This window comes from Falco cherrug, chromosome 4, assembly GCF_023634085.1.
Source record: "Falco cherrug isolate bFalChe1 chromosome 4, bFalChe1.pri, whole genome shotgun sequence".
In the NCBI taxonomy this organism is placed as follows: domain Eukaryota; kingdom Metazoa; phylum Chordata; class Aves; order Falconiformes; family Falconidae; genus Falco; species Falco cherrug.
Window position 1 is genome coordinate 50,348,257 of NC_073700.1, and position 68,872 is coordinate 50,417,128.

The 68,872-nt window shown below is 51.6% G+C and overlaps 4 protein-coding genes across 4 annotated transcripts; 2 read left to right on the top strand and 2 right to left on the bottom strand.

The window, feature by feature from the left end:
• Positions 1-3,224: 3,224 nt before the first annotated feature.
• LOC129735821 (acrosin-like) lies at positions 3,225-5,882 on the bottom strand. Its single transcript, XM_055706789.1, has 5 exons — positions 5,585-5,882; positions 5,067-5,267; positions 4,464-4,729; positions 4,032-4,177; positions 3,225-3,566 (listed from the first exon to the last, which is right to left on the bottom strand). Exons 1-5 carry the CDS (start codon positions 5,671-5,673, stop codon positions 3,225-3,227), a joined length of 1,044 nt encoding a protein of 347 aa, XP_055562764.1. The 5' UTR covers positions 5,674-5,882.
• A 3,952-nt stretch (positions 5,883-9,834) lies between these two features.
• Positions 9,835-24,036, top strand: LOC129735822 (acrosin-like). The gene is made up of 5 exons (XM_055706790.1): positions 9,835-10,115; positions 10,402-10,547; positions 11,013-11,348; positions 13,895-14,009; positions 23,903-24,036. The coding sequence occupies exons 1-5, from the start codon at positions 9,860-9,862 to the stop codon at positions 24,034-24,036; spliced, it is 987 nt and encodes a 328-aa protein (XP_055562765.1). The 5' UTR covers positions 9,835-9,859.
• Positions 24,037-24,164: 128 nt separating this feature from the next.
• LOC129735823 (acrosin-like) lies at positions 24,165-26,257 on the bottom strand. Its single transcript, XM_055706791.1, has 4 exons — positions 26,157-26,257; positions 25,604-25,670; positions 24,973-25,143; positions 24,165-24,506 (listed from the first exon to the last, which is right to left on the bottom strand). The coding sequence occupies exons 1-4, from the start codon at positions 26,255-26,257 to the stop codon at positions 24,165-24,167; spliced, it is 681 nt and encodes a 226-aa protein (XP_055562766.1).
• A 4,548-nt stretch (positions 26,258-30,805) lies between these two features.
• LOC129735824 (acrosin-like) lies at positions 30,806-39,943 on the top strand. Its single transcript, XM_055706792.1, has 3 exons — positions 30,806-31,069; positions 31,356-31,479; positions 39,835-39,943. Exons 1-3 carry the CDS (start codon positions 30,814-30,816, stop codon positions 39,941-39,943), a joined length of 489 nt encoding a protein of 162 aa, XP_055562767.1. The 5' UTR covers positions 30,806-30,813.
• Positions 39,944-68,872: the final 28,929 nt, after the last annotated feature.

A 68,872-nucleotide genomic window follows, 5' to 3' on the forward strand; every position in this document is an offset into this window, starting at 1 on the left:
CAGCACCTTCTCCTTGAGCTGCTCCAGCGTGTCCTTCCAGTGTGCCGTATTATCCTCTGTAATGTGTACCCTCGAGAACTTGGTGTGTGGGTTAGGAGGAAAAATCCACCGTGCATCCAGCATGGCAATAAACCACTGTCAGCTTCCTAAACTGTCCTTTGGCTCAGAAAGCTTTCTTGGTTATGATTTTCAGTAACAGAACATGGTGACCAAACGGGACCCGCTTTCCAGAATCTCGACAGACCAGAGAAATCATGACCACCGCAAGCACGCACGGGAGTAGTTTTGCCAGGGTTCTGAGATTCCCTGGCCAGGTGAATCTCCGTGACAGCTCTCTGGGATAACAGCGACATGGTCATAAACACTGAGGTTGCTTACAAAGAAGTCGTATCGCATTGCGGGTTGAAGTCCCCCTGGTGGGTCAGAGTCCCCCCGGGATATTTGAAGTGCACAATTGTCCAATCCATATGCTGTTACGCGGATGCCCAGAGCCCAGATTTTGCCTCACGCTCATGTGAAACTTTGTTGGATTTTGTTTGCTGGATTTTGCCTCTGTCCAGTTTTGTTTGCAGGGTCTGGTTTAGGTATTGAGTGTTTGTGATTTTGAAACTTTGTACACTGCAGGAGCGGGCTGGAAACTAGGACCATGCGTGGCCATCAGTTAACTGAGGGGAATGTGCTCAAGCTTGTCTAGACAACAATTAACATGATGAGGCATGTTTACAGAGCACAGGGGAGTGGGAGACGGATGGCGCCAAGGATGGTGCCAAGGAAAGATAACACCTTGCTGTTAATTGATGGCAGTTAACCACCAATCAGGGATTGCCTAGTACGTAATTCTTAGCTTAAAGAACCAATCTGTTTAAAGCACGCAGCTTCTGAAAACATATATAAACTCGTGATTGTGTACAATAAATCGACATTTGCTTGCATCAAGCTGCGTCGCGTCTCTTAATTCGCCGCAGTACACACGGGATCTGGTCATTCTGCTAGAGGGAGTTGGTTCTTCAGAGTTCTTTTGGGTTGTTTATTAAGATGCTGGTGCAAGTTTTGGGGTGACCCCGCCACTCAGACAAAATGGGCCGAATATTGTCATCACTGGTGGCCCTTGTATACCTTAGGTGATCAAGAGAAATGGCCTAGGAAGGGAAGCATAATCTCCAATACAGCATGGCAGTTCATGTTCTTTTGGTACATGCAAAGGACAATGGGAAGAAGTCCCATAAGTGGGTTTGGTTTTTTGGCCTTGAGAAACAATCATGGAACAAGAAGTAAATATACACTCATGATACTTGATGGCAATGTATTGATAATGATGGAGGGGAAGTTAATTATTAATTGCCTTGATGTTGTTCTGCTTGTAGTGTTGGGAAAAGGAGTCTGAAAGGGGAAAATGAAGAAGAGGATGTGCAATTTCTGGTTTCAGGGCAGTGTTGCTGGTAATAGGGAGAGATTTTTGCTGAAGGTAAAAGAATGGTGTTGGGGAAAGCTCAGGAAGAGGATGTGAGGATAAATGGCTTTCGCTGCTTTGTTTGTGGGGCAGTCAGAGCTGCCTCCCTGCCCACCCGGTGATCTCTGCTGCAGAGTTGCTTTGGGTTTCCTTGCCCACTCCGTTACGGAGCAGCCAGAGCCAGCAGGCTTCTGAACACTGTGGGATTTCTCCTTTCAGGTCTGGTTGATCTGAATGAGGTGGGCACCTGGGGGGCTGCTCCTATGCCAGCCTAAATGGATCTTCCCACGTGCGTGCAGCTGCATTCCAAAGAGCCAGACACGCACATACACACAGAGAGAGTGCCACAATGAATGTGAAGGGCAAAACAGATTGACACAGACAAAGCAATACCTTGACAAGTATCCCTGCAGATGTAGCCACTGCTTACACCCATGTGAATGCAGTCCAGGCCTTTCCTGGGTTTCCACATGTCCTGGTTTCAGCTGGGATAGAGTTAATTTTCTTCTTAGTGGCTAGTACAGTGCTGTGTTTTGCCTGTGATGTGAGAACAATGTTGATAGCCACACTGATGTTCTTAGTTGTTGCTGGGTAATGTTTATACTAAAGTCAAGGACTTTTTGGATTCTTGGGCCTTGCCAGCCAGAGTGCTGGGGGAGCACAAGAGACTGGGAAGGGACACAGCCAGGTCAGCTGCCCTGAACCAGCCAAAGAGGTATTCCATACCATGGGACGTCATGCTTGGTATAGAAAGTAGGAGGGTTAGCTGGGGAGGGATCGTTGCTCGGAGACTGGCTGCGCATCAGTCAGCAGGTGGTGAGCAGTTGTACTGTGCATCACTTGGGGGTTTTCTCCCCTTTTCCCTTTTCCTTTGGATTTTACCCTTTTCCCCCACCTTTCCATCCTAATTGTTACTATTATCATTGTTATTACTGATGTTCTTACCTCTTTATTCTGTTTAAATTATGAAATTGCTCTTATCTCAACCCTCAAGTTTTACATTCCTTTCTGATTCTCCTCCCCAGCCCTCCGGATGAGGAGGAGTGAGCAGGCGGCTGCGTGGTGCTTGGTTGCCGGCCGGCATTAAACCATGAGACCAGAGGATGAGGCTACTGAAACAGAAACACAGCTTCACTCCCTGGATTCATAAGCACAGCGTGTTCGTAGATGCCTCAGATAACAGTCTAGTAATTAAGTCCATGTCATATGTGGGGCTCAAGGCCAAGGCTCCCTCACCAGTGCCTGGTGCAAGCCTTGGGTCTTTCTAGATCTGTGTTTCCTGGGCCCTGAGAGTCCACGTTCAAGTTCGCTTGCGCCTCATACAGACGCACACAGGGATCCCACCAGGAGCGGGCCTAAGGCAGTCTGTGCTTCCAGCTGCCATCCCCAAGGCCCTGAGCCCCGCAATGACCTGCCTTCCCTTGTTCCACTGCACCCTCATCCTTCTTGCTGAGCAGGCAGAGCTTCAGCCCTTTGCTGTGACCCTTTGTGCCCGACTTGTCTGCCTGCAGCCTGCTTCCTCCGGCAGGTGCCGGGCGTGGAAGTCCTGGCCTTGCACACGAGACTGAAGAGGACTGGCGCCTGGTTAGCCACAGAACTGAAACACTTTATTGCAGGGACTCAGCCAGCTGAGCTCTTCTGTTGAGAGGAGTGCGGGCAGGACAGAGCAGGCCTTTGACACTGAGGCTGCCTTTGCATCAGCAGGCATTGCCCCAGCGGGAAATGGTGCTGGTGGTGCGCTGCAGCCAGCCCTGGATCCTCTCTGTCCGGCTAATCAAACCTTTTCTCCTATTAGGAACTGCACCAACTTCTGCAGCCAAGAAAGGAAATCCCACAGCTTCTGACCTCTAAATGGGAAGGGTATAAACCTTCCTGCTTCTGTTGGTGTTGGCCTGTGAACGGGGGTGGAGGTGAAGGCTGGCTGCGGCCTTGCAGTAGTCGCTACTGCTGTGTGCAGGCCCATCTGTTCCAGGATCCAGTTGTAGAAGTGCTGGGTGGAGGTGTAGACTCCGGGCTTCTTTGCTCTCGCACAGCCCATCCCCCAGCTGGTCAGGCCAACAAGCCAGAAGTAGTCAGCGCTCTTGTCTTGGCACACAAGAGGCCCACCGCTGTCCCCCTGCAGCAGAGGAGAGAGGATGAAGGGGTTGTTGGGTGGCCACCGTCAGCCCAGTGGCTGGCTCCTTCCCTCTCATGGCACTTCCAGAGCTGTATTTAGTGGCCAGCCAAGCTCTGGAGAAGCTTTCCTGGGAGGGGGCGGTGGGCCTGTAAGGCAGGGCTCGCTCTCCCTGCAGCACAGTTGTCCTGCAGGTGCTGCAGAAGGATGTTGCACGTTTGGGATGGTGAAGCTCTGGGCTGCCAAGGGCACTGGGTGGGCTTTGTGGACATAGTGCCAGGCCTCTGGGACAAGGCAGGCAGGCCCTGGGCAAAGGCGTGCAAAAGGGGAAGGGGGGTAAGGCCCTCAGCAGTGGGGACACAGCAATGGGAGTGTGAGTGGCCAGGAAAAGCCCGTGACGGTGCAGGTTTGGGCGGTTGTGGCGGGGCTGCCCGTGCTGCCGGGGCTTGGCTTGTAGCACGCTCCTACCTGGCAGGTGTCGATGCCACCCTGCGGATAGCCAGCACAGATGTTGTGGGTGTGGATGGCCCCTCTGTACCAGCCGCTGCTGTTACAGACCCCGGCATCAATGAGGTGGACCTGGGCCTCCTGCAGCACATACGCCGATCCTCCAGCTGTGAAGAGCACAGAAAGGAATGAACACCCAGCAGCTCATTGCCAGTTCTCCTTCCCTGCGTGACTGAAGCCCTATCCCGGGGCTTGGCTTTGCATGTGGGGAGGCGCTGGACCGCTCCTTCCTTTCTGCCTTGCTCTGGGTCAGTGGCTCACGCCCCCCTCTCTAAGAGGCATACGTCCCCACAGCCTGATTCTGGCTTTCTCCTCTGCCGTCAGGAAGAGCAACCTGCCTCCCCAAGCTGGCCAAGCTTGCGCTCGCAACGTGACTACATTTTGGGAGCTCACCTCTTGCAGTCCTGGCACCCCAGCCACTGACGTAGCACTCTGTCAGCTCCGAGACTCTCAGCGAGGCATCGGGCACGCAGGCAAGCTGTACGTAGCTGTTGCACTGGACAGGCTGCTCCAGTTCCAGCAAGGCAATGTCGTTCCTCCGTGTGATATTACTGAAGTGCTGGTGAACCAGCAGCTGCTTGATGTTGCGCACCTGGGCCTCAGGTCCCAGCTGGGTCAGCTGGGTGGCACCTACCACCACCTGCCACATGGTGATGTTCCTGGAAGGCAGATGGAGAGAGGGCTCAGAGGGAGCAGAGCCACATGCTGCAGCAGCACAGCAGTTGCCCTGCCTTCTGCTTGGCAAGGAAGAGAGAAGAGCAGCACTAGGGAGGGTGCGACAGAGCACGTGCTTCTTGGGCTCAAGGAATGTCGAACTGGAGACTGCTGGGAAGCAGTGGCATGAGCCAGCCTTCTCCTGAGCAGCCTCTCAGGTGGCTGTGGAGTGCCCAGGCACTGGGTGTACTGCAGGGCAACAGGACATGCTGCAGCACGTGCTGCTGTGCTCAGGGCACCTGCTAGAGTGTGGGGCTAGCCCCGATCCCTGGTCCTCCTTACCTGGCCTCGATGAAGCAGTGGGCTGATGTGAGGACCCACTGTGGGCTGATGAGGGAACCCCCGCAGATGTGCGCCGTGCCTCCTTCCAAGGGAGCCTCCATGCTGACGATCCAGGGCCAGGCCCCTGGCTGGGCATTTCGGACACCCACGACGTGTGACATACTGTAGTTCAAAGCCGCAGGCCGAAGGCCGCAGGTGCCTCTGTAACCAGAAACCCCATTCTGGTTAGCTCCATGGAAGCCTGCGCCATTCCGGCTAAAGGCCAGCCATCTTCCCTCCCTTAAAGGCATGGCCAGAGGGCCCGAGGAAACCCGTGGGGTGCGTGCCCGCTCCCCTTTCCTTGCTTTCTGCTTCAGCCCATAGACGAGCTGTGCCAGCAGCCTGGATGCTGGCAAGGAGCTGAGCCTCCCAGATGGCCTTCAAGAGCCACTGGGGAGGCCATGGGGGATAAGCAGGACCCCTCTAGAGAAGCTCACAAGGGTTGCCCAATCTCCCTCCCAGAGCCTCGGGCCACTTACCCACAGCTATCCCATGTGCCGTGCACAGGACAGCACACGGCCAGCAGGACAACGAGGAGGAGGAGAACATCCATCACTACCAGCAACATGTGGCAGCTGCAAGAACAAGGGCTTGTCACCACCAGTACGGCCGACGATGTACTGCCCGCAATATTCCTGTTGCCTGGGGTTCCCTTGGACGCGGGGCTGATGTCACAGAGTGCCTGGTTCCAGGTGCTGGGCGTGGTGGCGGTGGGGGAGGGATGGGGGGCAACAGGAGGGGTTCCAAGCAGGACTGGAGGCGGAAGCTGGGATCGCACACCCCTGACAGAGCCCCACGCTTGCACGATCAGGGCGGGCAGGCCCCGTGGCAGGCAGCAGCGCCTGGCTCCCAGCTCTGCCTGCTAACAGCTCACAGGGCAACACCCAGCGTGGCCTCACAGCCTCTTTGGGGAGTTCCCTGCCGCCCTGCTCTCTGCAGCCCTGTGCCACCGGCTCCTTCCCAATAAACAGAACACAACAAAGAACACAATGACTACAGCAGCATGCGCGTGCTTGGGTGTTGAAGAGCCAATCTGTTGATGGCCGTGGCAGCCAAGCAGTGCTGGGCAAGCCAAATAAGCCAAGCACAGCCCAGCAACATCAACCTTCCTGCACAAAGCACAGTGAAATGCAGGTGCAGCACACTCCTCACTGGCCATGTCAGCCACAGCAACGCGCTCTGGCAGGCATCGTGTCCTTGCTGTCTGTGAGTTGGATTGCTATTCTGGGCACACACTGACCATGGCACTTGTGGGAAGGACAAGCAATGTTAAGCTCTAGAGAGAGAGAAGGATGCTCCTGCTCTCAGCCCTACATGCCATTGTCGCAGCTTTGCAAGTGCTTGTGCTGCGATGAAGAGACGGGACGCAGCTTGACGCAAGCAAATGTCAATTTACTGTACAGAGGCCTCTGGACAGAAAGCCGGACTTGTTTGGGGAGGGAGCATGCTCCAGCATCATCCGCAGAGCCATAAGAACTCCTTTCACTGAATGATCAAGAGGAAGCAAAGGGCATGCCCATGTTTCCAGAGATCCCAGTTCAGCTGGAGGCATGCCCTGCAGTCCTGGGTAGGAACAGAGCTGGGAGCTGCAGCACCATGGCTTGCCGGGGCCCAAGCACAGAGCAAGAGGAGGACGGTCCTGGCAGCTTCAGAGGCAGGCCCTTCTGCAGCTCCCGCAGGGGGGGCATGCCTAGGTGGGCAGCAGCTGAGGGCATGCATGCTCAAGCACCTCCAAGTCCTTCCTGCCTCTGGGAGGTGGAGAGGTGGCCAGTGGTTGGCAGGCCTGGTCCTCTTGCAAGGTGGGGACGCTGGGGCTGAGCAGGCACGTCGGCTGACACCGCAGGCCATCCACATGCCTGAGAGGCTCTCTCTCCCCTCTTGCTTGTCACCTCGTCCAGCTTCAGGTTCACTAGTGAGCTGTGCACGCGCACAGGGCTCCCAGCAGCAGCTGGCCCGAGACACTGGGGCTTTCCAAGTGCTGGCTGCCTGTGGCCTGTCTTGCCGTCGGCCTTTGCTAGCAGCCAGGCCTGGGGACCCACCGTGTGGCAGGTGCAGAATGGGACCACACAGGAAGGGCTTTGGGGTGGCTCTCCAAAAGAAGCCAGTGGGTACTGTGGTGATTAGGCGCAGGGCTCAGGCAAGCAAGGCAGCCAGCACTTTGCTTCTGTGTGACCGGCTCCTTGATCCCCCCTTCTCTCCATTTGCCGTGCTTATACGTGCCCCTCATCTTCCCTGAGTCCTGCCTCTCTCAGCCCTGCTCTCCTCCCAGACACGGGGCCAAGCCCGGTTATTTCCCACCCCCCCCTTTGCTCCCAGGTTTGCCCCATCTGTCAACACACGTGGTCTTTGGGTGTTGTTAGCTAGGTCACCTTGGACTTGTGTGCCATTACTGACGGGCTTGCCTGGGAACTGCTGTCCCTGCCAGAGTCCTCTCCACCAAATGACCCCAATCTCTTCCTTCAAGCGTCTGTGAAGTGTGGCCACTCTGACGGCATTCCCTGCTAGCCACCTGCCAAAACTGGTGCTGAAAGAGCAGGGTTTCCCCAGCAGACAAGTTGTCTTCTCCAAGGCCGCCTTCTGCCTGCTCTCAGCAGACACATGGGAACCGGCTGCTGGTCCCTTTTCAAAACACAAAGCAGATTTGAGCCCGCTTGCTTGGAGGCCAGTTCTGGGGCCTAGGAAGCTCTGCTGCACCTCAAGGGCCTTGAGAGCAGCTCTTCCACTTTCAGACAGAGCCTGCGTGGTCCTCCTCCTCGGGACCCGATTGCTCCCTCCGCTGTGCGCCTTATGCCTCGCCACAGAAGCCAGGATGGCAGCAGGGAGCTGCCGCACCTTTCACAAGCTTGGAGGCTGCCATCCTTCAAGCCACGGCTCTCGACCCTCCAGGGACCTAGCCCTGCTGTGCAAATGCAATGCACGTGCCTGGCTCCTGCTTCTCTCCTGCACTCCAGCAGGTGATTGAGCAAGGCTCCTCCAGTCAGCGGCAGAAGACAGACTGATGAGGTGAGAGTGATGAAAGATCTCGCAAAGCTGCGAACAATGGCATGTAGGGCTGAGAGCAGGAGCATCCTTCTCTCTCTGGAGCTTCACGTTGATTGCCCTTGCCACAAGTGCCATGGTCAGTGGGTGCCCAGAACAGCAATCCAACTCACAGACAGCAAGTACACGACGCCTGCCAGAGCGCGTTGCTGTGGCTGACATAGCCAGTGAGGAGTGTGCTGCACCTGCATTTCACTGTGCTTTGTGCAGGAAGGTTGATGTTGCTGGGCTGTGCTTGGCTTATTTGGCTTGCCCAGAACTGCTTGGTGCCACGGCCATCAACAGATTGGCTCTTCAACACCCAAGCACGCACATGCTGCTGTAGTCATTGTGTTCTTTGTTGTGTGTCTGTTTATTGGGAAGGAGCCGGTGGCACAGGGCTGCAGAGAGCAGGGCGGCAGGGAACTCCCCAAAGAGGCTGCGAGGCCACGCTGGGTGTTGCCCTGTGAGCTGTTAGCAGGCAGAGCTGGGAGCCAGGCGCTGCTGCCTGCCACGGGGCCTGCCCACCCTGATCGTGCAAGCAGGGCATTGCGTGGGGCTCTGTCAGGGGTGTGCGATCCCAGCTTCCGCCTCCAGTCCTGCTTGGAACCCCTCCTGTTGCCCCCCATCCCTCCCCCACCGCCACCACGCCCAGCACCTGGAACCAGGCACTCTGTGACATCAGCCCCGCGTCCAAGGGAACCCCAGGCAACAGGAATATTGCGGGCAGTACATCGTCGGCCGTACTGGTGGTGACAAGCCCTTGTTCTTGCAGCTGCCACATGTTGCTGGTAGTGATGGATGTTCTCCTCCTCCTCGTTGTCCTGCTGGCCGTGTGCTGTCCTGTGCACGGCACATGGGATAGCTGTGGGTAAGTGGCCCGAGGCTCTGGGAGGGAGACTGGGCAACCCTTGTGAGCTTCTCTAGAGGGGTCCTGCTTATCCCCCATGGCCTCCCCAGTGGCTCTTGAAGGCCATCTGGGAGGCTCAGCTCCTTGCCAGCATCCAGGCTGCTGGCACAGCTCGTCTATGGGCTGAAGCAGAAAGCAAGGAAAGGGGAGCGGGCACGCACCCCACGGGTTTCCTCGGGCCCTCTGGCCATGCCTTTAAGGGAGGGAAGATGGCTGGCCTTTAGCCGGAATGGCGCAGGCTTCCATGGAGCTAACCAGAATGGGGTTTCTGGTTACAGAGGCACCTGCGGCCTTCGGCCTGCGGCTTTGAACTACAGTATGTCACACGTCGTGGGTGTCCGAAATGCCCAGCCAGGGGCCTGGCCCTGGATCGTCAGCATGGAGGCTCCCTTGGAAGGAGGCACGGCGCACATCTGCGGGGGTTCCCTCATCAGCCCACAGTGGGTCCTCACATCAGCCCACTGCTTCATCGAGGCCAGGTAAGGAGGACCAGGGTTCAGGGCTAGCCCCACACTCTAGCAGGTGCCCTGAGCACAGCAGCACGTGCTGCAGCATGTCCTGTTGCCCTGCAGTACACCCAGTGCCTGGGCACTCCACAGCCACCTGAGAGGCTGCTCAGGAGAAGGCTGGCTCATGCCACTGCTTCCCAGCAGTCTCCAGTTCGACATTCCTTGAGCCCAAGAAGCACGTGCTCTGTCGCACCCTCCCTAGTGCTGCTCTTCTCTCTTCCTTGCCAAGCAGAAGGCAGGGCAACTGCTGTGCTGCTGCAGCATGTGGCTCTGCTCCCTCTGAGCCCTCTCTCCATCTGCCTTCCAGGAACATCACCATGTGGCAGGTGGTGGTAGGTGCCACCCAGCTGACCCAGCTGGGACCTGAGGCCCAGGTGCGCAACATCAAGCAGCTGCTGGTTCACCAGCACTTCAGTAATATCACACGGAGGAACGACATTGCCTTGCTGGAACTGGAGCAGCCTGTCCAGTGCAACAGCTATGTACAGCTTGCCTGCGTGCCCGATGCCTCGCTGAGAGTCTCGGAGCTGACAGAGTGCTACGTCAGTGGCTGGGGTGCCAGGACTGCAAGAGGTGAGCTCCCAAAATGTAGTCACGTTGCGAGCGCAAGCTTGGCCAGCTTGGGGAGGCAGGTTGCTCTTCCTGACGGCAGAGGAGAAAGCCAGAATCAGGCTGTGGGGACGTATGCCTCTTAGAGAGGGGGGCGTGAGCCACTGACCCAGAGCAAGGCAGAAAGGAAGGAGCGGTCCAGCGCCTCCCCACATGCAAAGCCAAGCCCCGGGATAGGGCTTCAGTCACGCAGGGAAGGAGAACTGGCAATGAGCTGCTGGGTGTTCATTCCTTTCTGTGCTCTTCACAGCTGGAGGATCGGCGTATGTGCTGCAGGAGGCCCAGGTCCACCTCATTGATGCCGGGGTCTGTAACAGCAGCGGCTGGTACAGAGGGGCCATCCACACCCACAACATCTGTGCTGGCTATCCGCAGGGTGGCATCGACACCTGCCAGGTAGGAGCGTGCTACAAGCCAAGCCCCGGCAGCACGGGCAGCCCCGCCACAACCGCCCAAACCTGCACCGTCACGGGCTTTTCCTGGCCACTCACACTCCCATTGCTGTGTCCCCACTGCTGAGGGCCTTACCCCCCTTCCCCTTTTGCACGCCTTTGCCCAGGGCCTGCCTGCCTTGTCCCAGAGGCCTGGCACTATGTCCACAAAGCCCACCCAGTGCCCTTGGCAGCCCAGAGCTTCACCATCCCAAACGTGCAACATCCTTCTGCAGCACCTGCAGGACAACTGTGCTGCAGGGAGAGCGAGCCCTGCCTTACAGGCCCACCGCCCCCTCCCAGGAAAGCTTCTCCAGAGCTTGGCTGGCCACTAAATACAGCTCTGGAAGTGCCATGAGAGGGAAGGAGCCAGCCACTGGGCTGACGGTGGCCACCCAACAACCCCTTCATCCTCTCTCCTCTGCTGCAGGGGGACAGCGGTGGGCCTCTTGTGTGCCAAGACAAGAGCGCTGACTACTTCTGGCTTGTTGGCCTGACCAGCTGGGGGATGGGCTGTGCGAGAGCAAAGAAGCCCGGAGTCTACACCTCCACCCAGCACTTCTACAACTGGATCCTGGAACAGATGGGCCTGCACACAGCAGTAGCGACTACTGCAAGGCCGCAGCCAGCCTTCACCTCCACCCCCGTTCACAGGCCAACACCAACAGAAGCAGGAAGGTTTATACCCTTCCCATTTAGAGGTCAGAAGCTGTGGGATTTCCTTTCTTGGCTGCAGAAGTTGGTGCAGTTCCTAATAGGAGAAAAGGTTTGATTAGCCGGACAGAGAGGATCCAGGGCTGGCTGCAGCGCACCACCACCACCATTTCCCGCTGGGGCAATGCCTGCTGATGCAAAGGCAGCCTCAGTGTCAAAGGCCTGCTCTGTCCTGCCCGCACTCCTCTCAACGGAAGAGCTCAGCTGGCTGAGTCCCTGCAATAAAGTGTTTCAGTTCTGTGGCTAACCAGGCGCCAGTCCTCTTCAGTCTCGTGTGCAAGGCCAGGACTTCCACGCCCGGCACCTGCCGGAGGAAGCAGGCTGCAGGCAGACAAGTCGGGCACAAAGGGTCACAGCAAAGGGCTGAAGCTCTGCCTGCTCAGCAAGAAGGATGAGGGTGCAGTGGAACAAGGGAAGGCAGGTCATTGCGGGGCTCAGGGCCTTGGGGATGGCAGCTGGAAGCACAGACTGCCTTAGGCCCGCTCCTGGTGGGATCCCTGTGTGCGTCTGTATGAGGCGCAAGCGAACTTGAACGTGGACTCTCAGGGCCCAGGAAACACAGATCTAGAAAGACCCAAGGCTTGCACCAGGCACTGGTGAGGGAGCCTTGGCCTTGAGCCCCACATATGACATGGACTTAATTACTAGACTGTTATCTGAGGCATCTACGAACACGCTGTGCTTATGAATCCAGGGAGTGAAGCTGTGTTTCTGTTTCAGTAGCCTCATCCTCTGGTCTCATGGTTTAATGCCGGCCGGCAACCAAGCACCACGCAGCCGCCTGCTCACTCCTCCTCATCCGGAGGGCTGGGGAGGAGAATCAGAAAGGAATGTAAAACTTGAGGGTTGAGTTAAGAGCAATTTCATAATTTAAACAGAATAAAGAGGTAAGAACATCAGTAATAACAATGATAATAGTAACAATTAGGATGGAAAGGTGGGGGAAAAGGGTAAAATCCAAAGGAAAAGGGAAAAGGGGAGAAAACCCCCAAGTGATGCACAGTACAACTGCTCACCACCTGCTGACTGATGCGCAGCCAGTCTCCGAGCAACGATCCCTCCCCAGCTAACCCTCCTACTTTCTATACCAAGCATGACGTCCCATGGTATGGAATACCTCTTTGGCTGGTTCAGGGCAGCTGACCTGGCTGTGTCCCTTCCCAGTCTCTTGTGCTCCCCCAGCACTCTGGCTGGCAAGGCCCAAGAATCCAAAAAGTCCTTGACTTTAGTATAAACATTACCCAGCAACAACTAAGAACATCAGTGTGGCTATCAACATTGTTCTCACATCACAGGCAAAACACAGCACTGTACTAGCCACTAAGAAGAAAATTAACTCTATCCCAGCTGAAACCAGGACATGTGGAAACCCAGGAAAGGCCTGGACTGCATTCACATGGGTGTAAGCAGTGGCTACATCTGCAGGGATACTTGTCAAGGTATTGCTTTGTCTGTGTCAATCTGTTTTGCCCTTCACATTCATTGTGGCACTCTCTCTGTGTGTATGTGCGTGTCTGGCTCTTTGGAACGCAGCTGCACGCACGTGGGAAGATCCATTTAGGCTGGCATAGGAGCAGCCCCCCAGGTGCCCACCTCATTCAGATCAACCAGACCTGAAAGGAGAAATCCCACAGTGTTCAGAAGCCTGCTGGCTCTGGCTGCTCCGTAACGGAGTGGGCAAGGAAACCCAAAGCAACTCTGCAGCAGAGATCACCGGGTGGGCAGGGAGGCAGCTCTGACTGCCCCACAAACAAAGCAGCGAAAGCCATTTATCCTCACATCCTCTTCCTGAGCTTTCCCCAACACCATTCTTTTACCTTCAGCAAAAATCTCTCCCTATTACCAGCAACACTGCCCTGAAACCAGAAATTGCACATCCTCTTCTTCATTCTCCCCTTTCAGACTCCTTTTCCCAACACTACAAGCAGAACAACATCAAGGCAATTAATAATTAACTTCCCCTCCATCATTATCAATACATTGCCATCAAGTATCATGAGTGTATATTTACTTCTTGTTCCATGATTGTTTCTCAAGGCCAAAAAACCAAACCCACTTATGGGACTTCTTCCCATTGTCCTTTGCATGTACCAAAAGAACATGAACTGCCATGCTGTATTGGAGATTATGCTTCCCTTTCCTAGGCCATTTCTCTTGATCACCTAAGGTATACAAGGGCCACCAGTGATGACAATATTCGGCCCATTTTGTCTGAGTGGGGGGGTCACCCCAAAACTTGCACCAGCATCTTAATAAACAACCCAAAAGAACTCTTGAAGAACCAACTCCCTCTAGCAGAATGACCAGATCCCATGTGTACAAAGTTTCAAAATCATAAACGCTCAATACCTAAACCAGACCCTGCAAACAAAACTGGACAGAGGCAAAATCCAGCAAACAAAATCCAACAAAGTTTCACATGAGCGTGAGGCAAAATCTGGGCTCTGGGCATCCGCGTAACAGCATATGGATTGGACAATTGTGCACTTCAAATATCCCGGGGGGACTCTGACCCACCAGGGGGACTTCAACCCGCAATGCGATACGACTTCTTTGTAAGCAACCTCAGTGTTTATGACCATGTCGCTGTTATCCCAGAGAGCTGTCACGGAGATTCACCTGGCCAGGGAATCTCAGAACCCTGGCAAAACTACTCCCGTGCGTGCTTGCGGTGGTCATGATTTCTCTGGTCTGTCGAGATTCCGGAAAGCAGGTCCCGTTTGGTCACCATGTTCTGTTACTGAAAATCATAACCAAGAAAGCTCTCTGAGCCAAAGGACAGTTTAGGAAGCTGACAGTGGTTTATTGCCATGCTGGATGCACGGTGGATTTTTCCTCCTAACCCACACACCAAGTTCTCGAGGGTACACATTACAGAGGATAATACGGCACACTGGAAGGACACGCTGGAGCAGCTCAAGGAGAAGGTGCTGCCGACAGAGGCCCATGATGCGGCTGGGTGAGTGCAGTGGGGATGGGGATGGCTTTGGGCATCTCGCCCTGTTCCTTCCAGCTATCCCAGCTGGTGCTCGCGAGGTACCCTGGCATCGGAGCACTTTAGCCAGCGAAGAGTGGGGATGCTGATCAGGAATCAGTGCCTTCTCCTCCCACCAGTAGCAGGTTCCTGACATGAAAGGAGGCGGGAGGAGGGGGCACGTGCAGGACAGAGCCCTCCCAAACCAGAAGTGGGGAGTGGGTGCAGAGGCTTTCTGGAGCAAGGCTGGGGGGGGACGGCTCGTCTCCCCAAGCATTTGAGTAGGAGATCGTGATCTCCCACTACCACAATTACTTTATCCTAGTGGTGCAGATTATCTCAAAATTTTACTGAATCTTCCTATATTTTGTGTTTATGTAACAGCTAGTTACAAGAAGATTTTGATTCTAAGGAATTAACCTTCATGATAGAATTACATTAATACTTATTGACCAGTGAGGTATGAATCGCTGTGCTGCTTGTTATCGCAGACTGTTATTTGAAATCCCTGTGCTATAGACCATACTAAGCTACTAAGCTACTAAGGACTACCCTACTCTCAGACCACAACCAGAGCGCCCAGGTTCTGTTGTGTATGGGATGAGTTATTGGACAGCTTGGCAAGGCCGATATCCAGCTGTCCCACTTGGCAACAAAACTAACTTTTAAGGTGTCCTGAAGTGAACTACCTTCATTATAATACCAAAAAATCATGCCCACAGGTCAAGTAGACCCTTGCCCAGCTGAAGACCCTTCCCCTGTGCAAGCATAGTAACAGAAAAGGATGACACAGCAAATATAACAATTATATGCAAATTACTAACCAATCATTGTAATTGGGAGTGTATGACTGCGGCGAATGAAGAGACGGGACGCAGCTTGATGCAAGCAAGTGTCCATTTATTAGTGATTTTCTTACAATTATATATGTTTCTACCTTCTACATATTACACACTGATTGGTTAAATCTTAAGCGTAAAAAACACTAATTGGTTAATTTTTAAGGCACACCGTTAGAACAATAGATACTTACTAGTTTATCTTGACCTAGCAATAATTTTTATTCCAAGGTTAGGGAGTTTCTTTCTACGCAGCTTTCTTAATTACATATCGGCGCCATCCATTCCCTTACCTGGCTACTTGTTTCTCTGTCCGTCTGGTTGCCTCCTTAACTGTGCCGGCTCAGGGGTCTGCAGTTAGCTTGTTCCTTTGCTCCCAGGGCTTGTGTCCTACAAGTTCTAACAAGTCTCTATTCATCAGGCTATCAGTACTTGGACTCTTGTCCTTGAGGCCTTGTCCTACATATGACCTTGTAATTTTCTGTATAAATGTAACAGTAAAACCTACACAGGTGTGCCTGATTTGTGGAGATGCCACCGAGCACCCAGCGCTGCAATAAAGGAGTGCCTGCTGCTCTAATGCTGCAATGGTGTTAAGAGGTTTGACTCCCAATTTCGGTGACAGTGGTGACAGGTGGAAGGTGTGGTTAAGCAGAACAGCTTGTAACAACTCTATAAAAAAAAGGAACCAACATTGGACGGAACGTTCCCCCACCGGACATGGAAACGTATCGGACTGTCGGGACACGGCAGCTCCGGGGTGGTAGCTGTTGCTGTAAGCCTTTCCTTCTTAACTTCTTTCTTTCCTTCCTTCCTCTCTTAATCTGTCACTCTCACTCCCCCTTTGCATTCACGTATTTCTTGTTGGGCAAATAAAGTTCCTTGGCTCTTGACTCCATTTTGAGTCTTCATTCTGTTCCCGAGAATACAAACAGAACCACGCTCCGGTCTCAGATGGGCATGTAACATTTTAATTGGTGTCACGGACAGGATTCTCAGTGAAACAGAAATTGCCAGGTTCTTTATGAGAGACTCTTGTGTGTGTGCCTGAGACCTACCTTGGTACGAAGTGAGTGCAGAGTCTGAGTCCGCGGTTCTGTTTGTCCGTGAGGAAAAGAGGTGAAGAAGGACTAAGCGACAGAATTGAACAAGAGACGAGTCTCTAAAGCAGTTTAAAAGTGTGACCTCCAGAGGGTGAAGGGAGGTGGGTGTAGTAGCAGCGAACATACAGTGAGGCCATCTCAGGACAAAATAACCCCTCTTTGGTGAAAGGAGTGCCCACACTTCTACAGAGGTTCGTGATGTTTCCCCCACTAAAGTATGGGGCGGAGATTTATATAAACTGGATGATTTTTGGGAACCTATCATGCTCGCCGAGCTCCCCAAGGGTGAGAATGAGCAAAAAATCAGTGGTTCCAACCACTATAGTGTAGTGGATAGGGTCATGATATTGCAGACGGAGGCTAAAGTTGGGCCTGGGAAGAGGAAATCCATAAGTTGTGCCATTTTAGGAGCAAGTTGGGCAGGAGCCCTGGAAGATAGGAGGCAAAGATTGTGTCAAGATGATACCGTGGTAGATTCCTTGAAAATGGCACTTAAAACTCAGAGAGCAGTTAGAAGAGACCAAACAGCTCTTAGAGCAGGAGAGAAACCAGAATGCTTTGTTAAAAGAAACATTATGAGAAGAATTGCGGAAAGCAAGTGAGTCGTTTTGGAAGGTAGAGTTGAAGTTAACAGAGAAAGGGATTAGACAAATATATCCCCAGGGGGATTTACAGAGAGCAAAAGACACAGCAGAAAACGCACCTCACATGTATCCTCTTGTTAAGACTGAGTATTTATATGAGACAGACAATGACACTTGTCCCCAGATTGTTACTAAGCAACTGAGTTAGCAAAATTAAGGAAGGATTTTGCAAGGACTCCAAAGGAATCCAAAACAGAATATGTTTGGAAAGTGTCCTTGTCAGGAGGAGATGGGATTTTGTTGTCAGAGAAGGAAGCAGAAGGATACTGGGGTCCAGGTGTGTTTTTAACTACTGGCAACCATCGGGCCCCATGGTCATTAACACAGAGGGCAGACTATTGGGCTGGGGGACTGAACCCTTTGGAGAGGGGAGACCCCCTAGCCATAACCGGTATGATGGATCAGCTGGTAGAAAGTGTACAAGAGGCAGCTTGCCTGCAGATGATGTATGACAGAAGGCTGGAGTGCCACCAGGGCTCTCCCATGATGATGCCTGTGGACCCAGAAGGATGACTCCTCTAATCTGAGGATTAATCTAATCCTGATTCTTTAAAACCCATTGGGATCCAGCTCCAGGGGAAGATACAAAATACCCCCATATCAGACAGAGTTAGGTGGGGGGAAGTTGCCCAAGAGCTAATTAACTTTGGGAGAAAACGTGGTCTCGTTGGTGGATCCTGGCAAAGACTGAAACGAGAGCTGTACAAACTGCGGGAAAAGCTGAGGGATGCCTCGCACAGGCTCCAAGAAGTCAGAATTCGAAATGGGTCCAATTTACTGATCCTGGCAGAGGGAGGCCCCTAAGCCGACTGGTGGCAGCTGGGGCTCCAGGGAGGTATTCTCTAGGATCTAATGGATGGGCTCCTGGCCTAGAAATTGGAGAAAGTTGTACAGACTTGGTCAGGGCATAAAGTCCGTTTTGAGCCAACCCCTCGTGCCCCACCATCAATAGGCATGGGGGAAAAAGCTGATGAGGTAAAAAGGGCAAAGGGAAACTAGATCCTCCGTCCCCCGAAGGTGGGAAGGGAACGGAGGGTGGATGTTTATTAGGCAACTCACCTTAAATTTGAGAGGAGATTTAATGATTACAGTGGCTGTAGGAACACGGAGAAAAACCCAGTAACCTTTTTAACTGACACGGGAGCACAAATCACTGCACTGATGCATAGTGAGGTGGAGCAATGTGGAATTTTGACTTTGTATAAAAACCTGATTGTCTTAAATGCTTTAGGGAAAACTCTGTCAGTACCTATGGCCTTGGTAACATTATGGTTGCCTGGGGAGGCAGAACCAGTTAGCACCAAGGTTGCAATAGGCCCTTTTCTGACAAATCTTTTGGTCATAGATATATTGAGGGGCAGACAGTGGTATGAGCCAGGGGAATTCATGGTCCTTTGGCATTTCTCAGATCAGAGAATTAGCTGAAACGTCCTGGGCAGAAGTGCGCCTGCTGCAAGCAGCACCTACCCTCCCCGCTTCCAGGATGACTAATGTGAAAGCCTGTCCCTTGCCATTAGGGGCCCAGGAGGGGATAGCTCCTGTGATCGAGGATCTTAAACAGCAGGGCATTTTAACACTCACCCTCTCCCCATACAATTCCCCAGTGTGGCCAGTTCGTAAATCAAAGGGGAAGAGGAGACTGACTGTAGATTATCCTTGACTTAATGCAGACACTGGTCCCTTGACAGCAGCAGTGCCTAATGGAGCTGAGCTCACCTCACTCATTCAGGAGCAGGCTCATGCGGTGATGGCCACAGCTGATGTGAAAGAGATGTTTGTCATGGGTCCCCTGCAAGAGGAGGACCGTGATCGTTTTGCTTTCACATGGGAGGGACAGCAGTATACCTTTACTCGCCTCCCTCAGGGATATAAACATTTTCCCACCTTAGCACATCATGCTTTGGCATAAGAATGAGCCCAAACTCTTCCAGAACTGGGAGTTAGAGTTATCAATACATCGATGATGTTTTCATAGGAGGGGATGAAATTATTCCAGAACAGGTGACACAAGGAAAGATTATACGGCACTTAGAGTCTCTGGGACTCCAGGTACCAGGGGAAAAGATACAAATTGCTGCAAATGAAGTGAATTTTTTAGGGATACAGTGGAGAGGAGGTTCAGCCTGTATTCCTCAGGACACCCTCTCAACACTAGAGCAGGTAAAAGTTCCAGAAAATAAAAAGGAGCTGCAGCATGCCTTAGGCTTATTGGTCTTTTGGAGAAACCACATCCCAGACTTTGCAATAGTTGCACGGCCCTTATATGACCTGCTGCGAAAAGGAGCAGCTTGGGAATGGGCTCCAGCCCACAATGAAGCGTTACAGCTTTTGGTGTTGGAAGCAAACACCCACCAGGCTTTGGGTCCTATTCACCCCACTGACCCTGTCCAGACTGAGTGGGGGTTTGCACACTCAGGATTGTCCATTCATTTCTGGCAAAAGGGACCAGAAGGTTCTCCCGCCCGATCGAATTTTACTCCAGGAGCTTTAAGGATGCTGAGAAACGAGACTCTAATTGGGAAAAAGGATTGTTTGTAGTGAGTGTTGCTTTCAGAGAAGCGGAGCGAACCATACGCCAACAGCCTCTAATTTTAAGGGGACTTTTAAAGGTAATTAAAGCTATGTTAGCAGGAACTCCCCCCCTAACGGGGTGGGCCAAAGAGATACTGTCAGAAAATGTCATGCTAAGATTGAACGTATTTGTAGTGTCCTAACTGTCACTGAAGGCACCCCTAGACAGGTAAAGATCTGTGAGGAAGTAACAAATCCTCTGGAGGGGATACCCCTCCCCCTCCCGTATTAAAAGTCACTCCTGCTGTTTCAGAGGAGTTGCCTCTGTTAAGAGAGGAGATACCGAGCTGTAGCTATTAATGTAGATGCTAACAGAGAAATCATTACCAAAGGTGAGGGCAGTGCCCAAGTGGGAGAGTTAGTGGCAGTGTGGAGTGTGTTTAATAGCGAGGAAGGGGCTAAGGCTCCGGTGCACATTTACACTGACTCGTTTGCAGCATTCAAAGGATGAACGGGATGGCTTCCTTTCTGGGAACAGAATAACTGGGAAGTAAACCGAGTGCCAGTGTGGCAAAAGGAGAAGTGGCAAAAAAACTTAGATCTTGCCAAACATGGGGACTTTGTGGTAGCATGGGTACCGTCTCTGTGGGAAAGAGGAACTCTGGCAGGTGAATGGAATAACAGGGCAGATGAGCTGGCCAGAATTGCCCCTTTGCAGCAGGAAAATCAAACCGGGGAAAACTGGGACAGACTTTTGGAATGGCTGCAAGTTAAGCGTGCTCACTGAGGGTCTACTGATTTATACAAAGAGGCACACGCCAGAGGTTGGCCTGTCACTTGGGAATCTTGAAAAACCTCTATTTCAGCTTGTGAACAATGCAGACTTGGACTAGAGCCACAAGCCATGGAAGATTCCCCCCTTCATTTGAGAGACAAAAAGTGTCTCTGGGAAACTTGGCAGATAGATTATACGGGACCTTTCCAAAGGTCACAAGGGAAGCAGTACGTATTAGTAGGTGTGGAAGTGATTCCTGGCCTAGTTCAAAGTGTTTCCACGAGCGACTGGGGAAAATACAGTGCCAGCCCTGAAAATTTGGTTTAGTTTCCTCCTCAAACCTGATTCCATTCAGTCGGACAATGGCAGTCATTTTACTGCTGCCAAAGCCGGAGTGGGGGAGGGAAGAGGGAATCAAGTGGGGATTCCACACCCCATATTATCCCCAAGCTAACGGGACAGTAGAACGAACTCATGGACTCTTAAATCGATTTCTGAAACCTCACAAGCCACGTTGGGTGGAACGCCTTTGGGATGCAGTTACCCCAGTTAATGATCGCTGGGGAATAAATGGATGTCCCCGACTGAATGCCTTTTCTCCTAAACCCCCGACTTTGACCCCAAAGTCTCAGACTCTCAGTACTCCCGGAGAACAATTTTTTTCTCCTGGACAGCCTGTGTTGGTAGAAATGACAGCCATTGGAGCTGTTCCTCTCGTGCTCACTGGACCTCTTAATAAAGATGCTTGGAAAGCCAAAGATGCTCATGGAAAAGAATATAACATCAACACCAGGTGGATTACTCCATCCTTCTGCTTCCGGTTCCTTTGAACAAACCGAGTCTGATTTTCTTTTCTTTTCCGGGTGAGGACTCTGGAGCCTACCTGAGAAAAAAAACCACCCATATGAAGCTGCCGAATGCCTGCGTGGCTTCATCAGTATTTGCCTTGTTAATATTTTTAGGATGTTTGGCATACCATTGCAGATATTGTTTTGGTCGACCATTGTCGCCATGTTTAATAGCCAAGGAAAGTCCTGTGCCCCCCTCACTCTCAGAGCGTGGCAAAATGAATGTATAGCTTTAGGCCAGCAGGTGGCTGATGTCTTTGATCTGACTAATTGTTGGATATGTGGGAGTCCTTTAGGATTTAAAGATTGGCCATGGACATCAAAACCACTATCCCCAAAATGGCCCGTGAGTAACTGGAGTGACATAACCATCGGTAATAACTCATTCTACTGAAATGAAGAGCTAAATGCGGCAAATGAAGAGACGGGACGCAGCTTGATGCAAGCAAGTTGTCCGTTTATTAGTGATTTTCTTACACATATACACGTTTCTACCTTCTACATATTACACACTGATTGGTTAAATCTTAAGCGTAAAAAACACTGATTGGTTGATATTTAAGGCACACCGTTAAAACAATAGGAACTTATTGGTTTACCTTGACCTAGCAACAATTTCTATTCCAAAATTAGGGGGCTTCTTTCTACGCGGCTTTCTTGATTAACAAAGTTACATATCGGCGCTATGCGTTCCCTTATCTGGCTACTTGTTTCTCTGTCCGTCTGGTTGCCTCCTCAACTGTAACGGCGCAGGGGTCTGCAGTTAGCTTGTTCCTTTGTTCCCAGGGCTAGTGCCCTACAAGTTCTAACAAGTCTCTGTTCATCAGGCTATCAGTACTTGGACTCTTGTCCTTGAGGCATTGTCCTACAGCTTGGTAATGTCCCCAACGCACAGTTTGCTATCCCAGCACTCCGATAGTCAGAGGTGTCACCGAGCCGAAGCAGCCACGGAGCCTTCAGGCTGAGCGTGGTCAGTTGTGGGCAGAAGGGGGTCTGCTGGCTCTGCGACAGGGATCCCATGTGGAGCAACCTGCGGTGATGCAGTTGGAGGCAGACTGAAAAAACACTATGTCTGCGTGGCTGGGTTTGGACAAAATGGACTTTCTTGTTTATACAAATTTTTTATATATCTTAGATAGTACATATGTCAGTCCCTGATAGGTTTTTGTGTTCGTCTTCTTGCTTGCTATTTGCTGTTGCTGTAGGTGCCCGTAGGCTGTGGTTCTAAATTCCAGTTCTTCACATCCTGTTGACATACCTGACAATTTGTGGCTGTCTTAGAGGTACAGGACTAAGTATTTGAAGTCAACTAACTTGTCTGCAGGTCCTCTGCATTCCCCAACATTTCCCCCTTTTTGTTTCTGAACAGCTAGTACCATTGTTGCCGTGTGCTGCAGGGCCCTTGCAAAGACGACGGCAACCAAGGCATTATCAAACAAAGAATACTGCCAATTGAGTGAATTGATGCCCCAAAGGATGACAATTTCTCAGATTTTGATAACGTGTTGCTGCAATGGGGTGCCTAAAATCCATGCAGCTCATACCATCACAATCCTCTCAGCCGTGTCCTTGAGCCAACATCAAAAGGGCAATAGTTGCTCTGTTTTGTATGTCATAGTGGCAAATTTGACTCACGTTCTTAACTGTAGAGGGATGTTTAAAGGACCGAGGACATATGTTACCATTGTCTGGGTTGGAGAACCCAGGCCTGTTAGTTGAAGCTGCAGAGCAGCTTTAACTTGTCCTGGGAACAAGCAGTGGGAGAAGGAAAACAAGCTATGCACAAACAAGAAGCCAGGTGCAGAGCAAGTCCTGGGAACCGCGAAATCAGAACACTCTGATCAGGCGCCTGCAGCATGCTCACCAATCAGGGACACGGACACCTACATGGCCCAGAGACTTTTATCCAATCAGCTGTGTGTAAAGTCGGGTGAGCGGTCGATTTAAGTTATAAAAATGACCTGTTTGTTTAATAAAGGGAGCACGGCATGTAGCCATATTGGTGTGATTGTCATGACTTGGCCAACATTCCACGAGGGACCCTCTTTGCCTAACAAACAAGGTGATTTAACTCTTGAATGCTTTCCCTGCTGTTGCTCCGGATAAGAGAAGAACCACCCCTAAACAGGTAAAGATCCGTGAGGAAGAAAAAAAATCCTCTGGAGGGGGATACCCCTCCCCCTTCCGTATTAAAAGTCATTCAGCATCTGTCAGCAGGTGGTGAGCAGTTGTACTGTGCATCACTTGGGGTTTTTTTCCCCTTTTCCCTTTTCCTTTGGATTTTACCCCTTTCCTCCACCTTTCCATCCTAATTGTTACTATTATCATTGTTATTACTGATGTTCTTACCTCTTTATTCTGTTTAAATTATGAAATTGCTCTTATCTCAACCCTCAAGTTTTACATTCCTTTCTGATTCTCCTCCCCAGCCCTCCGGATGAGGGGGAGTGAGCAAGCCGCTGCGTGGTGCTTGGTTGCCGGCCGGCATTAAACCATGAGACCAGAGGATGAGGCTACTGAAACAGAAACACAGCCTCACTCCCTGGATTCATAAGCACAGCGTGTTCGTAGATGCCTCAGATAGTCTAGTAATTAAGTCCATGTCATATGTGGGGCTCAAAGCCAAGGCTCCCTCACCAGTGCCTGGTGCAAGCCTTGGGTCTTTCTAGATCTGTGTTTCCTGGGCCCTGAGAGTCCACGTTCAAGTTCGCTTGCGCCTCATACAGACACACACAGGGATCCCACCAGGAGCGGGCCTAAGGCAGTCTGTGCTTCCAGCTGCCATCCCCAAGGCCCTGAGCCCCGCAATGACCTGCCTTCCCTTGTTCCACTGCACCCTCATCCTTCTTGCTGAGCAGGCAGAGCTTCAGCCCTTTGCTGTGACCCTTTGTGCCCGACTTGTCTGCCTGCAGCCTGCTTCCTCCGGCAGGTGCCGGGCGTGGAAGTCCTGGCCTTGCACACGAGACTGAAGAGGACTGGCGCCTGGTTAGCCACAGAACTGAAACACTTTATTGCAGGGACTCAGCCAGCTGAGCTCTTCCGTTGAGAGGAGCGCGGGCAGGACAGAGCAGGCCTTTGACACTGAGGCTGCCTTTGCATCAGCAGGCATTGCCCCAGCGGGAAATGGTGGTGGTGGTGCGCTGCAGCCAGCCCTGGATCTTCTTGTCCTGCTAATCAAACCTTTTCTCCTATTAGGAACTGCACCAGCTTCTGCAGCCAAGAAAGGAAATCCCACAGCTTCTGCACTGGAAGTGGGCAGGGTGTAAACCTTCCTGCTTCTGTTGGTGTTGGCCTGTGAACGGGGGTGGAGGTGAAGGCTGGCTGCGGCCTTGCAGTAGTCGCTACTGCTGTGTGCAGGCCCATCTGTTCCAGGATCCAGTTGTAGAAGTGCTGGGTGGAGGTGTAGACTCCGGGCTTCTTTGCTCTCGCACAGCCCATCCCCCAGCTGGTCAGGCCAACAAGCCAGAAGTAGTCAGCGCTCTTGTCTTGGCACACAAGAGGCCCACCGCTGTCCCCCTGCAGCAGAGGAGAGAGGATGAAGGGGTTGTTGGGTGGCCACCGTCAGCCCAGTGGCTGGCTCCTTCCCTCTCATGGCACTTCCAGAGCTGTATTTAGTGGCCAGCCAAGCTCTGGAGAAGCTTTCCTGGGAGGGGGTGGTGGGCCTGTAAGGCAGGGCTCGCTCTCTCTGCGGCAGGTTGGTGCTGCAGGTGTGTCAGGAGGCTGTGTCTGGCTTGGGATGGTGAAGCTCTGGGCTGCCAAGGGCACTGGGTAGGCATTGTGAACAAAGTGCCAGGCCTCTGGGACAAGGCAGGCAGGCCCTGGACAAAGGCCCTACCCATGGGGAAATGGGTTTAGGCCCTCAGCGGTGGGGACACAGCAATGGGAGTGTGAGTGGCCAGGAAAAGCCCGTGACGGTGCAGGTTTGGGCGGTTGTGGCGGGGCTGCCCGTGCTGCCGGGGCTTGGCTTGTAGCACGCTCCTACCTGGCAGGTGTCGATGCCACCCTGCGGATAGCCAGCACAGATGTTGTGGGTGTGGATGGCCCCTCTGTACCAGCCGCTGCTGTTACAGACCCCGGCATCAATGAGGTGGACCTGGGCCTCCTGCAGCACATACGCCGATCCTCCAGCTGTGAAGAGCACAGAAAGGAATGAACACCCAGCAGCTCATTGCCAGTTCTCCTTCCCTGCGTGACTGAAGCCCTATCCCGGGGCTTGGCTTTGCATGTGGGGAGGCGCTGGACCGCTCCTTCCTTTCTGCCTTGCTCTGGGTCAGTGGCTCACGCCCCCCTCTCTAAGAGGCATACGTCCCCACAGCCTGATTCTGGCTTTCGCCCCTGCTGTCAGGAAGAGCAACCTGCCTCCCCAAGCTGGCCAAGCTTGCGCTCGCAACGTGACTACATTTTGGGAGCTCACCTCTTGCAGTCCTGGCACCCCAGCCACTGACGTAGCACTCTGTCAGCTCCGAGACTCTCAGCGAGGCATCGGGCACGCAGGCAAGCTGTACGTAGCTGTTGCACTGGACAGGCTGCTCCAGTTCCAGCAAGGCAATGTCGTTTCTCCACGTGATATTATTGAAGTGCTGGTGAACCAGCAGCTGCTTGATGTTGCGCACCTGGGCCTCAGGTCCCAGCTGGGTCAGCTGGGTGGCACCTACCACCACCTGCCACATGGTGATGTTCCTGGAAGGCAGATGGAGAGAGGGCTCAGAGGGAGCAGAGCCACATGCTGCAGCAGCACAGCAGTCGCCCTGCCTTCTGCTTGGCAAGGCAGAGAGGAAAGCAGTGCTTGGGAGGGTGCGACAGGCCACGTGCTCCTTGGGCTCAAGCAGTGTCGAGCTGGAGGCTGCTGGGAAGCAGTGGCATGAGCCCAGCCTTCTCCTGAGCAGCCTCTCAGGTGGCTGCGGAGTGCCCAGGCACTGGGCGTACTGCAGGGCAACGGGACGGGAGCAGCACGTGCTTTTGCACTCAGGGCACCTGCTAGAGTGTGGGGCTAACCCTGAACCCTGGTCCTCCTTACCTGTCCTCGAAGAAGCAGTGGGCTGATGTGAGGACCCACTGTGGGCTGATGAGGGAGCCCCCGCAGATGTGCGCCGTGCCTCCTTCCAAGAGAGCCTCGATGCTGACGATCCAGGGCCAGGCCCCTGGCTGGGCATCTGTGCCACCCACAACGCGCGACATGCCGTAGTGAAAAGCCGCAGGCCGAAGGCCGCAGGTGCCTCTGTAACCAGAAACTCCATTCTGGTTAGCTCCATGGAAGCTTGTGCCATTCCGGCTAAAGGCCAGCTGTCTTCCCTCCCCTCAAGGCATGGCCAGAAGGGCCGAGGAAACCCGTGGGGCATGCGCCCGCTCCCCTTTCCCCGCTTTCTGCTTCAGCCCGTAGATGACCTGTGCCGGCAGCCTGGGTGATGGCAAGGAGCTGAGCCTCCCAGATTGCCTTCAAGAGCCACTGGGGTGGCCATGGGGGACAAGCAGGACCCCTCCAGAGAAGCTCACAAGGGTTGCCCAACGTCCCTCCCAGAGCCTCGGGCCACTTACCCACAGCTATCCCATGTGCCGTGCACAGGACAGCACATGGCCAGCAGGACAACGAGGAGGAGGAGAACATCCATCACTACCAGCAACATGTGGCAGCTGCAAGAACGAAGGCTTGTCGCCACCAGTACGGCCACCGACAGAGTGCCCGCAGGATTCCTGTTGCCTGGGGTTCCCTTGGACACGGGGCTGATGTCACAGAGTGCCTGGTTCCAGGTGCTGGGCGTGGTGGCGGTGGGGGAGGGATGGGGGGCAACAGGAGGGGTTCCAAGCAGGACTGGAGGCGGAAGCTGGGATCGCACACCCCTGACAGAGCCCCACGCAATGCCCTGCTTGCACGATCAGGGCGGGCAGGCCCCGTGGCAGGCAGCAGCGCCTGGCTCCCAGCTCTGCCTGCTAACAGCTCACAGGGCAACACCCAGCGTGGCCTCGCAGCCTCTTTGGGGAGTTCCCTGCCGCCCTGCTCTCTGCAGCCCTGTGCCACCGGCTCCTTCCCAACAAACAGACACACAACAAAGAACACAATGACTACAGCAGCATGCGCGTGCTTGGGTGTTGAAGAGCCAATCTGTTGATGGCCGTGGCAGCCAAGCAGTGCTGGGCAAGCCAAATAAGCCAAGCACAGCCCAGCAACGTCAACCTTCCTGCACAAAGCACAGTGAAATGCAGGTGCAGCACACTCCTCACTGGCCATGTCAGCCACAGCAACGCGCTCTGGCAGGCATCGTGTCCTTGCTGTCTATGAGTTGGATTGCTGTTCTGGGCACACACTGACCATGGCACTTGTGGGAAGGACAAGCAATGTTAAGCTCTAGAGAGAGAGAAGGATGCTCCTGCTCTCAGCCCTACATGCCATTGTTAGCAGCTTTGCAAGTGCTTGTGCTGCGATGAAGAGACGGGACGCAGCTTGACGCAAGCAAATGTCAATTTACTGTACAGAGGCCTCTGGACAGAAAGCCGGACTTGCTTGGGGAGGGAGCATGCTCCAGCATCATCCGCAGAGCCATAAGAACTCCTTTCACTGCATGATCAAGAGGAAGCAAAGGGCATGCCCATGTTTCCAGAGATCCCAGTTCAGCTGGAGGCATGCCCTGCAGTCCTGGGTAGGAACAGAGCTGGGAGCTGCAGCACCATGGCTTGCCGGGGCCCAAGCACAGAGCAAGAGGAGGACGGTCCTGGCAGCTTCAGAGGCAGGCCCTTCTGCAGCTCCCGCAGGGGGGGCATGCCTAGGTGGGCAGCAGCTGAGGGCATGCATGCTCAAGCACCTCCAAGTCCTTCCTGCCTCTGGGAGGTGGAGAGGTGGCCAGTGGTTGGCAGGCCTGGTCCTCTTGCAAGGTGGGGATGCTGGGGCTGAGCAAGCACGTCGGCTGACACCGCAGGCCATCCACATGCCTGAGAGGCTCTCTCTCCCCTCTTGCTTGTCACCTCGTCCAGCTTCAGGTTCACTAGTGAGCTGTGCACGCGCACAGGGCTCCCAGCAGCAGCTGGCCCGAGACACTGGGGCTTTCCAAGTGCTGGCTGCCTGTGGCCTGTCTTGCCGTCGGCCTTTGCTAGCAGCCAGGCCTGGGGACCCACCGTGTGGCAGGTGCAGAATGGGACCACACAGGAAGGGCTTTGGGGTGGCTCTCCAAAAGAAGCCAGTGGGTACTGTGGTGATTAGGCGCAGGGCTCAGGCAAGCAAGGCAGCCAGCACTTTGCTTCTGTGTGACCGGCTCCTTGATCCCCCCTTCTCTCCATTTGCCGTGCTTATACGTGCCCCTCATCTTCCCTGAGTCCTGCCTCTCTCAGCCCTGCTCTCCTCCCAGACACGGGGCCAACCCCAGTTATTTTTTCCCCCCTTTGCTCCCAGGTTTGCCCCATCTGTCAACACACGTGGTCTTTGGGTGTTGTTAGCTAGGTCACCTTGGACTTGTGTGCCATTACTGACGGGCTTGCCTGGGAACTGCTGTCCCTGCCAGAGTCCTCTCCGCCAAATGACCCCAATCTCTTCCTTCAAGCGTCTGTGAAGTGTGGCCACCTCTGACGGCATTCCCCGCTAGCCACCTGCGAAATCTGATGCTGAAAGAGCAGGGTTTCCCCAGCAGACAAGTTATCTTCTCCAAGGCTGCCTTCTGCCTGCTCTCAGCAGACACGTGGGAACCGGCTGCCGGTCCCTTTTCAAAACACAAAGCAGCCTTGAGCCCGCTTGCTTGGAGGCCAGTTCTGGGGCCTAGGAAGCCCTGCTGCACCTCAAGGGCCTTGAGAGCAGCTCTTCCACTTTCAGACAGAGCCTGCGTGGTCCTCCTCCTCGGGACCCGATTGCTCCCTCCGCTGTGCGCCTTATGCCTCACCACAGAAGCCAGGATGGCAGCAGGGAGCTGCCGCACCTTTCACAAGCTTGGAGGCTGCCATCCTTCAAGCCACGGCTCTCGACCCTCCAGGGACCTAGCCCTGCTGTGCAAATGCAATGCACGTGCCTGGCTCCTGCTTCTCTCCTGCACTCCAGCAGGAGAGTGAGCAAGGCTCCTTCAGTAAGCGGCAGAAGACAGACTGACGAGGTGAGACTGATGAAAGCTCTTGCAAAGCTGTGAACAATGGCACGTTGGGCTGCGAGCAGGAGCATCCTTCTCTCTCTCTAGAGCTTCACGTTGATTGCCCTTGCCACAAGTGCCATGGTCAGTGGGTGCCCAGAACAGCAATCAAACTCAAAGACAGCAAGGACACAACACCTGCCAGAGCGCGTTGCTGTGGCTGACATGGCCAGTGAGGAGTGTGCTGCACCTGCATTTCACTGTGCTTTGTGCAGGAAGGTTGATGTTGCTGGGCTGTGCTTGGCTTATTTGGCTTGCCCAGCACTGCTTGGCTGCCACGGCCATCAACAGATTGGCTCTTCAACACCCAAGCACGCGCATGCTGCTGTAGTCATTGTGTTCTTTGTTGTGTGTCTGTTTGTTGGGAAGGAGCCGGTGGCACAGGGCTGCAGAGAGCAGGGCGGCAGGGAACTCCCCAAAGAGGCTGTGAGGCCACGCTGGGTGTTGCCCTGTGAGCTGTTAGCAGGCAGAGCTGGGAGCCAGGCGCTGCTGCCTGCCACGGGGCCTGCCCGCCCTGATCGTGCAAGCAGGGCATTGCGTGGGGCTCTGTCAGGGGTGTGCGATCCCAGCTTCCGCCTCCAGTCCTGCTTGGAACCCCTCCTGTTGCCCCCCATCCCTCCCCCACCGCCACCACGCCCAGCACCTGGAACCAGGCACTCTGTGACATCAGCCCCGCATCCAAGAGAACCCCAGGCAACAGGAATCCTGCGGGCACGCTGTCGGTGGCCGTAGTGGTGGCGACAAGCCTTCGTTCTTGCAGCTGCCACATGTTGCTGGTAGTGATGGATGTTCTCCTCCTCCTCGTTGTCCTGCTGGCCATGTGCTGTCCTGTGCACGGCACATGGGATAGCTGTGGGTAAGTGGCCCGAGGCTCTGGGAGGGACATTGGGCAACCCTTGTGAGCTTCTCTGGAGGGGTCCTGCTTGTCCCCCATGGCCTCCCCAGAGGTTCTTGAAGGCCGTCTGGGAGGCTCAGCTCCTTGCCATCACCCAGGCTGCCGGCACAGGTCATCTACGGGCTGAAGCAGAAAGCGGGGAAAGGGGAGCAGGCGCATGCCCCACGGGTTTCCTCGGCCCTTCTGGCCATGCCTTGAGGGGAGGGAAGACAGCTGGCCTTTAGCCGGAATGGCGCAAGCTTCCATGGAGCTAACCAGAATGGAGTTTCTGGTTACAGAGGCACCTGCGGCCTTCGGCCTGTGGCTTTTCACTACGGCATGTCGCGCGTTGTGGGTGGCACAGATGCCCAGCCAGGGGCCTGGCCCTGGATCGTCAGCATCGAGGCTCTCTTGGAAGGAGGCACGGCGCACATCTGCGGGGGCTCCCTCATCAGCCCACAGTGGGTCCTCACAGCAGCCCACTGCTTCTTCGAGGACAGGTAAGGAGGACCAGGGTTCAGGGTTAGCCCCACACTCTAGCAGGTGCCCTGAGTGCAAAAGCACGTGCTGCTCCCGTCCCGTTGCCCTGCAGTACGCCCAGTGCCTGGGCACTCCGCAGCCACCTGAGAGGCTGCTCAGGAGAAGGCTGGGCTCATGCCACTGCTTCCCAGCAGCCTCCAGCTCGACACTGCTTGAGCCCAAGGAGCACGTGGCCTGTCGCACCCTCCCAAGCACTGCTTTCCTCTCTGCCTTGCCAAGCAGAAGGCAGGGCGACTGCTGTGCTGCTGCAGCATGTGGCTCTGCTCCCTCTGAGCCCTCTCTCCATCTGCCTTCCAGGAACATCACCATGTGGCAGGTGGTGGTAGGTGCCACCCAGCTGACCCAGCTGGGACCTGAGGCCCAGGTGCGCAACATCAAGCAGCTGCTGGTTCACCAGCACTTCAATAATATCACGTGGAGAAACGACATTGCCTTGCTGGAACTGGAGCAGCCTGTCCAGTGCAACAGCTATGTACAGCTTGCCTGCGTGCCCGATGCCTCGCTGAGAGTCTCGGAGCTGACAGAGTGCTACGTCAGTGGCTGGGGTGCCAGGACTGCAAGAGGTGAGCTCCCAAAATGTAGTCACGTTGCGAGCGCAAGCTTGGCCAGCTTGGGGAGGCAGGTTGCTCTTCCTGACGGCAGAGGAGAAAGCCAGAATCAGGCTGTGGGGACGTATGCCTCTTAGAGAGGGGGGCGTGAGCCACTGACCCAGAGCAAGGCAGAAAGGAAGGAGCGGTCCAGCGCCTCCCCACATGCAAAGCCAAGCCCCGGGATAGGGCTTCAGTCACGCAGGGAAGGAGAACTGGCAATGAGCTGCTGGGTGTTCATTCCTTTCTGTGCTCTTCACAGCTGGAGGATCGGCGTATGTGCTGCAGGAGGCCCAGGTCCACCTCATTGATGCCGGGGTCTGTAACAGCAGCGGCTGGTACAGAGGGGCCATCCACACCCACAACATCTGTGCTGGCTATCCGCAGGGTGGCATTGACACCTGCCAGGTAGGAGCGTGCTACAAGCCAAGCCCCGGCAGCACGGGCAGCCCCGCCACAACCGCCCAAACCTGCACCGTCACGGGCTTTTCCTGGCCACTCACACTCCCATTGCTGTGTCCCCACCGCTGAGGGCCTAAACCCATTTCCCCATGGGTAGGGCCTTTGTCCAGGGCCTGCCTGCCTTGTCCCAGAGGCCTGGCACTTTGTTCACAATGCCTACCCAGTGCCCTTGGCAGCCCAGAGCTTCACCATCCCAAGCCAGACACAGCCTCCTGACACACCTGCAGCACCAACGTGCCGCAGGAAGAGCGAGCCCTGCCTTACAGGCCCACCGCCCCCTCCCAGGAAAGCTTCTCCAGAGCTTGGCTGGCCACTAAATACAGCTCTGGAAGTGCCATGAGAGGGAAGGAGCCAGCCACTGGGCTGACGGTGGCCACCCAACAACCCCTTCATCCTCTCTCCTCTGCTGCAGGGGGACAGCGGTGGGCCTCTTGTGTGCCAAGACAAGAGCGCTGACTACTTCTGGCTTGTTGGCCTGACCAGCTGGGGGATGGGCTGTGCGAGAGCAAAGAAGCCCGGAGTCTACACCTCCACCCAGCACTTCTACAACTGGATCCTGGAACAGATGGGCCTGCACACAGCAGTAGCGACTACTGCAAGGCCGCAGCCAGCCTTCACCTCCACCCCCGTTCACAGGCCAACACCAACAGAAGCAGGAAGGTTTACACCCTGCCCACTTCCAGTGCAGAAGCTGTGGGATTTCCTTTCTTGGCTGCAGAAGCTGGTGCAGTTCCTAATAGGAGAAAAGGTTTGATTAGCAGGACAAGAAGATCCAGGGCTGGCTGCAGCGCACCACCACCACCATTTCCCGCTGGGGCAATGCCTGCTGATGCAAAGGCAGCCTCAGTGTCAAAGGCCTGCTCTGTCCTGCCCGCGCTCCTCTCAACGGAAGAGCTCAGCTGGCTGAGTCCCTGCAATAAAGTGTTTCAGTTCTGTGGCTAACCAGGCGCCAGTCCTCTTCAGTCTCGTGTGCAAGGCCAGGACTTCCACGCCCGGCACCTGCCGGAGGAAGCAGGCTGCAGGCAGACAAGTCGGGCACAAAGGGTCACAGCAAAGGGCTGAAGCTCTGCCTGCTCAGCAAGAAGGATGAGGGTGCAGTGGAACAAGGGAAGGCAGGTCATTGCGGGGCTCAGGGCCTTGGGGATGGCAGCTGGAAGCACAGACTGCCTTAGGCCCGCTCCTGGTGGGATCCCTGTGTGTGTCTGTATGAGGCGCAAGCGAACTTGAACGTGGACTCTCAGGGCCCAGGAAACACAGATCTAGAAAGACCCAAGGCTTGCACCAGGCACTGGTGAGGGAGCCTTGGCTTTGAGCCCCACATATGACATGGACTTAATTACTAGACTATCTGAGGCATCTACGAACACGCTGTGCTTATGAATCCAGGGAGTGAGGCTGTGTTTCTGTTTCAGTAGCCTCATCCTCTGGTCTCATGGTTTAATGCCGGCCGGCAACCAAGCACCACGCAGCGGCTTGCTCACTCCCCCTCATCCGGAGGGCTGGGGAGGAGAATCAGAAAGGAATGTAAAACTTGAGGGTTGAGATAAGAGCAATTTCATAATTTAAACAGAATAAAGAGGTAAGAACATCAGTAATAACAATGATAATAGTAACAATTAGGATGGAAAGGTGGAGGAAAGGGGTAAAATCCAAAGGAAAAGGGAAAAGGGGAAAAAAACCCCAAGTGATGCACAGTACAACTGCTCACCACCTGCTGACAGATGCTGAATGACTTTTAATACGGAAGGGGGAGGGGTATCCCCCTCCAGAGGATTTTTTTTCTTCCTCACGGATCTTTACCTGTTTAGGGGTGGTTCTTCTCTTATCCGGAGCAACAGCAGGGAAAGCATTCAAGAGTTAAATCACCTTGTTTGTTAGGCAAAGAGGGTCCCTCGTGGAATGTTGGCCAAGTCATGACAATCACACCAATATGGCTACATGCCGTGCTCCCTTTATTAAACAAACAGGTCATTTTTATAACTTAAATCGACCGCTCACCCGACTTTACACACAGCTGATTGGATAAAAGTCTCTGGGCCATGTAGGTGTCCGTGTCCCTGATTGGTGAGCATGCTGCAGGCGCCTGATCAGAGTGTTCTGATTTCGCGGTTCCCAGGACTTGCTCTGCACCTGGCTTCTTGTTTGTGCATAGCTTGTTTTCCTTCTCCCACTGCTTGTTCCCAGGACAAGTTAAAGCTGCTCTGCAGCTTCAACTAACAGGCCTGGGTTCTCCAACCCAGACAATGGTAACATATGTCCTCGGTCCTTTAAACATCCCTCTACAGTTAAGAACGTGAGTCAAATTTGCCACTATGACATACAAAACAGAGCAACTATTGCCCTTTTGATGTTGGCTCAAGGACACGGCTGAGAGGATTGTGATGGTATGAGCTGCATGGATTTTAGGCACCCCATTGCAGCAACACGTTATCAAAATCTGAGAAATTGTCATCCTTTGGGGCATCAATTCACTCAATTGGCAGTATTCTTTGTTTGATAATGCCTTGGTTGCCGTCGTCTTTGCAAGGGCCCTGCAGCACACGGCAACAATGGTACTAGCTGTTCAGAAACAAAAAGGGGGAAATGTTGGGGAATGCAGAGGACCTGCAGACAAGTTAGTTGACTTCAAATACTTAGTCCTGTACCTCTAAGACAGCCACAAATTGTCAGGTATGTCAACAGGATGTGAAGAACTGGAATTTAGAACCACAGCCTACGGGCACCTACAGCAACAGCAAATAGCAAGCAAGAAGACGAACACAAAAACCTATCAGGGACTGACATATGTACTATCTAAGATATATAAAAAATTTGTATAAACAAGAAAGTCCATTTTGTCCAAACCCAGCCACGCAGACATAGTGTTTTTTCAGTCTGCCTCCAACTGCATCACCGCAGGTTGCTCCACATGGGATCCCTGTCGCAGAGCCAGCAGACCCCCTTCTGCCCACAACTGACCACGCTCAGCCTGAAGGCTCCGTGGCTGCTTCGGCTCGGTGACACCTCTGACTATCGGAGTGCTGGGATAGCAAACTGTGCGTTGGGGACATTACCAAGCTGTAGGACAATGCCTCAAGGACAAGAGTCCAAGTACTGATAGCCTGATGAACAGAGACTTGTTAGAACTTGTAGGGCACTAGCCCTGGGAGCAAAGGAACAAGCTAACTGCAGACCCCTGCGCCGTTACAGTTGAGGAGGCAACCAGACGGACAGAGAAACAAGTAGCCAGGTAAGGGAACGCATAGCGCCGATATGTAACTTTGTTAATCAAGAAAGCCGCGTAGAAAGAAGCCCCCTAATTTTGGAATAGAAATTGTTGCTATGTCAAGGTAAACCAATAAGTTCCTATTGTTTTAACGGTGTGCCTTAAATATCAACCAATCAGTGTTTTTTACGCTTAAGATTTAACCAATCAGTGTGTAATATGTAGAAGGTAGAAACGTGTATATGTGTTAAGAAAATCACTAATAAACGGACAACTTGCTTGCATCAAGCTGCGTCCCGTCTCTTCATTTGCCGCATTTAGCTCTTCATTTCAGTAGAATGAGTTATTACCGATGGTTATGTCACTCCAGTTACTCACGGGCCATTTTGGGGATAGTGGTTTTGATGTCCATGGCCAATCTTTAAATCCTAAAGGACTCCCACATATCCAACAATTAGTCAGATCAAAGACATCAGCCACCTGCTGGCCTAAAGCTATACATTCATTTTGCCACGCTCTGAGAGTGAGGGGGGCACAGGACTTTCCTTGGCTATTAAACATGGCGACAATGGTCGACCAAAACAATATCTGCAATGGTATGCCAAACATCCTAAAAATATTAACAAGGCAAATACTGATGAAGCCACGCAGGCATTCGGCAGCTTCATATGGGTGGTTTTTTTTCTCAGGTAGGCTCCAGAGTCCTCACCCGGAAAAGAAAAGAAAATCAGACTCGGTTTGTTCAAAGGAACCGGAAGCAGAAGGATGGAGTAATCCACCTGGTGTTGATGTTATATTCTTTTCCATGAGCATCTTTGGCTTTCCAAGCATCTTTATTAAGAGGTCCAGTGAGCACGAGAGGAACAGCTCCAATGGCTGTCATTTCTACCAACACAGGCTGTCCAGGAGAAAAAAATTGTTCTCCGGGAGTACTGAGAGTCTGAGACTTTGGGGTCAAAGTCGGGGGTTTAGGAGAAAAGGCATTCAGTCGGGGACATCCATTTATTCCCCAGCGATCATTAACTGGGGTAACTGCATCCCAAAGGCGTTCCACCCAACGTGGCTTGTGAGGTTTCAGAAATCGATTTAAGAGTCCATGAGTTCGTTCTACTGTCCTGTTAGCTTGGGGATAATATGGGGTGTGGAATCCCCACTTGATTCCCTCTTCCCTCCCCCACTCCGGCTTTGGCAGCAGTAAAATGACTGCCATTGTCCGACTGAATGGAATCAGGTTTGAGGAGGAAACTAAACCAAATTTTCAGGGCTGGCACTGTATTTTCCCCAGTCGCTCGTGGAAACACTTTGAACTAGGCCAGGAATCACTTCCACACCTACTAATACGTACTGCTTCCCTTGTGACCTTTGGAAAGGTCCCGTATAATCTATCTGCCAAGTTTCCCAGAGACACTTTTTGTCTCTCAAATGAAGGGGGGAATCTTCCATGGCTTGTGGCTCTAGTCCAAGTCTGCATTGTTCACAAGCTGAAATAGAGGTTTTTCAAGATTCCCAAGTGACAGGCCAACCTCTGGCGTGTGCCTCTTTGTATAAATCAGTAGACCCTCAGTGAGCACGCTTAACTTGCAGCCATTCCAAAAGTCTGTCCCAGTTTTCCCCGGTTTGATTTTCCTGCTGCAAAGGGGCAATTCTGGCCAGCTCATCTGCCCTGTTATTCCATTCACCTGCCAGAGTTCCTCTTTCCCACAGAGACGGTACCCATGCTACCACAAAGTCCCCATGTTTGGCAAGATCTAAGTTTTTTTGCCACTTCTCCTTTTGCCACACTGGCACTCGGTTTACTTCCCAGTTATTCTGTTCCCAGAAAGGAAGCCATCCCGTTCATCCTTTGAATGCTGCAAACGAGTCAGTGTAAATGTGCACTGGAGCCTTAGCCCCTTCCTCGCTATTAAACACACTCCACACTGCCACTAACTCTCCCACTTGGGCACTGCCCTCACCTTTGGTAATGATTTCTCTGTTAGCATCTACATTAATAGCTACAGCTCGGTATCTCCTCTCTTAACAGAGGCAACTCCTCTGAAACAGCAGGAGTGACTTTTAATACGGGAGGGGGAGGGGTATCCCCTCCAGAGGATTTGTTACTTCCTCACAGATCTTTACCTGTCTAGGGGTGCCTTCAGTGACAGTTAGGACACTACAAATACGTTCAATCTTAGCATGACATTTTCTGACAGTATCTCTTTGGCCCACCCCGTTAGGGGGGGAGTTCCTGCTAACATAGCTTTAATTACCTTTAAAAGTCCCCTTAAAATTAGAGGCTGTTGGCGTATGGTTCGCTCCGCTTCTCTGAAAGCAACACTCACTACAAACAATCCTTTTTCCCAATTAGAGTCTCGTTTCTCAGCATCCTTAAAGCTCCTGGAGTAAAATTCGATCGGGCGGGAGAACCTTCTGGTCCCTTTTGCCAGAAATGAATGGACAATCCTGAGTGTGCAAACCCCCACTCAGTCTGGACAGGGTCAGTGGGGTGAATAGGACCCAAAGCCTGGTGGGTGTTTGCTTCCAACACCAAAAGCTGTAACGCTTCATTGTGGGCTGGAGCCCATTCCCAAGCTGCTCCTTTTCGCAGCAGGTCATATAAGGGCCGTGCAACTATTGCAAAGTCTGGGATGTGGTTTCTCCAAAAGACCAATAAGCCTAAGGCATGCTGCAGCTCCTTTTTATTTTCTGGAACTTTTACCTGCTCTAGTGTTGAGAGGGTGTCCTGAGGAATACAGGCTGAACCTCCTCTCCACTGTATCCCTAAAAAATTCACTTCATTTGCAGCAATTTGTATCTTTTCCCCTGGTACCTGGAGTCCCAGAGACTCTAAGTGCCGTATAATCTTTCCTTGTGTCACCTGTTCTGGAATAATTTCATCCCCTCCTATGAAAACATCATCGATGTATTGATAACTCTAACTCCCAGTTCTGGAAGAGTTTGGGCTCATTCTTATGCCAAAGCATGATGTGCTAAGGTGGGAAAATGTTTATATCCCTGAGGGAGGCGAGTAAAGGTATACTGCTGTCCCTCCCATGTGAAAGCAAAACGATCACGGTCCTCCTCTTGCAGGGGACCCATGACAAACATCTCTTTCACATCAGCTGTGGCCATCACCGCATGAGCCTGCTCCTGAATGAGTGAGGTGAGCTCAGCTCCATTAGGCACTGCTGCTGTCAAGGGACCAGTGTCTGCATTAAGTCAAGGATAATCTACAGTCAGTCTCCTCTTCCCCTTTGATTTACGAACTGGCCACACTGGGGAATTGTATGGGGAGAGGGTGAGTGTTAAAATGCCCTGCTGTTTAAGATCCTCGATCACAGGAGCTATCCCCTCCTGGGCCCCTAATGGCAAGGGACAGGCTTTCACATTAGTCATCCTGGAAGCGGGGAGGGTAGGTGCTGCTTGCAGCAGGCGCACTTCTGCCCAGGACGTTTCAGCTAATTCTCTGATCTGAGAAATGCCAAAGGACCATGAATTCCCCTGGCTCATACCACTGTCTGCCCCTCAATATATCTATGACCAAAAGATTTGTCAGAAAAGGGCCTATTGCAACCTTGGTGCTAACTGGTTCTGCCTCCCCAGGCAACCATAATGTTACCAAGGCCATAGGTACTGACAGAGTTTTCCCTAAAGCATTTAAGACAATCAGGTTTTTATACAAAGTCAAAATTCCACATTGCTCCACCTCACTATGCATCAGTGCAGTGATTTGTGCTCCCGTGTCAGTTAAAAAGGTTACTGGGTTTTTCTCCGTGTTCCTACAGCCACTGTAATCATTAAATCTCCTCTCAAATTTAAGGTGAGTTGCCTAATAAACATCCACCCTCCGTTCCCTTCCCACCTTCGGGGGACGGAGGATCTAGTTTCCCTTTGCCCTTTTTACCTCATCAGCTTTTTCCCCCATGCCTATTGATGGTGGGGCACGAGGGGTTGGCTCAAAACGGACTTTATGCCCTGACCAAGTCTGTACAACTTTCTCCAATTTCTAGGCCAGGAGCCCATCCATTAGATCCTAGAGAATACCTCCCTGGAGCCCCAGCTGCCACCAGTCGGCTTAGGGGCCTCCCTCTGCCAGGATCAGTAAATTGGACCCATTTCGAATTCTGACTTCTTGGAGCCTGTGCGAGGCATCCCTCAGCTTTTCCCGCAGTTTGTACAGCTCTCGTTTCAGTCTTTGCCAGGATCCACCAACGAGACCACGTTTTCTCCCAAAGTTAATTAGCTCTTGGGCAACTTCCCCCCACCTAACTCTGTCTGATATGGGGGTATTTTGTATCTTCCCCTGGAGCTGGATCCCAATGGGTTTTAAAGAATCAGGATTAGATTAATCCTCAGATTAGAGGAGTCATCCTTCTGGGTCCACAGGCATCATCATGGGAGAGCCCTGGTGGCACTCCAGCCTTCTGTCATACATCATCTGCAGGCAAGCTGCCTCTTGTACACTTTCTACCAGCTGATCCATCATACCGGTTATGGCTAGGGGGTCTCCCCTCTCCAAAGGGTTCAGTCCCCCAGCCCAATAGTCTGCCCTCTGTGTTAATGACCATGGGGCCCGATGGTTGCCAGTAGTTAAAAACACACCTGGACCCCAGTATCCTTCTGCTTCCTTCTCTGACAACAAAATCCCATCTCCTCCTGACAAGGACACTTTCCAAACATATTCTGTTTTGGATTCCTTTGGAGTCCTTGCAAAATCCTTCCTTAATTTTGCTAACTCAGTTGCTTAGTAACAATCTGGGGACAAGTGTCATTGTCTGTCTCATATAAATACTCAGTCTTAACAAGAGGATACATGTGAGGTGCGTTTTCTGCTGTGTCTTTTGCTCTCTGTAAATCCCCCTGGGGATATATTTGTCTAATCCCTTTCTCTGTTAACTTCAACTCTACCTTCCAAAACGACTCACTTGCTTTCCGCAATTCTTCTCATAATGTTTCTTTTAACAAAGCATTCTGGTTTCTCTCCTGCTCTAAGAGCTGTTTGGTCTCTTCTAACTGCTCTCTGAGTTTTAAGTGCCATTTTCAAGGAATCTACCACGGTATCATCTTGACACAATCTTTGCCTCCTATCTTCCAGGGCTCCTGCCCAACTTGCTCCTAAAATGGCACAACTTATGGATTTCCTCTTCCCAGGCCCAACTTTAGCCTCCGTCTGCAATATCATGACCCTATCCACTACACTATAGTGGTTGGAACCACTGATTTTTTGCTCATTCTCACCCTTGGGGAGCTCGGCGAGCATGATAGGTTCCCAAAAATCATCCAGTTTATATAAATCTCCGCCCCATACTTTAGTGGGGGAAACATCACGAACCTCTGTAGAAGTGTGGGCACTCCTTTCACCAAAGAGGGGTTATTTTGTCCTGAGATGGCCTCACTGTATGTTCGCTGCTACTACACCCACCTCCCTTCACCCTCTGGAGGTCACACTTTTAAACTGCTTTAGAGACTCGTCTCTTGTTCAATTCTGTCGCTTAGTCCTTCTTCACCTCTTTTCCTCACGGACAAACAGAACCGCGGACTCAGACTCTGCACTCACTTCGTACCAAGGTAGGTCTCAGGCACACACACAAGAGTCTCTCATAAAGAACCTGGCAATTTCTGTTTCACTGAGAATCCTGTCCGTGACACCAATTAAAATGTTACATGCCCGTCTGAGACCGGAGCGTGGTTCTGTTTGTATTCTCGGGAACAGAATGAAGACTCAAAATGGAGTCAAGAGCCAAGGAACTTTATTTGCCCAACAAGAAATACGTGACTGCAAAGGGGGAGTGAGAGTGACAGATTAAGAGAGGAAGGAAGGAAAGAAAGAAGTTAAGAAGGAAAGGCTTACAGCAACAGCTACCACCCCGGAGCTGCCGTGTCCCGACAGTCCGATACGTTTCCATGTCCGGTGGGGGAACGTTCCGTCCAATGTTGGTTCCTTTTTTTTATAGAGTTGTTACAAGCTGTTCTGCTTAACCACACCTTCCACCTGTCACCACTGTCACCGAAATTGGGAGTCAAACCTCTTAACACCATTGCAGCATTAGAGCAGCAGGCACTCCTTTATTGCAGCGCTGGGTGCTCGGTGGCATCTCCACAAATCAGGCACACCTGTGTAGGTTTTACTGTTACATTTATACAGAAAATTACAAGGTCATATGTAGGACAAGGCCTCAAGGACAAGAGTCCAAGTACTGATAGCCTGATGAATAGAGACTTGTTAGAACTTGTAGGACACAAGCCCTGGGAGCAAAGGAACAAGCTAACTGCAGACCCCTGAGCCGGCACAGTTAAGGAGGCAACCAGACGGACAGAGAAACAAGTAGCCAGGTAAGGGAATGGATGGCGCCGATATGTAATTAAGAAAGCTGCGTAGAAAGAAACTCCCTAACCTTGGAATAAAAATTATTGCTAGGTCAAGATAAACTAGTAAGTATCTATTGTTCTAACAGTGTGCCTTAAAAATTAACCAATTAGTGTTTTTTACGCTTAAGATTTAACCAATCAGTGTGTAATATGTAGAAGGTAGAAACATATATAATTGTAAGAAAATCACTAATAAATGGACACTTGCTTGCATCAAGCTGCGTCCCGTCTCTTCATTCGCCGCAGTCATACACTCCCAATTACAATGATTGGTTAGTAATTTGCATATAATTGTTATATTTGCTGTGTCATCCTTTTCTGTTACTATGCTTGCACAGGGGAAGGGTCTTCAGCTGGGCAAGGGTCTACTTGACCTGTGGGCATGATTTTTTGGTATTATAATGAAGGTAGTTCACTTCAGGACACCTTAAAAGTTAGTTTTGTTGCCAAGTGGGACAGCTGGATATCGGCCTTGCCAAGCTGTCCAATAACTCATCCCATACACAACAGAACCTGGGCGCTCTGGTTGTGGTCTGAGAGTAGGGTAGTCCTTAGTAGCTTAGTAGCTTAGTATGGTCTATAGCACAGGGATTTCAAATAACAGTCTGCGATAACAAGCAGCACAGCGATTCATACCTCACTGGTCAATAAGTATTAATGTAATTCTATCATGAAGGTTAATTCCTTAGAATCAAAATCTTCTTGTAACTAGCTGTTACATAAACACAAAATATAGGAAGATTCAGTAAAATTTTGAGATAATCTGCACCACTAGGATAAAGTAATTGTGGTAGTGGGAGATCACGATCTCCTACTCAAATGCTTGGGGAGACGAGCCGTCCCCCCCCAGCCTTGCTCCAGAAAGCCTCTGCACCCACTCCCCACTTCTGGTTTGGGAGGGCTCTGTCCTGCACGTGCCCCCTCCTCCCGCCTCCTTTCATGTCAGGAACCTGCTACTGGTGGGAGGAGAAGGCACTGATTCCTGATCAGCATCCCCACTCTTCGCTGGCTAAAGTGCTCCGATGCCAGGGTACCTCGCGAGCACCAGCTGGGATAGCTGGAAGGAACAGGGCGAGATGCCCAAAGCCATCCCCATCCCCACTGCACTCACCCAGCCGCATCATGGGCCTCTGTCGGCAGCACCTTCTCCTTGAGCTGCTCCAGCGTGTCCTTCCAGTGTGCCGTATTATCCTCTGTAATGTGTACCCTCGAGAACTTGGTGTGTGGGTTAGGAGGAAAAATCCACCGTGCATCCAGCATGGCAATAAACCACTGTCAGCTTCCTAAACTGTCCTTTGGCTCAGAGAGCTTTCTTGGTTATGATTTTCAGTAACAGAACATGGTGACCAAACGGGACCCGCTTTCCAGAATCTCGACAGACCAGAGAAATCATGACCACCGCAAGCACGCACCGGAGTAGTTTTGCCAGGGTTCTGAGATTCCCTGGCCAGGTGAATCTCCGTGACAGCTCTCTGGGATAACAGCGACATGGTCATAAACACTGAGGTTGCTTACAAAGAAGTCGTATCGCATTGCGGGTTGAAGTCCCCCTGGTGGGTCAGAGTCCCCCCGGGATATTTGAAGTGCACAATTGTCCAATCCATATGCTGTTACGCGGATGCCCAGAGCCCAGATTTTGCCTCACGCTCAGGTGAAACTTTGTTGGATTTTGTTTGCTGGATTTTGCCTCTGTCCAGTTTTGTTTGCAGGGTCTGGTTTAGGTATTGAGCGTTTATGATTTTGAAACTTTGTACACATGGGATCTGGTCATTCTGCTAGAGGGAGTTGGTTCTTCAGAGTTCTTTTGGGTTGTTTATTAAGATGCTGGTGCAAGTTTTGGGGTGACCCCCCCACTCAGACAAAATGGGCCGAATATTGTCATCACTGGTGGCCCTTGTATACCTTAGGTGATCAAGAGAAATGGCCTAGGAAGGGAAGCATAATCTCCAATACAGCATGGCAGTTCATGTTCTTTTGGTACATGCAAAGGACAATGGGAAGAAGTCCCATAAGTGGGTTTGGTTTTTTGGCCTTGAGAAACAATCATGGAACAAGAAGTAAATATACACTCATGATACTTGATGGCAATGTATTGATAATGATGGAGGGGAAGATAATTATTAATTGCCTTGATGTTGTTCTGCTTGTAGTGTTGGGAAAAGGAGTCTGAAAGGGGAGAATGAAGAAGAGGATGTGCAATTTCTGGTTTCAGGGCAGTGTTGCTGGTAATAGGGAGAGATTTTTGCTGAAGGTAAAAGAATGGTGTTGGGGAAAGCTCAGGAAGAGGATGCGAGGATAAATGGCTTTCGCTGCTTTGTTTGTGGGGCAGTCAGAGCTGCCTCCCTGCCCACCCGGTGATCTCTGCTGCAGAGTTGCTTTGGGTTTCCTTGCCCACTCCGTTACGGAGCAGCCAGAGCCAGCAGGCTTCTGAACACTGTGGGATTTCTCCTTTCAGGTCTGGTTGATCTGAATGAGGTGGGCACCTGGGGGGCTGCTCCTATGCCAGCCTAAATGGATCTTCCCACGTGCGTGCAGCTGCATTCCAAAGAGCCAGACACGCACATACACACAGAGAGAGTGCCACAATGAATGTGAAGGGCAAAACAGATTGACACAGACAAAGCAATACCTTGACAAGTATCCCTGCAGATGTAGCCACTGCTTACACCCATGTGAATGCAGTCCAGGCCTTTCCTGGGTTTCCACATGTCCTGGTTTCAGCTGGGATAGAGTTAATTTTCTTCTTAGTGGCTAGTACAGTGCTGTGTTTTGCCTGTGATGTGAGAACAATGTTGATAGCCACACTGATGTTCTTAGTTGTTGCTGGGTAATGTTTATACTAAAGTCAAGGACTTTTTGGATTCTTGGGCCTTGCCAGCCAGAGTGCTGGGGGAGCACAAGAGACTGGGAAGGGACACAGCCAGGTCAGCTGCCCTGAACCAGCCAAAGAGGTATTCCATACCATGGGACGTCATGCTTGGTATAGAAAGTAGGAGGGTTAGCTGGGGAGGGATCGTTGCTCGGAGACTGGCTGCGCATCAGTCAGCAGGTGGTGAGCAGTTGTACTGTGCATCACTTGGGGGTTTTTTCTCCTTTTCCCTTTTCCTTTGGATTTTACCCTTTTCCCCCACCTTTCCATCCTAATTGTTACTATTATCATTGTTATTACTGATGTTCTTACCTCTTTATTCTGTTTAAATTATGAAATTGCTCTTATCTCAACCCTCAAGTTTTACATTCCTTTCTGATTCTCCTCCCCAGCCCTCCGGATGAGGGGGAGTGAGCAGGTGGCTGCGTGGTGCTTGGTTGCCGGCCGGCATTAAACCATGAGACCAGAGGATGAGGCTACTGAAACAGAAACACAGCCTCACTCCCTGGATTCATAAGCACAGTATGTTCGTAGATGCCTCAGATAACAGTCTAGAAATTAAGTCCATGTCATATGTGGGGCTCAAAGCCAAGGCTCCCTCACCAGTGCCTGGTGCAAGCCTTGGGTCTTTCTAGATCTGTGTTTCCTGGGCCCTGAGAGTCCACGTTCAAGTTCGCTTGCGCCTCATACAGATGCACACAGGGATCCCACCAGGAGCGGGCCTAAGGCAGTCTGTGCTTCCAGCTGCCATCCCCAAGGCCCTGAGCCCCGCAATGACCTGCCTTCCCTTGTTCCACTGCACCCTCATCCTTCTTGCTGAGCAGGCAGAGCTTCAGCCCTTTGCTGTGACCCTTTGTGCCCGACTTGTCTGCCTGCAGCCTGCTTCCTCCGGCAGGTGCCGGGCGTGGAAGTCCTGGCCTTGCACACGAGACTGAAGAGGACTGGCGCCTGGTTAGCCACAGAACTGAAACACTTTATTGCAGGGACTCAGCCAGCTGAGCTCTTCCGTTGAGAGGAGTGCGGGCAGGACAGAGCAGGCCTTTGACACTGAGGCTGCCTTTGCATCAGCAGGCATTGCCCCAGCGGGAAATGGTGCTGGTGGTGCGCTGCAGCCAGCCCTGGATCTTCTTGTCCTGCTAATCAAACCTTTTCTCCTATTAGGAACTGCACCAGCTTCTGCAGCCAAGAAAGGAAATCCCACAGCTTCTGCACTGGAAGTGGGCAGGGTGTAAACCTTCCTGCTTCTGTTGGTGTTGGCCTGTGAACGGGGGTGGAGGTGAAGGCTGGCTGCGGCCTTGCCGTAGTCGCTACTGCTGTGTGCAGGCCCATCTGTTCCAGGATCCAGTTGTAGAAGTGCTGGGTGGAGGTGTAGACTCCGGGCTTCTTTGCTCTCGCACAGCCCATCCCCCAGCTGGTCAGGCCAACAAGCCAGAAGTAGTCAGCGCTCTTGTCTTGGCACACAAGAGGCCCACCGCTGTCCCCCTGCAGCAGAGGAGAGAGGATGAAGGGGTTGTTGGGTGGCCACCGTCAGCCCAGTGGCTGGCTCCTTCCCTCTCATGGCACTTCCAGAGCTGTATTTAGTGGCCAGCCAAGCTCTGGAGAAGCTTTCCTGGGAGGGGGCGGTGGGCCTGTAAGGCAGGGCTCGCTCTTCCTGCGGCACGTTGGTGCTGCAGGTGTGTCAGGAGGCTGTGTCTGGCTTGGGATGGTGAAGCTCTGGGCTGCCAAGGGCACTGGGTAGGCATTGTGAACAAAGTGCCAGGCCTCTGGGACAAGGCAGGCAGGCCCTGGGAAAAGGCCCTACCCATGGGGAAATGGGTTTAGGCCCTCAGCAGTGGGGACACAGCAATGGGAGTGTGAGTGGCCAGGAAAAGCCCGTGACGGTGCAGGTTTGGGCGGTTGTGGCGGGGCTGCCCGTGCTGCCGGGGCTTGGCTTGTAGCACGCTCCTACCTGGCAGGTGTCGATGCCACCCTGCGGATAGCCAGCACAGATGTTGTGGGTGTGGATGGCCCCTCTGTACCAGCCGCTGCTGTTACAGACCCCGGCATCAATGAGGTGGACCTGGGCCTCCTGCAGCACATACGCCGATCCTCCAGCTGTGAAGAGCACAGAAAGGAATGAACACCCAGCAGCTCATTGCCAGTTCTCCTTCCCTGCGTGACTGAAGCCCTATCCCGGGGCTTGGCTTTGCATGTGGGGAGGCGCTGGACCGCTCCTTCCTTTCTGCCTTGCTCTGGGTCAGTGGCTCACGCCCCCCTCTCTAAGAGGCATACGTCCCCACAGCCTGATTCTGGCTTTCTCCTCTGCCGTCAGGAAGAGCAACCTGCCTCCCCAAGCTGGCCAAGCTTGCACTCGCAACGTGACTACATTTTGGGAGCTCACCTCTTGCAATCCTGGCACCCCAGCCACTGACGTAGCACTCTGTCAGCTCCGAGACTCTCAGCGAGGCATCGGGCACGCAGGCAAGCTGTACGTAGCTGTTGCACTGGACAGGCTGCTCCAGTTCCAGCAAGGCAATGTCGTTTCTTTGCGTGACATTACTGTAGTGCTGGTGAACCAGCAGTCGCTTGATGTTGCGCACCTGGGCCTCAGGTCCCAGCTGGGTCAGCTGGGTGGCACCTACCACCACCTGCCACATGGTGATGTTCCTGGAAGGCAGATGGAGAGAGGGCTCAGAGGGAGCAGAGACACATGCTGCAGCAGCACAGCAGTTGCCCTGCCTTCTGCTTGGCAAGCAAGAGAGGAGAGAAGCACTAGGGAGGTTGAAACGGACCACGTGCTCCTTGCGCTCAAGGAATTTCGAACTGGGGACTGCTGGGAAGCAGTGGCATGAGCCCAGCCTTCTCCTGAGCAGCCTCTCAGGTGGCTGCGGAGTGCCCAGGCACTGGGCATACTGCAAGGCAACAGGACGGGAGCATCACGTGCTGCTGTGCTCAGGGCACTTGCTAGTGTGTGGGGCTAGCCCCGATCCCTGGTCCTCCTTACCTGGCCTCGATGAAGCACTGGGCTGATGTGAGGACCCACTGTGGGCTGATGAGGGAGCCCCCGCAGATGTGTGCCATGCCTCCTTCCAAGGGAGCCTGGATGCTGACGATCCAGGGCCAGGCCCCTGGCTGGGCATTTTTGACACCCACGACGTGTGACATACTGTTGTTCAAAGCCGCAGGCTGAAGGCCGCAGGTGCCTCTGTAACCAGAAACTCCATTCTGGTTAGCTCCATGGAAGCTTGTGCCATTCCGGCTGAAGGCCAGCTGTCTTCCCTCCCCTCAAGTCATAGCCAGAAGGGCCAAGGAAACCCGTGGGGCATGCGCCCACTCCCCTTTCCCCGCTTTCTGCTTCACCCGTAGATGAGCTGTGCCGGCAGCCTGCGTGCTGTCAGGGAGCTGAGCCTCCCAGACGGCCTTCAAGAACCTCTGGGGAGGCCATGGGGGACAAGCAGGACCCCTCCAGAGAAGCTCACAAGGGTTGCCCAATGTCCCTCCCAGAGCCTCGGGCCACTTACCCACAGCTATCCCATGTGCCGTGCACAGGACAGCACACGGCCAGCAGGACAATGAGGAGGAGGAGAACATCCATCACTACCAGCACATGTGGCAGCTGCAAGAACGAAGGCTTGTTGCCACCAGTACGGCCACCAACGTAGTGCCCGCAGGATTCCTGTTGCCTGGGGTTCCCTTGGACACGGGGCTGATGTCACAGAGTGCCTGGTTCCGGGTGCTGGGCGTGGTGGCGGTGGGGGAGGGATGGGGGGCAACAGGAGGGGTTCCAAGCAGGACTGGAGGCGGAAGCTGGGATCGCACACCCCTGACAGAGCCCCACGCAATGCCCTGCTTGCACGATCAGGGTGGGCAGGCCCCGTGGCAGGCAGCAGCGCCTGGCTCCCAGCTCTGCCTGCTAACAGCTCACAGGGCAACACCCAGCGTGGCCTCGCAGCCTCTTTGGGGAGTTCCCTGCCGCCCTGCTCTCTGCAGCCCTGTGCCACCGGCTCCTTCCCAATAAACAGACACACAACAAAGAACACAATGACTACAGCAGCATGCGCGTGCTTGGGTGTTGAAGAGCCAATCTGTTGATGGCCGCGGCAGCCAAGCAGTGCTGGGCAAGCCAAATAAGCCAAGCACAGCCCAGCAACGTCAACCTTCCTGCACAAAGCACAGTGAAATGCAGGTGCAGCACACTCCTCACTGGCCATGTCAGCCACAGCAACGCGCTCTGGCAGGCGTCGTGTCCTTGCTGTCTGTGAGTTGGATTGCTGTTCTTGGCACCCACTGACCATGGCACTTGTGGGAAGGGCAATCAACATGAAGCTCTAGAGAGAGAGAAGGATGCTCCTGCTCTCAGCCCAACGTGCCATTGTTCGCAGCTTTGCAAATGCTTGTGCTGCGATGGAGAGACGGGATGCAGCTTGATGCAAGCAAATGTCAATTTATTGTACAGAAGCACGGGTATATATACTTTCAGAAATCGCGCTTTTTGAACAGATTGGTTCTTTTGAGATAAGCATTGCATACTAGGCAATCCCTGATTAGTGGTTAACTACCATCAATCAACAGCAAGGTGTTATCTTTCCTTGGCGCCATCCTTGGGGCCATCCATCCCCCACTCCCCTATGCTCTTTCAATTGCTGTCTAGACAAGCTCAAGCACATTCCCCTCAGCTAACTGATTGCCACGCATGGTCCTAGTTTCCAGCCCGCTCCTGCATCTCCACCTTCCTGTTGTAGAAAAAGAACCTTTGAAACCAAACAAGTAAAAACAAGGTATAAGTAATAGAACAAATATAAAAAGCAACTAAGACATATTACAATGTCAAAATAACCCACTGTCTCTGTTCCGTACAATTTTACAATTTCCCTCTTTTTGTTTTTTTGAACAGCTAGTACCAGGTTTGCCATGTTCTTCAGGGCCCTTGCAAACATGACAGCAACCAAGGTAACAGCAAACAAACAATACTGCCAATTGAGTGAATGGATGCCAAAAAGGCTGACATTTTCTCAGATTTTGATAACATGTTGCTGCAATGGGGTGCCTAAAATCCACACAGCATATACCATCACAATCCTCACAGCCATGTCCTTGAACCAGCAACAAAAAGCAGTGGCAATTTTGACACAGGTTCTTAACTGCCTAACAAACAAGGTGATTTAACTCTTTAATGCTTTCCCTGAACATACCTCTGGGGTCATTCCCTTCATTCCCTCTTTTTTTATGCAACCAGAGACACTTTACCATAACAGAGAAGCTCCTATTTACATCTCTGAGCCCGGACACAAACCACAGTTGTATGCTCCACCAGGCCCAGGGCAAAAATCATTCATATGCAGACACCTACTAAACACTAGATAACCATGTTTATCATAGCGACTCCCAAAACCCCTCATTTAAGCGTTTCCCACTTGCATTCCTGCCACCAATCCCTCAGACCCCCTCTCACCCTCCCCAAAAATACAATCAATGCATTGGGAGAGATGGGGGGGGGGGGGAAAGGTCTAGCTATTTTCCCAGATCTATAGGACCTGGATCAAAAGGTTTGTCCGTGTTGTCCTGTTCCTGTGCTTGGTCCTGTGTTGTGAGGGTTGCTGCAACCAGTGACAGAAGCTTTGGGGGCAGAGGAGGTGTGGACAGAATCGCCATTGTTGACAGTGTCTTGAGAAGAGTTGCGCTGTTGGTGGAATTTACAGCTTCGAAGTCTCTAAAGTTTCTTGGCTGCTCACCTGTCTCGATGCAGGTTGTCCGCCTGGTCCAGCCAGCAAGATGATCATTCAGCCAAGACGTCTCCTCCGGAATACATCCCTCTTCCACGAGCTGTCTTTTTTCCATCATTATTCTTCCAAGGCTTTGGAACACCACCATAGGGGTCACCATTTGAGGAGACTGAGGCACGGACTCCCGGATCTGACTAGAAGATCCTTCATGAGTCCATATACTTCTCTCATAGGGGAAGACACCTGACTCCCAAGTTTCCCACAGCTCACCTCTTAATTCCAGAGGGACTTTTTTTTTCAATTCCTGCTTCCTTTCAGCAGCTCATTCAACATTCTGTGGGATTTTCAGCCTGCCGCTCAACCTGGTGGTTCATAAACCCATCACGTCAGATCCCTAAACGTATCACATCAGGGTCACCAATTTGCTGCGATGGAGAGACAGGATGCAGCTTAATGCAAGCAAATGTCAATTTATTGTATAGAAACATGGGTATACTTTCAGAAATCGCACTTTTTAAACAGATTGGTTCTTTTGAGCTAAGCATTCCATACTAGGCAATCCCTGATTGGTGGTCAACTACCATCAATCAACAGCAAGGTGTTATCTTTCCTTGGCGCCATCCTTGGGGCCATCCATCCCCCACTCCCCTATGCTCTCTCAAATGTTGTCTAGACAAGATCGAGCACATTCCCCTCAGCTAGCTGACTGCCATGCATGGTCCCAGTTTCCAGCCCGCTCCTGCAAGCTTGCGTCACTCTCATCTGATCAGTCTGCCTTCTGCCGCTGACTGGAGGAGCCTTGCTCACTCTCCTGCTGGAGTGCAGGAGAGAAGCAGGAGCCAGGCACGTGCATTGCATTTGCACAGCAGGGCTAGGTCCCTGGAGGGTCGAGAGCCGTGGCTTGAAGGATGGCAGCCTCCAAGCTTGTGAAAGGTGCGGCAGCTCCCTGCTGCCATCCTGGCTTCTGTGGCGAGGCATAAGGCGCACAGCGGAGGGAGCAATTGGGTCCCGAGGAGGAGGACCACACAGGCTCTGTCTGAAAGTGGAAGAGCTGCTCTCAAGGCCCTTGAGGTGCAGCAGGGCTTCCTAGGCCCCAGAACTGGCCTCCAAGCAAGCGGGCTCAAGGCTGCTTTGTGTTTTGAAAAGGGACCGGCAGCCGGTTCCCACGTGTCTGCTGAGAGCAGGCAGAAGGCAGCCTTGGAGAAGACAACTTGTCTGCTGGGGAAACCCTGCTCTTTCAGCACCGGTTTTGGCAGGTGGCTAGTGGGGAATGCCGTCAGAGGTGGCCACACTTCACAGACGCTTGAAGGAAGAGATTGGGGTCATTTGGCGGAGAGGACTCTGGCAGGGACAGCAGTTCCCAGGCAAGCCCGTCAGTAATGGCACACAAGTCCAAGGTGACCTAGCTAACAACACCCAAAGACTATGTGTGTTGACAGATGGGGCAAACCTGGGAGCAAAGGGGGGGAAAAATAACTGGGGTTGGCCCTGTCTCTGGGAGGAGAGCAGGGCTGAGAGAGGCAGGACTCAGGGAAGATGAGGGGCACGTATAAGCACGGCAAATGGAGAGAAGGGGGATCAAGGAGCCAGGATTCAGGCATGTGGATGGCCTGCGGTGTCAGCCGACGTGCTTGCTCAGCCCCAGCGTCCCCACCTTGCAAGAGGACCAGGCCTGCCAACCACTGGCCACCTCTCCACCTCCCAGAGGCAGGAAGGACTTGGAGGTGCTTGAGCATGCATGCCCTCAGCTGCTGCCCACCTAGGCATGCCCCCCCTGCGGGAGCTGCAGAAGGGCCTGCCTCTGAAGCTGCCAGGACCGTCCTCCTCTTGCTCTGTGCTTGGGCCCCGGCAAGCCATGGTGCTGCAGCTCCCAGCTCTGTTCCTACCCAGGACTGCAGGGCATGCCTCCAGCTGAACTGGGATCTCTGGAAACATGGGCATGCCCTTTGCTTCCTCTTGATCATGCAGTGAAAGGAGTTCTTATGGCTCTGCGGATGATGCTGGAGCATGCTCCCTCCCCAAGCAAGTCCGGCTTTCTGTCCAGAGGCCTCAGGTGTTCCTCGTAGCACAGAGCGCAACTCCCCTGCACTCCTAGCAGGCTTGGTAATGTCCCCAACACACAGCTTGCTACCTCAGCACTCCAATAGTGAGAGGTGTCACCGAGGCAAAGCCACTGCGGAGCCCTCAGGCTGAGCGTGGTCAGTTGTGGGCAGAAGGGGGTCTGCTGGCTCTGCGACAGGGATCCCATGTGGAGCAACCTGCGGTGACGCAGTTGGAGGCAGACTGAAAAAACACTATGTCTGCGTGGCTGGGTTTGGACAAAATGGCCTTTCTTGTTTATACAAATATTTTATATAGCTTAGACAGTACATGTGTCAGTCCCTGATAGATTTTTGTGTTCGTCTTCTTGCTTGCTATTTGCTGTTGCTGTACGTACCCGTATGCTGTGGCTCTAAATTCCAGTTCTTCACATGCTGTTGACATACCTGACAATTTGTGGCTGTCTTAAGGGTACAAGACTAAGTCTTTGAAGTCAACTAACTTGACTGCAGACCCACTGAATTCCCCAACTTTTCCCCCTTTTTGTTTCTGAACCACTAGTACCATTTTTGCCATGTGCTGCAGGGCTCTTGCAAAGACGATGGCAACCAAGGCAATAGAGATCAAAGAATACTGTCAATTGACTGAATTGATGCCCCAAAGGATGACATTTTCTCAGATTTTGATAACGTATTGCTGCAATGGGGCGCCTAAAATCCATGCAGCACATACCATCACAATCCTCTCAGCCGTGTCCTTGAGCCGACATCAAAAGGGCAATAGTTGCTGTTTTGTATGTCATAGTGGCAAATTTGACTCACGTTCTTATCTGCCTAACAAACAAGGTGATTTAACTCTTGAATGCTTTCCCTGCTATGTCTCCCGATAAGAGAAGAACCACTGCAATACGTTCCCGTCAGTTCCATAAATCAACTACATCATTACATGCTTCATCCAAAGTTATATTTTGTTTGAGCACATTATGCTTATCAACATGTTGACGTGTTGATTTGTGCGGGTGTCATGGTCCCATCATGGCCTCCTACTACAATAGCATCAACTTAAAAACAACTATCGACATTCAAAGTGCAAACAATATCAACTTCTTTTGGATTAACATTATACAGAGGTAATCATCCCAAATATCAAGGCTTTCAGTAACATTCTCCGTTCCCCACATTCTTTGTCAAAATCGTACATTCACTTTTTTGCAACAATGTCTGCAAGTCAGTTTTGAGGAAGGGCACACCAAAGAAGGACTGGTTCAGTAAGGAGACCACACATTAGTGTTTGCGTTGACTGGCGGCAGCAGTGCTCCCATGGTCTGGCACGCTAAGCCTAGGCCGCACACAGCGAGCAGGTATCCATCGCGGACCTTCAGCTGTAGAAACACAAGCATAACTCTCCCCCAAGTTAACAATTCACACAGTCCCAACCAATGCCCGGTACAAGGGTCTTTCATGCGTACTAAGGCGCCTTTGTGCTTTTGCGGCTTGTCACCAATTGACACCATGTACCGCACAATGGGAGGCACCGCATGGTCAGCAGAGATTTTCAGAAAGTGCAAAACATAACATGCTTTCTCTAATCGTGCCTCTGGGGTCATTCCCTTCATTCCCCTTTTTTGTTTTCCAAGCTGGCATTTAAGAGTACCATTCATGCGTTCAGCGATGGCTTGGCCCCTAGGGGAATGGGGAATACCAAATTAGTGGGAGATCCCCCATTGGGAAGGGAACTGACTGACGGGCCTGGAATTATAGGCAGGTCCATGGTCCGTTTTGATTTCAAGAGGGACACCGAGCACAGAAAAAGCACGTTGCCAGTGCCGAATGACGTCACGACTGGTCTCACCTGTGTGGGCAGTAGCAATCATTGCACTAGAATGTGTATCTCTTTTTACCATGGACATATTTTTGTCTGTCAAACTCATTGCAATGAGTTACATCTGTTTGCCAGAGCTGTAAAGCTTGAAGGCCTCTAGGATTAATTCCCTAATTTGGCACAGAAGTAACATTTTGACAGTCTGGGCAGGCTGCAACAATTCCTGCGTGCAGCTGCCTGAGAGAGACCCTATTGGACAAATTGATGATACAAGGATCGCCAATTCAGATGATAAAATTGGTGGGCTATCACGTCTTGCTGATGGACGTCAGGAACAGGCACCGACAGAGCCACAGAAACTAGAGCGTCAACTCTAGCATTGCCTTCAATTACAAAACCAGGTAGGGAAGTATGGCTATTAACACGCATAACATAATACGGAGAATGGCGTTTCTGAATCTCTTCCCAAACTAAAATCAAAATTGCAACAAGCTTGGGATTGTTGACATGGCCAAGGACAGCCCTGTCTAACTTGGGAAGGAGGGCTGCCACATATGCCGAATCAGTAACAAGATTAAGAAGGCCTGGAAAATACTGAAATGCCAAAGCCGCAGCCTGTAACTCTATGACTTGCGGGGATCCTTCCTGATATACAATTTGGGAATGCCATTGCCCATGTTTTTTCCAAGCGACTGTGGCTTTTCCCGTTTTTCCAGACCCGCCTGTAAATACTGTATCACCTTTGACTGGTCTTCTCTGACTTCGTTGCTGTGGCTGCAAAGTTAGATTTACAGTCATTTTCAAAAGTGGATGAGGTGGAAATGTGGTACTGAACTTGCCCTGGAAAACTGGCTAAAGCCATTTGAAGGGCAGTAGAGTTTAATAGCGCCCATTCAACATAGAATTGTTGTACAGGGATAATTACTGTTGGTGGATTAAGTCCAGTCAACTCTAAACATCTTTTTCGGATTTTTATGATCAAATCGGCAACAAGTTCGTACAATTCAACAGCACTTTTCTTAGGCTGCAAAGGCAGAAACAACCACTCAGGTACATGCGGTGGATCTTGCCAAGCCTGGTTCCGCTGCGCCAACATAGCATAAGGGGAAGATTGGTCCATTAAAATAAAACCACTTAAAGGAAGCGTGATATCTACACGCCACACATGTCGTGAAGAGATCAACTGTTGACTTCTTTCACAAGTGCCAAGGCTGCAGGCATTAAATACCTTGGGGCTAAAAGATCTGTGTCTCCTTTTAAAAGCTGCAAAAGAGGATGCATTTGTTCATTAGTAAGGCCTAAATAAGGCCGTAGCCAATTTAGCATTCCTGCAAGTTTTTGGACATCATTCAAAGTCTTTACATCCAGATTCAATTTGATAGGTTGTGGAGACACAGTTCCCTTCAGCACATTCATGCCCAGATATTTCCAGGGCTCTTGCCTCTGAACTTCTTCAGGAGCTACATTCAATCCAAATTCTGCTAAACTATGTCTGGCACCCTTCTCAGCTGTCTCCAGCAGCTCTTTGGACGGTGCTGCTAGCAAAATGTCATCCGTGTCATGATTAACAGTAAACATTTTGGTATTTGTCTCTCACTGAGCTCAGGGCTTGGGCTATAAACCATTGACAAATGGTTGGCGAGTTTCTCATGCCCTGAGGCAGCACGGTCCAGTGGTACCTTGTTGTGGGCTCAGAGTAGTTCCAGTTGGTACTGTAAAAGCAAACTTTGCTTTCTCTTTTGGATCTAAAGGAATGGTAAATAAACCAATCTTTCAGATCAATAACTAAAATATCCCATTCCGTTGGTATGGTGGTGGCAGATGGCAACCCTGGCTGCAAGGACCCCATAGGGGCCATCACTGCATTGACTTTACGCAGGTCATGCAACAATCGCCATTTACCAGACTTCTTTTTTATCACAACTACAGGGGTGTTCTACGGGCTATGTGATTCTTCAGTGTGGCCCGCGTCTAACTGTTCCTTAACCAATTCATGCAGGGCACACAGCTTTTCCTGGGGCAGGGGCCACTGCTCTCCCCATACTGGTTTGTTGACGCAGATGGCTCTTGGACACAATTTATACAACCAATGTGATCAAGTTAGTGCTGATTTATTAAAAGGCTTACAGCAATTTATACTCTTAACAAAAGACACACACGCCACGCATGCGTTGCTATTCAGAGGTGATGGGCTAAAACTACTTGTCCACGCGTACTCTAGTCATCTATGATTGGTCCTGGCATGGTGTCCACACGCTGCTCTCTTGTCAGGTAGACATCCTGTTTCACATCTTAGCTCATCATTTTTCAGTCCAACTTCCTTGTTTTCTTGCTACATACACAGTTTCACAATCTCCTTGTCCTTGTACACAGTTTCTTTGTCTCTCTTAGCCTTACACATGTCCTTCACAACAGCTGCAACTTGCTACAACTTCCGCCTGCTGTTACAATAAAGTTACTCGTCTGGATTGCTCATAATGTGCCCATTGTCTTCTAGCCGCTCCACAAATCCCCCCCCCCCCCCCTTTTTTTTTTGAGCAATCCAGACCCCTTTTATCATTCGGTTCATAATTCTCATAAAGCAATTCCACACAGAGCTGTATATCATTAAAAAGATTACAATGGCAATTAATACTGTTATCTCGTACAGAAACAAATATTTTATCCATCCAGTAATTCCTAGGTCAGGTTGGGTCCTTGTGGAGATAGTTCTTGTGTGCAAGGCACTTGAGGTATTCCTGTGGAGCCCAGTCCTTCCTCACCCTGCCGCCTGGGCTCTGCTCGGGGAGCACAACTCACAAACGGCACAAGCTGAGCAAGGCGTGGATTTTTTGGAATTGTAACAGGAGGCACAGGTGTAGAAAATAAGACACATATTTGAACTGTAAAGTTAAGGGCTTTTAGGGTTTTTAGGGTTATGTGTTTCTAGACGTTAGCATTTTTAGGGTTTAGGGGCTTTAGTGTTTTTAGGGTTAAAGGGGATTTTGGTTTGCAGGGTTAAGTGCTTTGGGGGTTACGGATTTTTACTGTTAATGGGCTGTAGGGTTAAGGGTATTTAGTCTTTTTAGGTTTTTTTAGGTTTAGTGTTTTTGGAGTTAAGCATTTTCAGGGATAAGTGTTTTTAGGCTTTAGGGTTTTAACAAGTTTTAGGTTTAAAGATGTTTTTGGGTTTTTTTAGGGTGAAGATTTCTGGGGTTAAGGGTTTTAGGGTTTTTGGGGTTAAGTTTGTTAGGGTTTTTAGGGTTTGTAGGGTTAAGGGGTTTTTGGATTAAGGCATTTTAGGGGTTTTAGGGTTAATGGCATTTAGCTTTTTTAGGGTTTTTAGGGTTAAGTGTTTATAGAGTTAAGCATTCTAAGTGGTTTTTGGCTTTAGGGGTTTTACGATTTTTAGGTTTAAAGGGGATTTTGGTTTGTTAGGGTTAAGTGGTTTGGGATTAAGGGTTTTAGGGTTTTTAGGGTTAAGATCTTTATGGGTTTTAGGGTTTGTAGGGCTAAGGGGTTTTTGGATTAAGGCATTTTAGGGGATTTGGGGTTAAGGCGTTTTAGGATTTTTAGGGTTTTTACATTTAAGCTTTTTTAGGTTTTTTAGGGTAAAGTGGTTTTAGGGATTTTACAATTATTTGGGTTAAGGATTAAGGGGGTTTAGTGCTTTTTTAATTAAGGTTTTTTAGGGTTAATGTTTGTTATGTTTTTTAGGGTTTTTAGATTTACATGGGTGTTAAGGTTAAAAGATTTTATTTTATTTACTGTTGAGGGGTTGTAGGTTTAAGGGGATTTAGGATTACAGGTTTTTAGGCTTAGAGGGTTTTTAGGATTTTTAGGGTTAAGGGTTTTTAAAGAACTTTTAGGTTAAGAGTTTTTAGAGTTAAGTAATTTGGGGTTTTTTAGGGTTATTGGTTTCTGGTGGTTTTAGGGTTAGGTTTTTTTAGCATTTTTAAGGGTTTAGGGTTAAGTGGGTTTAGGGTTTTTAGGATTAAGTGAATGGAGTTTTTTTAATGTTATGGGTCTTAACAAGTTTTTAGGTTTAAGGAGTTTTAGGGATTTGAGGGTTAATGGTTTTTATGGTTTTTAGGGTTAAGGGGTTTAATGGTTAAGGGTATTAGGGTTAAGCATTATTAGGGTTTTTAAGATTAAGGGATTTAATGGTTAAGGGGTTTTAGAGATTTTAGGGTTAATAGTTCTTCGGGTTGTGAGCGTTTATAAGTTATTTGTTTTTAGGGTTTTTAAGGTTTTGAGCGTTAAGGGGTTTTAGGGTTAAGGGTTGCTGGGGTTAAAGTTTTTATAGGATTTTTAGGGTTCTGCTCGGTTCTACTTATATATATTGTGCTCTGCTATCCACTCATCTCCGTTTTCCTCTTTGCTCCTCTCCGCTCTGTTCTTTCATTTCTCTGCTCTCCTAATCCCTCCTGCCTGCTCTCCTCTTCCATCCTCTCCACTCACCACCTATGTCCTCTCCGCCCTCCTCTTCCGTCCTCTTCTCTGCTCTCATCATCCCTCTTCTCTGATCTCCTCTCCTCTCTTCTCACATCTCCTCACCCATCTTCTATGCTTGTAGAAGAATGGCTGCAGAAGCGTGGCCATGGAACGCCTGAGGGTCTGCACAATCCAGGCCTGGAGTGCACAATCCAGGCCTGGAATTAGAATAGGCCTGGAATTAGAATTGTGCTGAAGTTAACAAGAAAGTAGCCTTGATCTATTCTTGAATCCTGAGACCAAGTAACTTTGTGGTGCTAACAGGCCGTGGCTGTAACAAGCTGCAGCTTTTAGGGAAGACAGGTGCAAGGCCAAGGGAGATAGGGAGTGGAATAGGAATAAAGGGAGTAGCAAACCGCAAGGCTAAAACATAGCAACACAGATAGCTGCATGGATAGAATGTTTGTTCTAATCATGATAATTAGTGGTGTGAGAGCAGCGCGTGCTTAGGGGCTAATAACCAATTATATGTTTGCTTTGGGAATATGCTTGTGTATCAAGGCTATATAAGAAGTGTTAGAAGGCAATAAAGATGAGCAAGATGCATAACTCATATTGAGTAATTTCTTGACTCTGGCGGACCCCTCTCCCAACATATGCTCCCCTATTACCCCTTCTCCACCCTCCTCTTGCCTCCTCTCCGGTCTCCTCTTCAATCTGCTCTCCTCTTCACTAATCTCCGCTCTTATCTTCCCTCTGTTCTGCTCTCCTCTTCCTTCAGCTTGCTCTCATATTTACTCCACATGACTCTCCTTTTCCTATTTCTCTTCTTTTCCTTTTCCTCCTCTTCCATTTTCTCTGCTCTTCCCTCCCATCTTCACCGTTCTTCTTTTATATACTGCGCTCTCCTCCCCATTCATCTCCACTTTCCTCTTCCCTCCTCTCCGCTCTCCTCTTTCATTTTCTCTGCTCTCCTCTTCCCTCCTCTCCGCTCTCCTCTACACTTCTCTCTCCTCTTTACTCCTCTACACTTTCTGCATCAGCTTTGCTCTCCGCTTCCCTCCTCACCGCTCTCTTCTTCCGTCCTCTCCACTCTCCACCTATGTCTTCTCCACCCTCTTCTTCCGTCCTCTTCTCTACTCTCGTCATCTATCTCCTCTTATCTCCTCTTCCATCTTCTCACATCTCCTCACGCATTTTATGCTCTCCTCATCCATCCTCTGCGTACTCCTCTTACCTCTTTACCGCACTCCTCTTACCTCTTCTACGGTCTCCTCTTCACTCTGCTCTCCTCTTCACTCCTCTACACTTACCTCTTCCATCAGCTTTGCTTTCCTCTTCCCTCCTCTCCACACTCCTCTTCTCTTATCTTTGCATACCTGTTCCCTCCTCTCCGCACCCATCTTGCCTCCTCATCCATCTTCTCTGATCTCCTCTTCCATCTTCTCCACTCTCTACTTACTTTTATCTCCTCTCTCCTCTTCCCTCCGCTCAACTCTCCTCTTCCCTCCTCTCTGCTCTCCTTTGCACTCGACTCTCCTCTCTGCTCCGATCTCCTCTTCATTCTGTACAACTCTGCCCGCCTCTACGCTCTCCTGTCTTTTCCACTTTTTCCATTCTCCTCTTCCCTGTTATCCATCTCCGCTGTCTGCTCTCCTCTTCCATCCTCTTTGCTTTCGTCTTCCCTCTTCGCTCCTCTCTGCTCTCCTCATGCCTCCTTTCCACTCTACTCTTCCCTTTTCTCCGCACTCTTCTTCCCTCCTGTCCACACTTCTCCTCCCTCCTGTCTGCACTCCTCTTCCGTTCTCTCTGCTCTCCTACCATAACTCTGTTCTCCTCTTCCATCACCTTTGTTTTCCTATTGCCTCCTCTTCCATCCTCTCTGCAATTCTCTTCCACCTTCTCCGCTCTCCTCTTCTCTCTGCTTTGCTCTCCTTTTCTCTCCACATGGCTCTCCTCTTCTCTCATCTGTGCTTTCCTCTTCCACTTCTTCCATTTTCTCCACAGTCTTGCTCTTTTTATCCACTCCCATCTTCCTTCCTCTCCGCTCTCATCTTCCCTCCTCTCTGCTCTCAGTTTCCCTCCTCTTCACTCTCCTCTTTCATCTTAACTGCTCTCCTCTTCCCTTCTATAAGCTCTCTTCTTCCCTCCTCTTGCCTATTGCCTCCTCTTCCGTCCTCTCTGCAATCCTCTTCCAACTTCTCTGCTCTCCTTTTTCAGCTTCTTTGTTCTCCTTGTCACCCCTCTCTGCTCTCCTCTTTTTTACTCCACTCTCATTTACCCTCTTCTCCCCTCTCTTCTTTCTTCTCTCCTCTTCTCTCCTCTCCGCCCTCCTCTTCTGTCTCTCCGCTCTCCTCCTACCACCGCTCCACTCTCCTCTTCCTATTTCTCCATTCTAATTTTCACTCTGCTCTCCTCTTCCCATCTCTCTTCTCTACTCTGCTTTCCTCTTCTGTACTCTCCACTCTCTTCCATCCTCTTTGCTCTCCTCCTCTATTTGCTTTCCTCTTCCCTCCTCTCTGCTCTTCCCTGCTCGCCACTCTCATCTTTCATCTTCTCTTCTCTCTTCTTCCCTCTTCTCCGCTCTCCTCTTTCCTTCCTCCTCTTTTCCTTACCAATACTTGCCAAGGAAATCTCTGAAGACATTTCTTTCCAGCCCTGCACTAGCAGAAGGGATTGCATGGGCACTCACGTCCCAGCCTAGGCATCGCCTCCTCTGTCAGGTTGTGGGCAGGAGGCACATATCTCCTGATGGCGGTAGAGTTGTGGATCAACTCAAGAGAACTGGACAATCTGCAGAAATTTGCAAAATGCAAGTGTAAAGTGTGTCTTTTGAAAGTGTTCTGTGTCCATCCAGTTTCACTGGGTTTCCACAGGATGGCAAACCCTCACTTGTCTGACCCTAGGGAGGCTCAAAGACCAAGCCTTCAGTCTGAAGCAGGACATGCTCCTCAGCTGAAGGGCTGCAAACTTTTCAGGTGAGGAGTACTTGCTCATTTCCCTGGGGACTTTTTTTTCCTGCTTGTACTCATTTTTAGTAACTCCTGATGTGTTTCCCTCAAACAAACAAGCTAAACCTCAAGAGCCTGAGAACAACAGTGCTCCCTCAGAGACGTGGTCCATCTGGCCCAACACTCCGTCTCCAAAGCAGCCAGGCAGCACTGCCTAAAAGAGAGCCTAGGGCAGTGCAGGTCTACGGGTGCCAGGGTCCTGGGGGTGCTCATAGGCCTCAGTGGCTGGGACCAGCCTCCCCTGGGACCCCCAGCGCCCTCATCTCCTGCCAAGGGTGCAGGGGACGTGTCTCAGCTCAGCCGGGGCCCTTCAGTCCCTGCCTGAGCCATGTTGTAGCTGTGCCTGTGCCTGCCCCTGCCTCCTGGCTGGGCCGGGGCCCTGCCCTGCAGAGAGCTGCTCTCCTGGAGGGACCCCTCCAACCCCGCTCACAGCTTCTCACGCAGAACTCCAGGCACCGCACAGCGTGACACTTCTGTTCCCTTCTGTTCCTGGCGTTCACTGTAGGTTGAATATCAATGAGACTTTTGCACAGCTCGCTCCTGCTAAAGCTCGCGATGGGCAAGAGAGCCAGAGCGCCAGGGCACGATGGTGCCTCAGAGGTGCGAGAGCAGAGGGCGAGAACCTGGCTCAAAGGGCCCCGAGGAGCCCTGCCCAGGGGCTGTGCTCAGTGCTACAGAGGCAAAGCAGCAACCCATGGGGGCTACACTGGCAGCCCCACCGGGAGCCTCGAAAGGTTCCTCCCCCCAGATGCGGGACATGAGGGCCACCTTCCTGGAGCACGAGCAGCAGGCACCCCGCCAGCATGGCCCAAAGCAGCCCTGGCCACGGGCCCTACTCAGTGCTGCAGAGAAAGGCAAAGGAACCCTGGGGAGGGACACTTGCTAGCCCACCGCGGGGGAAAAAAAGCCTTCCTCCCTCCAGCTGCAGGGCACGAGAGGCCATCTTTGTGGGGCATGAGCAGCAGGTGGTGACCTGGCCCAAGGGACCCGTGGAGCCCTGACAAGCGGTTGTGCTCAGTGCTGCAGGGGAAAGCAAATAACCCCCAGGGGCCAGTGCCCATGTGCCCCAGGGAAAATTCCCTCCTGACCCCAGCCCTGGTGATGGGCTGTTCCCCGAGCATGTGAGCGAGACCTGCCTCCTCGTCCCACGGGCTGGTCGTGCCTCCTGGGAGATGCCAAGCCTCTCCCTCTGACCTAGAGCCATCTCAGGGGCTTCTGAGAGTGGCCAAATATCCCTGGTCCCATCGACTTCAGGGGCCAGAATCCTTCCTGCACCTGGGAGGGCACCAGTGGGTGCTCCAAAGCTCTAGGATCCCGCCAGCATCTGTGCATCCCATAACTTATGGCTGCTGCCCCTGGCTTCACAGGGGATGAGGACAGTGTACTCTGCCGTGCTCCTCAAGAAGACATTCCCTTGGCCTTGCCATGGTTGTCCAGCTGAGAAGGATTTCCAGACCTCAGCTGAGCTTTGGATGTGGCCCCACCAGCAGCCTCATCCAGGTTCCAGTCTCCCTCCCTCACCCCACCCAGGGAATCCCACCGGCCCGTCAAGGACTACCTCTCAGGTGTCTTCAGCCTGGTGCCAGGCCAGCACTGGCCGGGGGACACAGATGATGCCCCTTTTATACTCCCCCGGGGCACTGTGACTGCTGTGTTGCTGAATGATGGCACTGTGACATGGGGTGACACGCACAGCCCTGCCCCTGCCCAGCACCCTTGAGAGGAAGGGCGTTGGGGTGCCGGCCCTGAGGCAGCCCCTGTGCCCAGGAGGCCCGGGGGGCTGTCCCTGCCCTTGGTGGCCATGCACGGGGCACAGCTGCTGGGCGTCCCTGGCACCTCCTCTCCCACTCGGCTCTCAGGGACAAACCTCGTGCTGTTTCTCCTCTCTCAGGCCGTGGCATGTGATTTAAAGTATCAATCACCAATATTCGAGTGAGCAGAGGTTATCTTTTTTCAGCAGTGCTGGGTGCATGGGGGATCACTCCACCAAAGTCACGCACACCGAGGGGACTTTTCAGTCCCCCCCTTTATACAAGCTACTCATACCTATTCATTAGTTTTCCAAGTAGTCGTTTACATATTCATTATTATTCAGAGAATTCATTTACATATCTCGTGCCTGCGCAATGTCCTTGAGGAGTTGTCTCTGCGCAGACTCTATTCCTTAGCGGCCATGTTTAAATCTTCATCTTCGCCACGTTGCATGTACAACAGGAATCTAAGCCAAAATGTCCCTTCTAAAGAAAACCAACCCAAGGACTTAACAGTCTGTGCATTGTCATGTGGCAATAAGGGTCCTTGGACATTTCCCAACTATAAATAAACATAGGTGCTTCATCCTTTAGATAAGTGGTACAGCATTCACTATTCACATGGACCATCCCTTGTGCCCAGTGCCCACACTGTGAGCCGCCCCCTCTCTACCACAGGTAACGTCCATGATGTTGACATGTGGAATCGTACCCTACAACTCGAGGAGAGTTATAAAGCAGGATGCTACGTGACAAGAGAGCAGCACGTAGACACCACGCCAGGACCAATCATAGATGACTAGAGTACGCGTGGACAAGTAGCTTTAGCCCATCACCTCTGAATAGCAACGCATGCGTGGCGTGTGTGTCTTTTGTTAAGAGTATAAATTGCTGTAAGCCTTTTAATAAATCAGCACTAACTTGATCACATTGGTCGTATAAATTGTGTCCAAGAGCCATCTGCGTCAACAAACCAGTATGGGGAGAGCAGTGGCCCCTGCCCCAGGAAAAGCTGTGTGCCCTGCATGAATTGGTTAAGGAACAGTTAGACGCGGGCCACACTGAAGAATCACATAGCCCGTAGAACACCCCTGTAGTTGTGATAAAAAAGAAGTCTGGTAAATGGCGATTGTTGCATGACCTGCGTAAAGTCAATGCAGTGATGGCCCCTATGGGGTCCTTGCAGCCAGGGTTGCCATCTGCCACCACCATACCAACGGAATGGGATATTTTAGTTATTGATCTGAAAGATTGGTTTATTTACCATTCCTTTAGATCCAAAAGAGAAAGCAAAGTTTGCTTTTACAGTACCAACTGGAACTAACTCTGAGCCCACAACAAGGTACCACTGGACCGTGCTGCCTCAGGGCATGAGAAACTCGCCAACCATTTGTCAATGGTTTATAGCCCAAGCCCTGAGCTCAGTGAGAGACAAATACCAAAATGTTTACTGTTAATCATGACACGGATGACATTTTGCTAGCAGCACCGTCCAAAGAGCTGCTGGAGACAGCTGAGAAGGGTGCCAGACATAGTTTAGCAGAATTTGGATTGAATGTAGCTCCTGAAGAAGTTCAGAGGCAAGAGCCCTGGAAATATCTGGGCATGAATGTGCTGAAGGGAACTGTGTCTCCACAACCTATCAAATTGAATCTGGATGTAAAGACTTTGAATGATGTCCAAAAACTTGCAGGAATGCTAAATTGGCTACGGCCTTATTTAGGCCTTACTAATGAACAAATGCATCCTCTTTTGCAGCTTTTAAAAGGAGACACAGATCTTTTAGCCCCAAGGTATTTAATGCCTGCAGCCTTGGCACTTGTGAAAGAAGTCAACAGTTGATCTCTTCACGACATGTGTGGCGTGTAGATATCACGCTTCCTTTAAGTGGTTTTATTTTAATGGACCAATCTTCCCCTTATGCTATGTTGGCGCAGCGGAACCAGGCTTAGCAAGATCCACTGCATGTACCTGAGTGGTTGTTTCTGCCTTTGCAGCCTAAGAAAAGTGCTGTTGAATTGTACGAACTTGTTGCCGATTTGATCATAAAAATCCGAAAAAGATGTTTAGAGTTGACTGGACTTAATCCACCAACAGTAATTATCCCTGTACAACAATTCTATGTTGAATGGGCGCTATTAAACTCTACTGCCCTTCAAATGGCTTTAGCCAGTTTTCCAGGGCAAGTTCAGTACCACATTTCCACCTCATCCACTTTTGAAAATGACTGTAAATCTAACTTTGCAGCCACAGCAACGAAGTCAGAGAAGACCAGTCAAAGGTGATACAGTATTTACAGGCGGGTCTGGAAAAACGGGAAAAGCCACAGTCACTTGGAAAAAACATGGGCAATGGCATTCCCAAATTGTATATCAGGAAGGATCCCCGCAAGTCATAGAGTTACAGGCTGCGGCTTTGGCATTTCAGTATTTTCCAGGCCTTCTTAATCTTGTTACTGATTCGGCATATGTGGCAGCCCTCCTTCCCAAGTTAGACAGGGCTGTCCTTGGCCATGTCAACAATCCCAAGCTTGTTGCAATTTTGACTTTAGTTTGGGAAGAGATTCAGAAACGCCATTCTCCGTATTATGTTATGCATGTTAGTAGCCATACTCCCCTACCTGGTTTTGTAATTGAAGGCAATGCTAGAGTTGACACTCTAGTTTCTGTGGCTCTGTCGGTGCCTGTTCCTGACGTCCATCAGCAAGACGTGATAGCCCACCAATTTTATCATCTGAATTGGCGATCCTTGTATCATCAATTTGTCCAATAGGGTCTCTCTCAGGCAGCTGCACGCAGGAATTGTTGCAGCCTGCCCAGACTGTCAAAATGTTACTTCTGTGCCAAATTAGGGAATTAATCCTAGAGGCCTTCAAGCTTTACAGCTCTGGCAAACAGATGTAACTCATTGCAATGAGTTTGACAGACAAAAATATGTCCATGGTAAAAAGAGATACACATTCTAGTGCAATGATTGCTACTGCCCACACAGGTGAGACCAGTCGTGACGTCATTCGGCACTGGCAACGTGCTTTTTCTGTGCTCGGTGTCCCTCTTGAAATCAAAACGGACCATGGACCTGCCTATAATTCCAGGCCCGTCAGTCAGTTCCCTTCCCAATGGGGGATCTCCCACTAATTTGGTATTCCCCATTCCCCTAGGGGCCAAGCCATCGCTGAACGCATGAATGGTACTCTTAAATGCCAGCTTGAAAAACAAAAAAGGGGAATGAAGGGAATGACCCCAGAGGCACGATTAGAGAAAGCATGTTATGTTTTGCACTTTCTGAAAATCTCTGCTGACCATGCGGTGCCTCCCATTGTGCGGTACATGGTGTCAATTGGTGACAAGCCGCAAAAGCACAAAGGCGCCTTAGTACGCATGAAAGACCCTTGTACCGGGCATTGGTTGGGACTGTGTGAATTGTTAACTTGGGGGAGAGTTATGCTTGTGTTTCTACAGCTGAAGGTCCGCGATGGATACCTGCTCGCTGTGTGCGGCCTAGGCTTAGCGTGCCAGACCATGGGAGCACTGCTGCCGCCAGTCAACGCAAACACTAATGTGTGGTCTCCTTACTGAACCAGTCCTTCTTTGGTGTGCCCTTCCTCAAAACTGACTTGCAGACATTGTTGCAAAAAAGTGAATGTACGATTTTGACAAAGAATGTGGGGAACGGAGAATGTTACTGAAAGCCTTGATATTTGGGATGATTACCTCTGTATAATGTTAATCCAAAAGAAGTTGATATTGTTTGCACTTTGAATGTCGATAGTTGTTTTTAAGTTGATGCTATTGTAGTAGGAGGCCATGATGGGACCATGACACCCGCACAAATCAACACGTCAACATGTTGATAAGCATAATGTGCTCAAACAAAATATAACTTTGGATGAAGCATGTAATGATGTAGTTGATTTATGGAACTGACGGGAACGTATTGCAGTGGTTCTTCTCTTATCGGGAGACATAGCAGGGAAAGCATTCAAGAGTTAAATCACCTTGTTTGTTAGGCAGATAAGAACGTGAGTCAAATTTGCCACTATGACATACAAAACAGCAACTATTGCCCTTTTGATGTCGGCTCAAGGACACGGCTGAGAGGATTGTGATGGTATGTGCTGCATGGATTTTAGGCGCCCCATTGCAGCAATACGTTATCAAAATCTGAGAAAATGTCATCCTTTGGGGCATCAATTCAGTCAATTGACAGTATTCTTTGATCTCTATTGCCTTGGTTGCCATCGTCTTTGCAAGAGCCCTGCAGCACATGGCAAAAATGGTACTAGTGGTTCAGAAACAAAAAGGGGGAAAAGTTGGGGAATTCAGTGGGTCTGCAGTCAAGTTAGTTGACTTCAAAGACTTAGTCTTGTACCCTTAAGACAGCCACAAATTGTCAGGTATGTCAACAGCATGTGAAGAACTGGAATTTAGAGCCACAGCATACGGGTACGTACAGCAACAGCAAATAGCAAGCAAGAAGACGAACACAAAAATCTATCAGGGACTGACACATGTACTGTCTAAGCTATATAAAATATTTGTATAAACAAGAAAGGCCATTTTGTCCAAACCCAGCCACGCAGACATAGTGTTTTTTCAGTCTGCCTCCAACTGCGTCACCGCAGGTTGCTCCACATGGGATCCCTGTCGCAGAGCCAGCAGACCCCCTTCTGCCCACAACTGACCACGCTCAGCCTGAGGGCTCCGCAGTGGCTTTGCCTCGGTGACACCTCTCACTATTGGAGTGCTGAGGTAGCAAGCTGTGTGTTGGGGACATTACCAAGCCTGCTAGGAGTGCAGGGGAGTTGCGCTCTGTGCTACGAGGAACACCTGAGGCCTCTGGACAGAAAGCCGGACTTGCTTGGGGAGGGAGCATGCTCCAGCATCATCCGCAGAGCCATAAGAACTCCTTTCACTGCATGATCAAGAGGAAGCAAAGGGCATGCCCATGTTTCCAGAGATCCCAGTTCAGCTGGAGGCATGCCCTGCAGTCCTGGGTAGGAACAGAGCTGGGAGCTGCAGCACCATGGCTTGCCGGGGCCCAAGCACAGAGCAAGAGGAGGACGGTCCTGGCAGCTTCAGAGGCAGGCCCTTCTGCAGCTCCCGCAGGGGGGGCATGCCTAGGTGGGCAGCAGCTGAGGGCATGCATGCTCAAGCACCTCCAAGTCCTTCCTGCCTCTGGGAGATGGAGAGGTGGCCAGTGGTTGGCAGGCCTGGTCCTCTTGCAAGGTGGGGACGCTGGGGCTGAGCAAGCACGTCGGCTGACACCGCAGGCCATCCACATGCCTGAATCCTGGCTCCTTGATCCCCCTTCTCTCCATTTGCCGTGCTTATACGTGCCCCTCATCTTCCCTGAGTCCTGCCTCTCTCAGCCCTGCTCTCCTCCCAGAGACAGGGCCAACCCCAGTTATTTTTCCCCCCCTTTGCTCCCAGGTTTGCCCCATCTGTCAACACACATAGTCTTTGGGTGTTGTTAGCTAGGTCACCTTGGACTTGTGTGCCATTACTGACGGGCTTGCCTGGGAACTGCTGTCCCTGCCAGAGTCCTCTCCGCCAAATGACCCCAATCTCTTCCTTCAAGCGTCTGTGAAGTGTGGCCACCTCTGACGGCATTCCCCACTAGCCACCTGCCAAAACCGGTGCTGAAAGAGCAGGGTTTCCCCAGCAGACAAGTTGTCTTCTCCAAGGCTGCCTTCTGCCTGCTCTCAGCAGACACGTGGGAACCGGCTGCCGGTCCCTTTTCAAAACACAAAGCAGCCTTGAGCCCGCTTGCTTGGAGGCCAGTTCTGGGGCCTAGGAAGCCCTGCTGCACCTCAAGGGCCTTGAGAGCAGCTCTTCCACTTTCAGACAGAGCCTGTGTGGTCCTCCTCCTCGGGACCCAATTGCTCCCTCCGCTGTGCGCCTTATGCCTCGCCACAGAAGCCAGGATGGCAGCAGGGAGCTGCCGCACCTTTCACAAGCTTGGAGGCTGCCATCCTTCAAGCCACGGCTCTCGACCCTCCAGGGACCTAGCCCTGCTGTGCAAATGCAATGCACGTGCCTGGCTCCTGCTTCTCTCCTGCACTCCAGCAGGAGAGTGAGCAAGGCTCCTCCAGTCAGCGGCAGAAGGCAGACTGATCAGATGAGAGTGACGCAAGCTTGCAGGAGCGGGCTGGAAA

Excerpts from the sequence above, each read along its gene's own strand:
- LOC129735824 (XM_055706792.1), top strand. The coding sequence starts at position 30,814 with ATGTGGCAGGTGGTGGTAGGTGCCACCCAGCTGACCCAGCTGGGACCT. Across the intron at positions 31,070-31,355 it reads GGGTGCCAGGACTGCAAGAG|CTGGAGGATCGGCGTATGTG; the intron begins GTGAGCTCCCAA and ends TGCTCTTCACAG. Across the intron at positions 31,480-39,834 it reads ATCTGTGCTGGCTATCCGCA|GGCTCCTGCCCAACTTGCTC; the intron begins GGGTGGCATTGA and ends CCTATCTTCCAG.
- LOC129735822 (XM_055706790.1), top strand. The coding sequence starts at position 9,860 with ATGTGGCAGGTGGTGGTAGGTGCCACCCAGCTGACCCAGCTGGGACCT. Across the intron at positions 10,116-10,401 it reads GGGTGCCAGGACTGCAAGAG|CTGGAGGATCGGCGTATGTG; the intron begins GTGAGCTCCCAA and ends TGCTCTTCACAG. Across the intron at positions 11,349-13,894 it reads AGTTCCTAATAGGAGAAAAG|AGAGCTGTCACGGAGATTCA; the intron begins GTTTGATTAGCC and ends CTGTTATCCCAG.
- LOC129735821 (XM_055706789.1), bottom strand. The coding sequence starts at position 5,673 with ATGTTGCTGGTAGTGATGGATGTTCTCCTCCTCCTCGTTGTCCTGCTG. Across the intron at positions 4,178-4,463 it reads GGGTGCCAGGACTGCAAGAG|CTGGAGGATCGGCGTATGTG; the intron begins GTGAGCTCCCAA and ends TGCTCTTCACAG. Across the intron at positions 3,567-4,031 it reads GTGGCATCGACACCTGCCAG|GGGGACAGCGGTGGGCCTCT; the intron begins GTAGGAGCGTGC and ends CCTCTGCTGCAG.
- LOC129735823 (XM_055706791.1), bottom strand. The coding sequence starts at position 26,257 with ATGGCACAAGCTTCCATGGAGCTAACCAGAATGGAGTTTCTGGTTACA. Across the intron at positions 25,671-26,156 it reads ACTACGGCATGTCGCGCGTT|GAACATCACCATGTGGCAGG; the intron begins GTGGGTGGCACA and ends TCTGCCTTCCAG. Across the intron at positions 24,507-24,972 it reads GTGGCATCGACACCTGCCAG|GGGGACAGCGGTGGGCCTCT; the intron begins GTAGGAGCGTGC and ends CCTCTGCTGCAG.